Source organism: Polyodon spathula, chromosome 29, assembly GCF_017654505.1.
Source record: "Polyodon spathula isolate WHYD16114869_AA chromosome 29, ASM1765450v1, whole genome shotgun sequence".
NCBI classification, from domain to species: Eukaryota; Metazoa; Chordata; class Actinopteri; order Acipenseriformes; family Polyodontidae; genus Polyodon; species Polyodon spathula.
The window spans coordinates 7,873,288-7,942,371 of NC_054562.1; the positions used below are offsets into that span (position 1 = coordinate 7,873,288).

At 45.1% G+C, this 69,084-nt stretch overlaps 6 protein-coding genes across 10 annotated transcripts in view; 4 read left to right on the top strand and 2 right to left on the bottom strand.

Moving 5' to 3' along the window:
• Positions 1-15,651: 15,651 nt before the first annotated feature.
• Positions 15,652-19,326, top strand: LOC121302185 (proline-rich protein 2-like). The gene is made up of 4 exons (XM_041232001.1): positions 15,652-16,368; positions 17,905-18,394; positions 18,438-18,663; positions 19,044-19,326. Exons 1-4 carry the CDS (start codon positions 16,317-16,319, stop codon positions 19,320-19,322), a joined length of 1,047 nt encoding a protein of 348 aa, XP_041087935.1. The 5' UTR covers positions 15,652-16,316; the 3' UTR covers positions 19,323-19,326.
• A 2,776-nt stretch (positions 19,327-22,102) lies between these two features.
• On the bottom strand, positions 22,103-26,695 carry LOC121302301 (caspase-7-like). Its single transcript, XM_041232161.1, has 4 exons — positions 25,930-26,695; positions 24,119-24,282; positions 23,842-23,974; positions 22,103-23,504 (listed from the first exon to the last, which is right to left on the bottom strand). The coding sequence occupies exons 1-4, from the start codon at positions 26,138-26,140 to the stop codon at positions 23,254-23,256; spliced, it is 759 nt and encodes a 252-aa protein (XP_041088095.1). The 5' UTR covers positions 26,141-26,695; the 3' UTR covers positions 22,103-23,253.
• A 431-nt stretch (positions 26,696-27,126) lies between these two features.
• On the top strand, positions 27,127-31,872 carry LOC121302299 (RNA/RNP complex-1-interacting phosphatase-like). Of its 3 annotated transcripts, XM_041232158.1 has the most exons (9): positions 27,127-27,600; positions 27,841-27,916; positions 28,423-28,554; positions 29,209-29,332; positions 29,425-29,485; positions 29,674-29,720; positions 30,390-30,465; positions 30,975-31,118; positions 31,429-31,872. In XM_041232158.1, the coding sequence occupies exons 1-9, from the start codon at positions 27,317-27,319 to the stop codon at positions 31,727-31,729; spliced, it is 1,245 nt and encodes a 414-aa protein (XP_041088092.1). In that variant the 5' UTR covers positions 27,127-27,316; the 3' UTR covers positions 31,730-31,872. The 3 variants fall into 3 exon arrangements, with proteins under 3 accessions (XP_041088092.1, XP_041088093.1, XP_041088094.1); XM_041232159.1 differs by lacking the exon at positions 28,423-28,554; XM_041232160.1 differs by lacking the exons at positions 27,127-27,600; positions 27,841-27,916 and adding an exon at positions 28,149-28,257.
• A 1,140-nt stretch (positions 31,873-33,012) lies between these two features.
• Positions 33,013-40,286, top strand: LOC121302234 (STAM-binding protein-like A). Of its 3 annotated transcripts, none has more exons than XM_041232068.1 (11): positions 33,013-33,092; positions 34,354-34,548; positions 34,656-34,891; positions 35,524-35,599; positions 35,810-35,905; positions 36,432-36,783; positions 36,961-37,085; positions 37,715-37,852; positions 38,377-38,489; positions 38,854-38,953; positions 39,503-40,286. In XM_041232068.1, exons 3-11 carry the CDS (start codon positions 34,689-34,691, stop codon positions 39,557-39,559), a joined length of 1,260 nt encoding a protein of 419 aa, XP_041088002.1. In that variant the 5' UTR covers positions 33,013-33,092; positions 34,354-34,548; positions 34,656-34,688; the 3' UTR covers positions 39,560-40,286. The 3 variants fall into 3 exon arrangements, with proteins under 3 accessions (XP_041088002.1, XP_041088003.1, XP_041088004.1); XM_041232069.1 differs by having other exon boundaries at positions 34,656-34,882; XM_041232070.1 differs by lacking the exons at positions 33,013-33,092; positions 34,354-34,548; positions 34,656-34,891; positions 35,524-35,599; positions 35,810-35,905 and adding an exon at positions 35,940-36,194.
• A 2,595-nt stretch (positions 40,287-42,881) lies between these two features.
• On the bottom strand, positions 42,882-48,974 carry LOC121302236 (actin, alpha skeletal muscle 2). The gene is made up of 9 exons (XM_041232071.1): positions 48,880-48,974; positions 47,449-47,597; positions 46,672-46,800; positions 46,234-46,344; positions 45,093-45,177; positions 44,549-44,710; positions 44,248-44,439; positions 43,767-43,948; positions 42,882-43,099 (listed from the first exon to the last, which is right to left on the bottom strand). Exons 2-9 carry the CDS (start codon positions 47,575-47,577, stop codon positions 42,956-42,958), a joined length of 1,134 nt encoding a protein of 377 aa, XP_041088005.1. The 5' UTR covers positions 47,578-47,597; positions 48,880-48,974; the 3' UTR covers positions 42,882-42,955.
• A 9,472-nt stretch (positions 48,975-58,446) lies between these two features.
• LOC121302323 (bone morphogenetic protein 1-like) overlaps positions 58,447-69,084 on the top strand; it is a 29,213-nt gene continuing 18,575 nt past the window's right edge. Inside the window, exon 1 of the mRNA XM_041232206.1 lies at positions 58,447-59,034. Within this exon, the coding sequence (XP_041088140.1) occupies positions 58,884-59,034 (151 nt within the window). The 5' untranslated portion in view covers positions 58,447-58,883. The remainder of the gene's footprint in view (positions 59,035-69,084) is intronic.

Genomic DNA, 69,084 nt, shown 5'->3' on the forward strand with positions numbered 1-69,084 from the left:
GCGTACACATGTGTGTGTCAGTGTGTGTGTCAGTGTCAGTGTGTGTGTATATGTGTGCGTCCCTTATCGAAGCTGGCTGCAGTATACAACTAAAGCACAGCAAGATGATAGCATGCAATAGTTCAAGCAGAGTAATGCACACAGAGAACAATCCAAACCATATATATATATATATATACACCAGAGTAGAAGTACAGCAGCACAGATTAATGATAAACGCTCATCAAGTGATTGACACTGGGAACTCTCTCAGCACCTGCATTACACAGATCCACACAGAACTACCCCCCCCCCCCCCACGAAAAAAATACGTCAGAGTTCTCAAAGAATAATTATTTGATTCCGAGGTGCTTGGGTGTTCGACTGCAAGAGGAGAAGCCAGCGAATTTGGAATTATGTTGCCGCGTTGTATATTTGGTGTCAGGTATTTTTTTTTCTCCTTTGAAGTAAATGGAAATCTATCCTTTAGTTTTCAGCAACACTTTCCATTCTCCAGTTACTGTGGATTTCTGATGCAATTGTGTGCTTATAGAGATCATGCACAAAGATGTACACATGAAGCACATTGTAACGATGCATGATAGCATTGCAGGGATGTGTAACGATGCATGATAGCATTGCAGGGATGTGTAACGATGCATGATAGCATTGCAGGGATGTGTAACGATGCATGATAGCATTGCAGGGATGTGTAACGATGCATGATAGCATTGCAGGGATGTGTAACGATGCATGATAGCATTGCAGGGATGTGTAACGATGCATGATAGCATTGCAGGGATGTGTAACGATGCATGATAGCATTGCAGGGATGTGTAACGATGCATGATAGCACTGCAGGGATGTGTAACGATGCATGATAGCATTGCAGGGATGTGTAACGATGCATGATAGCATTGCAGGGATGTGTAAGCATGCATGCATTTACTAAGTAACTACCATGTAATTACACATTGATCAGAGACACAATGGAAAGTGTTATCCATAAAATAATATGAGACCGAAATATCAATACGAAGACACCCCACCCCCCTCTCCAAATAAGGGTCATGAAAGCTGCACTCATTTATTTACAAAGACTCTCTCTGGTCTCACTTGCTTTGATGAGAGCCTCCAATGTATTCTAATGGCAGAGTAGTTTATAGCTGTTAAATGATAACAATGCCTGAGGCTACTGTAGAAAAGGGGTCTGTCTCAGTGATCTAAACACACTTAATAATATTACTACATAGCACTGATACCAGGGAGGTTGTATTCAGAAAGAACCCCCTGAAAATCTGGTTTTGTTTTTTTTTTTAAATCAGGGGTTTAATACGATTTCATCCAAAAGTGATGTTAAAATGTTTCTAATTTCAGTTCATAGTGCAGGCTGTAGTGGTTAGAGCCGAGAGACTGGGAGGCAGTGGAGCTTACTGGTTAGAGCCGAGTGACTGGGAGAGAGGGAGGCGGTGGAGCTTAGTGGTTAGAGCAATGGCAAACGTAATGCATTGGGAGCAGATACTGCACAGTGCAGTACGGTCCTGGTGCGACGGCACACTGCCTGCCCGCTGCTGATCACAACACTTCAAATCATCAGCTTGTTTGTCTGATGCATGACAAGCTGCTTTCAGACTTCAAAGCTTACCGGTACATTTCTCTCAGAGGAAAGCAGACCACTTGCTTTTTTATTTTTCAATTTATTTTATAAGTGGATCTCAAAAAATGCCCTTATCCTCATTGTGAGATGAAAAGGCTTGTTGTTTTTAGAGCTGTTTTTCATGTTGCCTGGTATTCACCACCTAGGAGCTGAAGGTTATGAACAATGCTCTTACTGCTTTGGTTTCATATATAAGCCCGTGTGAAGTCTCTATGTATAAGGGCATGGTTGAAGAGGAATGAAAGTATGGGAGCTAAGGATTTGTACACACGTTTGCTATACACCAGCGCAGTACAGTCTAACCATACCCTGATGCAAGCCTCTCACAGTAGAAGCACAGCAGAGTGTAGTAAAGCACAGTGAAAGCGTGGTAACATGCTGGAAAGCCCAGAGAGGTATGGTAAAGCATATAAAAAAAGCATGAGAGGCGAACCATAATAATCTATGGTAGATTCGTAGCATAAGCAGAGGGAAAGCCTGGGGAACATGTACTGTGGTAAACCTTTAGAAGGGAGAACAGTTTCATTCAGAGCTGTGTAGATGGATTTCCACTGAGTTCTTTCTCCTAAATTCTAAAACACGTGTCACCTTTCGCACAAGCCCAATACACAAGCATCTGCAGCTTCCTGTGTGAGTGTGATACACTGAAGAACCTTAACAGCATGGCCAGCAAAGAGAGTGTCCCCAGTGTCACTAACTGTGTAACCCTCCCCCTCCTCGGCCCCCTCTGCTGTAAAACGAAGTCCAAATCTGTCGTATTTAACTATTAAATATGCAAGACATTTTAAATGCTGTTTTCAAGCTTCTTTAGCACCACAGGGCTCTCATTCAGCGCTGAATTTACAGCCTCCCCCTCAAGCGACCTGTCAGTCTTCTTTGTGTCAGCAGTATTTACGAGGCTCATTACAGAGACAAGGACGGGGCTACCTGTGAACAGAGGCTGATTTACACCCATCAAATCCCATTCAGCTCCACTTTGAAAAGTTTCCTGCTTTATTATTGATGTTTTGTCAGCGCGTTCCATCTCTTAAAGCTCCCAGTTCACACATTGGCTGCTGCAGAGGTACATTTGTAGAAGCCGTCTTGGCTGATTTAACCCCCCTTGGGTCTATTCACTGCGTTCCTGGCAGACACAATGACTGCATGCAGGGCGCCACCTGTGTGCAATGCTGCTCACTACATTCCACACACATAAAGACTTTTTCAACTGCAATGACTCCCAGTCGTGTCCAGTTTGACACTGTCATTCTTTGAACGTTCTGACGCCCTCCGGCTTCAGATTTGGAATCATTTCGCTATCTGAACGCATGGTATCTAGTCATGAAACTTTAGCATTATCACATTGAGAATATCAGGGTCTGGAGCAATGCTTCTGATCTACAGTAGAAGCCCAGTCATCCAAACAGATTGGGAGACATTGAAATAGTTTGTATGAATGGATGTTCGGACTAATGCAAGTTTACAGAAACAGCAATGCATGTACATATACTGTATAAAGGTGTATTGAAACATTAGCATTCTTCTCATAGCCCCAGACACTGCATTTCCTTAGTGTTTGAAGCATTCTCTAACTCTCTTGCATATATGGTGAATTTATCCCCTGCTAAGCAAAGCTGCCTGATGCCGTGTCTTTTTGAAATCTGTCCAGCCATCCCTCACTGGCTCTAAAACTTGTCCTCTGGATGCAGTCGCCTATGGAAGAACAATGCTTCCCCTTGAAGATCTGGTCCCGAAATCGGAGAGCCCTTTTCCCTTTCTCACACGGCGCACGTGTACAAGCCTGTTCTCTCGCGCTGTCTTGACAGAGTCGCGCTGTTCCTCGCAGTGCTGTCGAGCTGCTTCAGCAAGTCACTGTTTTGCAGTTTTCGTGTCGGTAGTTGTTGACCTTCCCGCACCGTACTCTTTAGCGAGTTGAACAGCGCGTTTGGCCTTTTCCAACGGCTCAATACATTTTCAGCTCGAGTGAGTGCTGTCCTTTCTCGTTCGCCAGCCACTTTTAATTTGTTGGAGACGCGCTTGCAGTGCAATTAATTTGGATCAAAGTTTTGTTTTCAAACACGCACTTTTCCCTTGACAAAGGCATGTTAAACAGCCGGAAACCTTGGAAAGGTTGCTGTTAGGAGACTTGGTGGTCCTGTGGTTAGAGAAAAGGGCTTGTTACCAGGAGGCTCCAGGTTCAATCCCAGCCACTGACTGGCTGTGTGAAACCCTAAGCAAGTCACTTAACTTCCTTAACAAACGAGGTCCTATTGGAAGTGACTCTGCAGCAGTTGGTGATCCAGAGTTCACCCCCTAGTCTCTGTAAATTGCTTTGGATAAAAGCGTGTGCTTAATGACTCTCTCTTTCGCCCGGCTGCTGGCACTCACACTGTGCTCTTCTTCTGTTTTTAGTAACATTGAAATAAATATTGCGTCCTCCAGGATCGCCGCAGCGAAACAGGAATTAAAAAAAACAAAATATGTAATCTATTAAACAAAAAATTGTAACAGCAGCAAAATGATTTTAAAATGCATCAGTACCACCCCGCGCTGGGCTGAGATACGAAAGAGGGAGAAGATCACAGGCTTGACATTCCCCACCTGAAGTAATATCACAGCTACAGTGTCTTGACTAGTTATCTTCCTGTATAGTTTACTTTCTCCCTCTCTCTCTCACACAGCACGCAATCTATTAGAGCACCCTTCTCCCTCTCTCTCACACAGCACGCAATCTGTTAGAGCACCCTTCTCCCTCTCTCTCACACAGCATGCAATCTGTTAAGCACCCTTCTCCCTCTCTCTCACACAGCACGCACCCTTCTCCCTCTCTCTCACACAGCACGCAATCTGTTAGAGCACCCTTCTCCCTCTCTCTCACACAGCACGCAATCTGTTAGAGCACCCTTCTCCCTCTCTCTCACACAGCACGCAATCTGTTAGAGCACCCTTCTCCCGCTCTCTCACACAGCATGCAATCTGTTAGAGCACCCTTCTCCCGCTCTCTCACACAGCACGCAATCTGTTAAAGCACCCTTCTCCCTCTCTCTCACACAGCACGCAATCTGTTAGAGCACCCTTCTCCCTCTCTCTCACACAGCACGCAATCTGTTAAAGCACCCTTCTCCCTCTCTCTCACACAGCACGCAATCTGTTAAAGCACCCTTCTCCCTCTCTCTCACACAGCACGCAATCTGTTAAAGCACCCTTCTCCCTCTCTCTCACACAGCACGCAATCTGTTAAAGCACCCTTCTCCCTCTCTCTCACACAGCACGCAATCTGTTAGAGCACCCTTCTCCCTCTCTCTCACACAGCACGCAATCTGTTAGAGCACCCTTCTCCCTCTCTCTCACACAGCACGCAATCTGTTAGAGCACCCTTCTCCCTCTCTCTCACACAGCACGCAATCTGTTAGAGCACCCTTCTCCCTCTCTCTCACACAGCACGCAATCTGTTAAAGCACCCTTCTCCCTCTCTCTCACACAGCACGCAATCTGTTAAAGCACCCTTCTCCCTCTCTCTCACACAGCACGCAATCTGTTAAAGCACCCTTCTCCCTCTCTCTCACACAGCACGCAATCTGTTAAAGCACCCTTCTCCCTCTCTCTCACACAGCACGCAATCTGTTAAAGCACCCTTCTCCCTCTCTCTCACACAGCACGCAATCTGTTAGAGCACCCTTCTCCCTCTCTCTCTCACAGCACGCAATCTGAAATGTTTAAATGACAAAAGCTGATCTATTTATTTTTCTTCAAACCCAGCTCCCATGCTTTCACTGTGCTATATTACACTTTGCTGTGCTTTTACTGTGGGAAGCTTTTATAAGGGATCTCAGCGCAAACTAAAGTACTTTTTTTTTTTTTTATTAACTAAAACATCTTGTATTGTCCTTCAACGAAGAGCCTCTTTTAAAATGAAAAAAAAAAACTAACAGAAAAGGTTTCTTTTTCTATAGTGCTCCTTCTTATCACGGCTGTCACCTGACCTTTCACCTTGTTTTAATCGGGGAGAAGCATCCTGTAACCTTTGACCCCAGAGACAATGGCCGCTTGACCGCTTCCCAGTGTGCGCAGTCAGTGGGAACAACAGATACATGAACACAGCGCCTGGGAAACAAACTGTTTATTGTGTGGACTGAATCTCTTACTTTCCTGTCCTCGACTTCCGGACTGTCCGCCTGTGTGGCCTCGCTCCGGGGGGAGGAGAATGCTATGTCCTGCCCAAGCTCTCAAAGCACAATGACATCCCGCTGACTCTCTTCAGTAAATGGCAGTTCCCGTGAGCAATGGCTATTCTTTTAAGTAAGTGTGGCATTTACCACCAGTTGATATTACTTCATTGAAATCGTTTTGAATTGGGAGCTCCTCTCTGCAGTCTTTTATCTCTAACCACTAGAGCCACACTGCCTCCCTCCCTCCTAGTCCCTCAGCTCTAACCCTAGAGCCACACTGCTTCCCTCCCTCCCAGTCCCTCAGCTCTAACCACTAGAGCCACACTGCCTCCCTCCCTCCCAGTCCCTCAGCTCTAACCACTAGAGCCATACTACTTCCCTCCCTCCCAGTCCCTCAGCTCTAACCACTAGAGCCACACTGCTTCCCTCCCTCCCAGTCCCTCAGCTCTAACCACTAGAGCCACACTGCTTCCCTCCCTCCCAGTCCCTCAGCTCTAACCACTAGAGCCACACTGCCTCCCTCCCTCCCAGTCCCTCAGCTCTAACCCTAGAGCCATACTACTTCCCTCCCTCCCAGTCCCTCAGCTCTAACCACTAGAGCCACACTGCTTCCCTCCCTCCCAGTCCCTCAGCTCTAACCACTAGAGCCACACTGCTTCCCTCCCTCCCAGTCCCTCAGCTCTAACCACTAGAGCCACACTGCTTCCCTCCCTCCCAGTCCCTCAGCTCTAACCACTAGAGCCACACTGCCTCCCTCCCTCCTAGTCCCTCAGCTCTAACCCTAGAGCCATACTGCTTCCCTCCCTCCCAGTCCCTCAGCTCTAACCACTAGAGCCACACTGCTTCCCTCCCTCCCAGTCCCTCAGCTCTAACCACTAGAGCCACACTGCATCCCTCCCTCCCAGTCCCTCAGCTCTAACCAATGAGCTGGTGACTGGCTGTCCCAATCGCATTGACAATGGATGATGGCTGTGCTGATGTACTCCTCAGATGGGCAACAGACTCCTTTGTTGTGCCAATAAGGTGTTAACGGTAACCCTAATGGCCATCTCTGATTAACAGCCTGAGGGGAAGCTGCTGGGAGAGGGGGGGTGGTGTGCTCCGTGGCGCCCCATGCTGGGCAGCTCCAGGATTATAGAGATTGATTTAAAGATGTAGAGACTAGGGTTTTAAAAACCATTTCCCTACCCCGACTACCCCCCAATATTCTTTCCACACTAAAACCCCCTTAATGTTAACAAGAGACTTTTCAAAGACGATGATGGAAACAGTGTTGTGTGATTATGTGCTTACCAGTGGGTTGCAGTATAGTGAGTATTGAAACCAAACACATTTCTTTAAGTTGATATGTACAGTTGGTATAACAGCGTCTCGCTGGGTGGGTAGAGGACTGCCAAGCGAAGCTGAAAAACCAGACGACCCTCCTGTGCTGTAGGAAACAGGGTCAGCATGCATGTTAACTTGCTCAAGACTCGAATGAAATTGCCCTCAGCCTATCCTTAATGGCTGCTGGTCTCCACCTCCCATCAAAGCACCACACGATTTGGCACGGCACAGTCTGTGCTGGAGAGAGGACTGAATGGAAGGGAGGCAGGCAGGGGGTGTTCAGGTCAGGATTGAGGTGATCTCCCCCTCTCCCTCTCCCGCTCCCTCTCTCTCAGGGCTGTGAGGGGAGTCTCAAGGGCCCCCCCCTTAGCACCAAAATAAATGTAATAAATCTATTATGCATTGCTTGTCGCTGGTTCTCCCTCTCCTGCAAATGGAGGGCACGTGCACTGCCGATCAGATTCTTCCTGAGAGTGATTCCCTGTGCCATTGTACAAGTCAGGCTGAGCCTCCAGTGGAACTGCTGTCCAGCTGGTAATAAAGGTGTGAACTGGAATTCTAATGGCCCCCATTAAGAGCATTGCTGATAAATCCACCAGCCCCAGGGGATCCCCCATCCCATTCACAAACACATCATCTACCTGCTATTCAGGGGTGGGCTCGTGAGGGGGGCCATGTGATAAGATTGCCCCACATACTGCATGCTCACAATTGCAGTTACACTACAGCAGTGTCAGACCTGCAAAATGTATTTTTTCTCTCTATAGACTTGCATAGCGAATAATAGACATAATAGTACTGTAATTCCACCAAGGGGGTCTGGTGGCAGAATAAAAAACGAGCGTGAAGGTTAATGATTATCAAACGGCAGAGACGGGATTACAAAACCTATTTTGCTGTACAGATCTACACAGCTATGGCCAGAAGTTTTGCATCCCCCTATTGAATGAACTCATTTTGCTTCATGAAGTCGAATGAAATACTGTGCTACTGTTTTGGCTTCTGGTTATGGCCTATGGGTTTTTTTTTTTTTTTTGTTGTTTTTTTTAATGATGTCTCAACCCTAAAGTTCTAGCTGATGCTAATCCTTTGTCTATAGCTTGACAGTAGCTTCCTTCAGTGTGTAAAGCCCCTGTTTCAGAGTTCTTTCTAATTGAATGTGATTGCCCTTGGTGATGGTATTAAGTGGGTCAATAGATGTTTGCCCTGGGGGGTAAGCACTGGTCAGATTAATAAAGGGCGGAGGTATTAAGATCTCCTGCTGTTAAGATCATTAAAATAGACCCCAGTGCGTTTTCCATTTAGTTTTTTAGCCAAGTCTTTCTTTTTAATGTGGTTGTTTTGTTCTTTATACAGCAAAACATCCAAGCTTTATTCTCAGAGCTCTTTACTTCAGATAGTGGTCATTCGCACATTACCAAACCAGAAACAACAACTCGTTTCATTTAGGGTTTGCCTGAAGTGTGTCTGCTTAGTTTTAGAACCTTTATTGGTGTGCTGGCTTTCAGAAAACAAAGAACAGTTTTAATTCAATTTGGAGAAGAAAAAAAAACTTTGAGAATATAACAAAATGCAATCACACATGGAAGAGAAATATATAGTTTTAAAAAATCTTTAAAAATACGTTTTTAAATATTGCAATATTCAAAAATGGGCACTCAAATATATTTTAAATATATATTTTTTCATTTGCATTTAATTGGTCTATTTTACACATATTGCAATTATTAGTGTTTATTGAAGTGTGCATTGCAAAATAATACAGCAGTGTGCAAATGTAATCGAACACCCCATAGCTTGTGTAGTTTTGATTTGTTGTGCATGTGAAATCAAACCACTGGAAGTGAAAATCATGAAACACTTAGTGATTGTCTAATTAGTCATTGTCTAATTTAATTGATGACTTTAATAGGCCACACATGCAATTAGTTTAAGAGAAAAGGAACACACAGCCACACATGGTAAAATGCATGAGACTTTTTAGAAGGTGTTTAAGATGCCTAATTAAAGCACAAAATGGTCTAACATTTTCACACACGAGTGCCTATTGTTTCCCTGATTACTGAGCGGAAATTGAGATTCTCACACCCAGAGGTTTTCATGCAGGTCGGTATATAAAGGATATAAATGACAAATCTTGAGGTGTTGCAATAAATCTGCACACTGCTGTTCATGTATTACATTGCAAACGCATTGAAACGGACAGGCTGGTGGCTCCAGATCCTTTAAATTGTGCTGAAGAAGGGTTAATCAGACTCCACACCCAATGCCCGAAGTTACAACTGAACGACAAAGTCCCCCTGTATCTAAAGACAGTCCTATCAAAGCCAAGCGACACTAACAGATACGAAATCAAAACCTGGCACACGTGAACCAGTGGGTGCAGAACACTCGGAGCCTTATCAAACAATTCACTGTCTGATCATATTGACTCGTGGAATTAAATCCTGGCTAAGGAAATGGCCCATAGGCACGAAGCTTGCACACCTGAGAACATGTCTTTCAATTAGCAGTTGAAAAGAATAATCCCTATTGTTGTGTGCATACAGTGTGCTTCACCTCATTGGAAACTTGATAATGGCATATGCTCTCTGTCCCGGGGGGATGCATAATCAAATAGGACACATTAGCTTGAGAGAATACACAACCACCCTCCAGAGTGCTCTGTGAAGAGTTCTGCGAGGGTGCAATTTAACAGCGTGCTCCTGTACGGGGGTGTAGGATATGAAATGGTTAGAGGTTTGGGGAACGCATTTCGCGAGCGAGGAAAAGCTGTTTTGCCAGCCTGTTTTACCATTGCATTTTCCTTCTGTGCTTTACATATCAATCTGTCAATTAATCAATCTTTATTTTATATAGCGCCTGTCATATGGAACCACCACCACAAAATGCTTTACAAGATGCAGTAACAACAAGAAAATCCATAATACTTCAAATACAGAGAAATGCATCAAACATGATATACAGTAAAAACACACAATGCATAATACATTAAATACAGTGGAAAGAGCAGAATACATGAAATAGTGCATTAAATACAGTGGAAAGTGCAGAATACATGATAGCAGCCTAATACATGAAATAGTAGCAGCTAATAGCACATACCAGGCTTAAAGAGCATGGAGAGCAAGAGAGAACACATTGTGGTGATGGTCCAGGATACTGACAAGCCACGTTAGCAAGTGAAGTTAATGGAATCGACTCGCGCTGGGCGTGCTGAGGTGCAGTCTCACTGCTTCAAGTCATGATACTTTCCTTAAGTACACCGCAGACCAAAAATGTGTGTAAGAGTGGACGATGTTAAATGACCCTCTTGAAAACAAGCAGATTGTGCCAATTTAATTAGGTTTTCCTGATGTGTGTAAAATATAGATACATAAATAAATAAATACATGTCATTTTTTCCTATGTATGTAGTGACTCCTGGTGGCTGAACACTACAAGCGCTAGCGTTTTCAAGAAAATTCCACTACTTCTCTTAATAGCCCTATCTGAACATTCTTCCCATCTCAAATGACAAGCCCGCTTTGTGCCTGGGATTAGCAAGGGGGGAGGGAAGGGGTGGTATGTTTTTAAACCAGGGGCGACAGTCCTTACAGTATCAGAGCTGGGGTAACACAGACAGAGTGACGTGGAAATGAAACGTACCCCCTCACCCTGCAGCAGTGACTGCCTGGAGCGTGGGGCTCCTGTTACAGCGAGACAATTGATTGTGTGCTGCGTGAAAGGGGTCCCGCTTTCTGTCATTCTCTCGACAGCGGGCCCCCGATAACCGTGCGTCATACTCAGCCCCCGGGCGCACACATACTGGGAAAAGAGAAAGCAAACACCAGTCTGTCTAAATGTGGAAGGTCACACATGTAATGCTAGTAAGCAGAGTTATTTCACTGCAATAAATACCTGAAGACCAAGCCAGGGATTATATTATCTTCTTAAAATCAATGCTTTAGAAGGATTTTAAGGACCATTAGCGGACCACAGCATTACCAGCAATGGAAGACAGACTCATTCCATTGCAGCTACCTTTGTGCTACCATTGATAGCGCACAGTCCCGTCACCATTGTATGCTTTGCCATGCAAGATCTTTTGAGAGGGGAAAGCCCATTGAAAAGGTTAGGGGGAATGCATTTTTCTATACCACTCAGTACCATCACTGCTGGAAACGAAAGCAAAAGATTTGAAGGTTTTCCCAAGTCAGTAAGCTGTTTTAGAGCATCGTTCTGAATAGGAATTATTGCTACAATGTGTTCTACGTGGGTGGTGCTACTGAAAAGTATTCTGTGCTGTAAATGTATTTGAGGACTGGACACTATTCTAGTCAATGCAATTAGCTGGTACTGTGTTTGAGTTCCACAGCAAAGCAGGCAGGTGCGTTTCGTCAGCGTGTGTTTTAAAGCTGGTTTACTGGCTCCTGCTGACATCATCACTGCTTACTGCACTCGGTCCCTGCAGAGTGACCATTTAATACCTACTGTTTCTGACCAGACGAAAATATACGCTCGAAAAACCCTACGAAAGCCAGAACAGTACCCTATAGCTGAGAACACTGAGACTAATTCATGAAATGTGTGCTATGCGATTTAAAAAAATACAGGAGCCTAGAGGCACTACAAAAGGGCGGGGGGAGGAGCTGCAGGGGCTGGTCTGCAGACAGAGCCTCTCAGAGCAGGCAGACTGACTATCCAAGGCCCCTGCCTCAGGCCTCCTACCTCCCAGCTGAATTTGGTTACTCCGGGCCCTGGAGAGAAGATGTGGAGCTCTCTGTCTGAAACAATGCAGTATTATCTGCACGGGCCTCTCAAACTGGCAGAGTGAGGCTAGCATGTGCGGGGAGAAGGAAATGCAGGCTTTGCAAACACTGGCTGCCATTCATAAAACATCTTTTTCTTATAACAACAGCGGCTTCAAATAACTTATACGTAAAAAAAACCCAATATCTTAAGCGAATGTAAGCACTGCAATGGGAGCACCAGAGTGGCTACAATGGAACGAGGCTGCGATTGGTGGAAAGGGGCCGCAGGGATATCGTATTTTGATATGCTGATACTGGTATTACACTAGCGTGCAAGTATTTCTGTAACATACACCCCCCACAGGCCAATTAGGAAAATGCCTGTGACGGAGATCAATAACTTGGGCAGCTGGGGCCAAAGGTTTGGCATCACCCTATAGAATTAACAACGCTTTTGGCCATAGCTGTACATGTAGAAATGTAAGTGACAGACAGAGAGACAGCTCCATACATCCCTGCAATCTGATACTTGCAACAGTTTATGCTAAATATTGTCTACATTATATATATATATATATATATATATATATATATATATATATATATATATATATATATATATATATATATATATATATATCCCCTATCCCCAACCCTATTCTGATGCAATTGTGTCTGAACATATATCATGCAAAAAGACTGACACATTAAATTTCATTGCAACTATGCATAGTAGCATTGCAATTATGTGTAAGTACACATGTATTTACTAGGATACTGCTCTGTAAATACACAGGAATTAGAGTCACTTCATGGAAAGTGTTACTATGTAATGATAGTGTGATGTGTGACACAGGGACGGACGACCGCCTCCAGTATATCCCGGTCGCTGAGTAACCTTCACACGCTGACAGCTAACCCACTGCTGTGACAGACAGACAGCTTGCTGCAGTATCAAAACAGCAGCTTTGCTTCCAGATCCACTGTGCTGCCGTTCTCTTTACGCTGATAAGCTACAATGGGTCCCCAAAGGGATTTTTCAACAGTTTCCTACAAGCAGTGTCTGGAATAAAAGCAAATGTGAAGAAGAAAAAAAACTGATTGAAAAGCAACGCTGAAAGCCAACTTGACTGAACAAACAGGTCCACTGAGGGCTACTGTACTGCGCTGTACCGCTCTGTATGCTGTGCAGAACACATGCAGCTTGTCTAATAAGACCAGTGTTTAGCGAGTCCCTTTCATGGTCTTCAGCATGCTTAATATATTCTTTTTTTTTTTTTTGTAACCTCTCCCCCCTTCAGAGTCTGAGGCTCTTGGCAGTAGGAGAGCTGGATCCATCTGTCTCCTTTTGCAACCTTGCATCCACACTGATGTGCTCCTTCATGAATCCCTCAGCCCCCCCACCCCCGGCAATGTCAGAGAGACGCGAGTCACTCAACACTGTGCAGAATTTCTTCAGACAGAGCAGTGAGGCGTTATGAGAAGGTCTGGATCTGCACACAGGCCTGCAGGCAATCTAAGACACATGCTAGGGATCACACACACACGCACACACACACGCAGCCTTCTAGAGTAGTCAACCCTTTAAAAACACTACCTGTTTTCCTATATTTATACTATGCATTTACCATGGTTTGCCATTCGTTATAATATACCTTCATCATATGTCTCTGGATTATACAATGCTTACCTATGCCTGCCAGTTCTATTAATTACACTTTGCTATGCTTACAAAACGTCAGAAAAAGTTAAGGAGACAGCTGAGAAAACAGTAAAAGGGCTTTAGGACCCGGGGGAACCTGAGTCGGAGCTGTTGCCCACAGAAGCGGGGTATTGTGGGAAAGGATTCCAGCTTCAACGCCATGTTAGTTGAGGGCAGGCGTGTCAATAGGCAGGACTGGTTAAATGAGATCGTAGGTCGATCACTCATCTCAGCCTGTGATTAAGTATGATGTGTTTAAGAGAGCTCTTGATAATCACACTGTCTTCACATCGATGATGTGTTTAGCTGAGAGCATGCAGAGCTCAAATTTACCAAAAAATAAATAAATATATAATAATAATAATAATAAATTAAACGATGTCATGAAAAACAGCAACTAAACAAGACTGGATTGATGAACTGATTGCATGTCCACAGCACACCGGCAGGTGGTTCCGGCTGCGTCCGGAAAACACTCCTTTCATTTATTATTCACCATCGCTTGACCTTAAAAGCGCGCCGTGCAAACGAGATTCAGAAGGGTCGCCTCGGCTCTTAAATGTCAAGCTGCATAATTAAAGCTCATTATTATCAGATCTCCGCCGGTATTCCTTTCATGCTGAGGGGGGTAAAAATAACGCGACCGGTAATTGCCGTTTAGATAATTAGCCAGCGCGCCAAGACGCATCCTCCAAACAAGGTCTCCCAGTGGAAAGTGTGGCTTCAGTCACTCACACGCATCTCCACCATCCGACACTGCCAGTACACTCAGCTAAATAAAATTAGTGCCGAGTTTCCCCGATGATCGGATTAGCGCTTCCCCACGCAAAATTAAACCCGTGACACCTCTGCGTTCAATACGGAGGATGTTTCCTCTTTAATGGAACTGACGTGGGCAGAACATGACATTTGGATGCCCGCTGAATCCCGTGTGTTTTGTATGTGGTATTTTGCTCAATTTGAAGTGCATCTGTTTTTATGATGTGAACGACATCTTTAAAACAGTCTCGAGTATGTGGAAGGTTTGGTGAATGTTTTAAAGAAACGAGGCTGTTTAATGAGTTCACACAATAAAACACGCATTCAAATCACAAGGACTTGCACTGAATTCCACACGCGTGGAGGAATTAAGAATCTGGCAAAACAAAGAGGCTATTTCCTGCAGGCAAACCCTGTGACAGTTATATTAAAGGCTCATCTCACGCACTATTTCAAATCCTTTTTTCTTCTTTATTTCAAGGTAGACATTAGCAGAGACTGACCGGTTTCAGCTTTGATAATAATATTTCTGGAATTATTCTCCTCTGAGTCATAGGAATCTTTCTGGACTGCATACATGTCATGCTTCGGCAATGACACAGTTCAGTTAGATGTAGGTAAAATTATTATTTTTTGTCCTAATTTCTCTCTCGGTTTTCCTTCCCACTCTCTCTCTCTCTCTCTCTCTCTCTCTCTCTCTCTCTCTCTCTCTCTGCAGCCTGCAGAGCGACACCTCTGAAATTTTAACGACCCGACTCTGTTTGAAGTTATAATGAAGAGCTACACTAAACCCAGGGAGTGATCTCTCAGCGTGTGAGCGAGCGGGGAGCCAAAAACAACCCCCCCTTTAAATATCACACTTAAATAGGTCAAGCAGCTGGAACTCTGCCCCTGCTGGTCAGTGAGTGTCGTACACACAGACTGGCCCCCTCCTAGTCAGTAATAACACACACCCTTCCATCTTTCTATCCGTCTATAATCATCAAAATAAACTTATTACTATAATAACACATTTGGGAGAACCAAGAGTCACAACACCTGCCCGAGATCGACAGATCATTCTGCAGCATCTTCGTGATGCCAATTAGTTAATCAGCACAATAAAAACTCACCGCACCTGCTCTAAAACAGAGTTTGTCATTTTTCGATCACATCTAGTGAATTATATATATATTATATATATATATATATATATATATATATATATATATATATATATATATATATATATAGATAGATAGATAGATAGATAGATAGACAGATAGACAGATAGATAGATAGATAGATAGATGGATAGATATAATACCGGTAACTCTTTTACTGACGGTAGCACACAGTACCTACGTGCATTGTCACACTGGTATGAACTATGGTCTGGTTTTATATTCCTGGCGCTAGTCTGCCCCCTGCTGGCACTAATTTACATTTCCATGCCTGTAGCCACTAGAGGGGGCAGGAGAGCGCATTCATCGTGTATCAAAGAAAGCATCCCTCTCTCTCAGAGCCCTCAGAAAGAGGGCTGCTCCCGGTTTGTACAAAAAAGCGGGAATGGATTCCGGATTGTGATCAGTAATCATTTCCTAACGCGCGACACTTGGTGTTATTTGATTGCAATGGACCATATGAGACGAACATGCGCCTCAGCATCACCCCTAGAAGGGTAGACTACACTAGTGCAGGCGCATCCGAGCAGCTCCAGAGCCGCGGAACATACAGCAGTGAAATCAATATAAAAGTATCATCTGTGCCTGCGTTTGAGAGAATTATAATACTGGCTATAGAAAAACACACCGAGCTACACGAATACAACTTTCACACTATAGGCCTCGTCACAATACCCGATATAATAACAGCCTGCACGGTTCCACGCCGACTCCAGAGCCCAGACTCCGGTGCGGGGTTTCGCTCAGACCTGGGGCTGTGTGATTGACTCCAGCGCTGCTCTCTCAGCGCAGAGCCAGGCAGGAGCGCAGAGCAGCACAACACTGAGCTCAGAGATCACCCCAAATGAAATGCATGGGACAGTCTTCCTAATCGCCGCCGTGGGGCTGTGGTGTGCGCAGGGTGAGTATTGCATCGTCAGCAGGCTTAGTCTGGGAGGGCTGCAAAAAAACAAACAAAAACAAACCCGAGTTGCACAGAGGAATATATCATGCCGTTGCGTGCAAAGGCTGTGCCTTGTTTCTAAGACACCCTTGGTATTTAATATCACTAGGTTTTTAATGTGTGTTTAAATCTTTAATGGTAACGCGTTCTTTTATCGCAGGTGATGTGTGTTGTTATTATTATTATTATTATTATTATTATTATTATTATTGTTGTTGTTGTTGTTGTTATCGGTCCTGTTCAGGAAGTACCAGTAGTTAATTGGGTATGTAAATTCCTGTCGGTGAAACTCAAACACGGGTGCAGCTGCCTTTAGGGTTAAAGGCGTTACTTACCGCGCACAGACCCCTAGATCCGGGGTCAGGGAAACACTGTCGCCGCTTCCTTGATGGGCAGTCATTGCTCGTCAGTTATAACCAGCAAATAAGCAGTAAACACAACGGGTTATATATCTGATCAAAACTGGATGAGCGAAGCCTTGGAGGCACGACCCCACTTTCCCAGGGACAGCGGCTTGAAACCTGGCTCCAGGAGACCTCTATTAGACAACGTCTACCTTTATGTATAGTTCTTCGCTACAGTGTCTAATTTCTGCGTGTCTCTATTGCTTGTGTGTGGCACACTGTACTCTATGAAATGGTGTAACGACGAAGCCCCAATGAATGCGGAAAATGTACACCAAAGTGGCCGGATGCGTAATCCGCCACAGCTGTCTATGGCTGCTGTTTGCGACTCATAAACACGATGCGTTTTAAATTGAACCAGTTCAAATTTTTGACAGAGCCGGGAGATTCAAGACACACGCAGCCTGGTCGAGTGTAAACAATAGCTGGGACAGTTTTTAGAGTAGCACCATAGCCCGATTAACTAAAAAAAAAAAAAAAAACAATAATATGAATGCATCTCAATAAAATCTAATTATCAGTAATAAGGAAACTGCACAGATTACACCAGGGTGATTGACTGCATATACACAGCTGGGGAAATGCTTCAGTCACGTTTTGTAACTTTGGATTATATATTGAAATCGCTTCCCAAACTGTAGAAGGATATATATATATATATATTTCTAAAGTCTCAAAATTCTAGGTGATGCAGACTTTTGGTCGGAGCTGTAGTTATACCGAAACTTGAACTTTGTTTTGCAAAGAGTATTGGAGTGGAGGGAGAGAGGTCCTTCTGTCACACCAGCGTGTTTCGATCCAGAGAGACCCTTATTCAGTTTGAAGGAACTTGGTTTCATTGTTTGTCACTGTGAGGGCCGGTCTGTGGGGAGGCACCTGTCTGTGTGCAGTCAGTGCAGGAGGGTCGCAGTCTTTTGCATCACCTTCCTCATTAGCGTTCAGCTGCAGGAACGCTAGCTGTGTTACAAATCATGAAACCAGATTAAGAAATACGGCCAGCTAATATTGTGGTGGTCTCGGGCCCCGGGGAAGCCAACATTTTAAAGTACGGAAAGTCATATTAGCTCGTCTTTTTTTCCCCCTCTGCCAGGTGCAGCACAAAATAATGCATCCCCAGCATCATTGAAAAGTGGAAATCAGAAACCAGATGGACTAGTAAAAATTACCCCCGGGGGAGAAGAGCCCGTCCCCGGGGGAGAGAAGCCCGCCCCCGGGGGAGAGAAGCCCGCCCCCGGGGGAGAGAAGCCCGCCCCCGGGGGAGAGAAGCCCGCCCCCGGGGGAGAGAAGCCCGCCCCCGGGGGAGAGAAGCCCGCCCCCGGGGGAGAGGAGCCCGCCCCCGGGGGAGAGAAGCCCGCCCCCGGGGGAGAGAAGCCCGCCCCCGGGGGAGAGAAGCCCGCCCCCGGGGGAGAGAAGCCCGCCCCCGGGGGAGAGAAGCCCGCCCCCGGGGGAGAGAAGCCCGCCCCCGGGGGAGAGGAGCCCGCCCCCGGGGGAGAGGAGCCCGCCCCCGGGGGAGAGGAGCCCGCCCCCGGGGGAGAGGAGCCCGCCCCCGGGGGAGAGGAGCCCGCCCCCGGGGGAGAGGAGCCCGCCCCGGGGGGAGAGAGCCCGAGGCCGCCCCGGGGGGAGAGGGGGGGGAGAGGAGGCCGCCCCCGGGGGAGAGGAGGCCGCCCCGGGGGGAGAGGAGGCCGCCCCGGGGGGAGAGGAGCCCGCCCCCGGGGGAGAGAAGCCCGCCCCCGGATTGGGTCCCATGGCTCCCAGCGATGACACAGAGAGCAGCCACTTCTTTGCGTACTTGGTGACGGCTGCAGTGCTGGTGGCGGTGCTCTACATTGGCTACCACAACAAGAGAAAGGTAAGGCCTTCGTTGCGTATCAAGCCCCTCCCTCTCTCTTCACCCCCCCCCCCCCCCCCCCCCCCCCCACCTTGCGCAGGTGATTCAGAGAGGAATTCAGTTTGTTTAAAGGTTTTTAAGTGATTTTAAAGCGTGTATACAGCTGTGTGCTGATTTCTTGGCACACCTCAAATGTGTCTTTTCTATCCTTTATCAGCCCAGGTGACACGCAGCGCACACAGTGACGCTGCAGCCCGTGTCATTTCTTTGGATAATGCCAGCAAGCCGCGGTTATCACTTAGTGTTTAGTTGTAAGGGCGAGTCGGTATTCGCTCCTGTTACTCTGCGCTGGAGATGCTACACGACGGTTAACAGCGGCTTGTTTCGTCGTGTTCCCCCAGATCATCGCCTACGTCCTGGAGGGTCGAAGGTCACAGGGTGCCCGTCGGCCCAAATCCACAGACTACCAGAGACTGGATCAGAAGGTAAGACAGAACCACATCTTAGAATCGGGTGTTTCTAGAAGCCTGCTGCATCCAATTTCATTCCGAGGCATCGAAAGAAAATACTTTTCTAGGCTGAAGAAAGTTCTCGGTTTGCTTGCCCTGCCTTCCTGGAAGTCTGCGGCTGCTTCGCTTCCTGACCAGGGGAAAGAAAAAAACCTGTTGAAAGGGCGGTGAGCATTTCACCCTCCAGGTGACCCGGGCAGTGCAACCCTCTCTAAAAGCATGGCTTGCAAACTGAGAGATTTCTTTAACCCTGTGCAGTCGTAGATGGTCACATTTTAAAAGACATTTGGCTTCTTTCCAAACTACACGTGTGAGAGCTTTGCTGTGAATGGATGTGTGGTTCACGTATGGAATAATTCTGTTACATGCAATCAGCAATTCACATTTCTGTAGCGCCGTTCATCACAAGGATCCCAGAACGCTTCTCTCGCCCGCACATACACCAAACAAACGAACTGTTAAACTGTTCAATTCAAATACAGAATTAATTATTTTAAACTGGAAAATAATAAAAAAAAAAAAGCGAAGTTTGTAGAAATGGAACAATTGAAAGAGTCTAAAAACAAGATTGGAGTACAGTTGGAATAAAAAACAGATTTATTTCTTCTCCTTTCTTTCAGCTGTGAGGTGCCTGTGCAGCAGAATGCAGAAGCAAGGCGAATCTGTAAACCACTGGCAGAACGAACGAGTGAAGGACGAACGTTTTATTATTTTTTTTTACAGCTAAAAACATTGAACTTTAACTTCAGTTTTTCCTTTTATTTTTATTTTTTTTAAATCTAATTTAAATTTTTTTTGGTAAAGAAAAAAAGTAACCTTTCTAATATGGGGGGAAAAAAAAAACGAAAAAAGAATGGTTTTGTTTTATTTTTAATAATGACAATGGTTCATGTGATGCTGTGTATGTGCTGTGCTGTAGGCGTGGGATTGTTAGCGCCGCAGGGGCAGCTGCTGCAGTTCGGTCTGTTCTCTTGCTGACAGCATGGTGCTTCCTTGTGTTTTATGTGTACATGTGGTTGAGTTTAGGGAGTGCTTGAGACAGTGTGGTGGGTAGAGCTGAGAGACTGGGAGAGCAGCAGTGTGGTCTGTTGGTTAGAGCCGAGGGACTGGGAGGTGAGCAGTGAGGCAAAGATGAAGGGATGTACTGTTGGCTAAATCTGTCATGTGTACTAAATTGTGCAGAAATGCTAGCGGTGTAGCTGTTTTGTGATGACTAGCGAAGCTTGATGTTGTGTACGTTTTGGTAAAGGAAAGGTGGGTCTTTGGTCTTCTAGGCAGGAGAATGATTTCTATGACAGCCATCGTCGCCCCTGAAGCAATGTGAAGAGACAGCGCAGTTACACTGAGCTTGTTTGCGGACCGAAGGCTTCTCCTAAATCACTGGGAAATAAAAGAAGATATTCTGCGGGGCTCTTCAGCTGCCATTAAGTTGCACTTGTGGGTGAATTCAGTAAAATTCAAATGATATATAAACATAGATACAGCCGTCCCCTCGGTATTGCCTGTCTAAACGTGGAACTCAATCAACCTTCCTGTTTGTTTTTTTAAAACCTACACACCACGTGGTCACTTGCTGTGTTGCAGTAGATAAGGCTCCCCATGACCGAAGGAGTCTCATGTTACATGAGCACAGGAAGGAAGTTCGTTGTATAGTTCTGTGGCTGGGGCGGTGGTCATCACGGGGTGCCCGTGTGCTTGGCAGTCCCGTTTGTTTGCAGAGTGTTCCGTGTCTTGTGCAGTGCGTGTTTCTTGTGTCTTTTGAGGGGCATGTCCTGCAGGGTCTGGAAACTTGACAGGATTCCACAAAGAAGTTTTGAAACCACACGGGTCAAAAATAGGATGGAGTCGTTAACCTTGGAGAGCTCTCTGGTCTTGTTCAGGAATGTTGCAGCGAGCACAAGGCTGTGCATTACTGTGATGCAGAAGAAAAAAATAAAGTCTAATAGAAGCTGAATTTGAAGTTGGCTCATTTTAATTTAAAGCAAACCAGCGGGTCACCAGGCACGGTTCAATCACACACAGCGTGCGCATCCCCTGCCTCAGACTGAACCACTCTGCACTCCAAACATCGTTGCTTTAACTAGGGGAGCTACTGAGGACCCCAAAACACTCTTTCTGGTTCTAGAATGCGGATGCCGCTTTCGCGAGTGGGTAAGGGCTGCCCGAGTGCTGATAATGGAATGTAAATGGAATTTTTTCTGCGTAATGTCAGAATGCCACGCGTCAGACATCCTGTCAATTACCACAAGTGTGAACGGAAACGAAACCTCCAGTTTGCCAGGAATGCAAGCAGACTGGAAACAGACCCACCCACGTGCATCTGTATGACAGAGATAGTGCTGCAGTTTCGAGGAGGAAACTGATGGGTCGGACGGGCACGGCCATCCTGCCAGTACATTTTAAATACGGTTTCGTGCAGCTCATTGTGAACAATAAGACAGGTAGCGTGTTTTTTATTTATTTTCTTTTTATTTGCGGGACACGTGTCTGCTCCTTGAGCATTTAAAGGGTTAAACGAGGCTCCCTGTCTGTTGAGCGACTCTTGTATTTTAATCTGTGATCAATCCTAAAATGAACAGTGCCGCTCTGTAGCATTGACTACAAGGATACACTTACGCAAAGCTAGCACTCTCAACAAAGGACACATAATGGGGGGGTGCAAGCATGGGAAGCCCCGTTTTTGGCAATCGTAGGTCTTCGGCACGGCAGACGCGTGTCTGCAGACTGCTGTTCAAACTCTTTCACTCGGAGAACACCTGAACAACATCTTGTTTGAATAGGAACAAGGACCAGGGGTCACAAATGGAGTTTAGACAAAGGAGCATTCAGAACAGAAAATAGGAGACACTTTTTTACACAGAGAATTGTGAGGGTCTGGAATCAACTCCCCAGTAATGTTGTTGAAGCTGCCACCCTGGGATCCTTCAAGAAGCTGCTTGATGAGATTTTGGGATCAATAAGCTACTAACAACCAGACGAGCAAGCTGGGCCGAATGGCCTCCTCTCGTTTGTAAACTTTATGTTCTTAGGATACCGTTATCAGCTGAACGCAGTCGTCTTTGTGATATCTCTAGGCTTGCTGTTTTTACAAGTTTATTTTTCAAGGGCTCATAAAATACTGTAATAAACGACTCGCCTTTTTTAAATTTTTTTATTTGACTGGAAAAGCGTGTGAAGCATCTTAATTCTACAACAGGTTCGGCCGCTTTCAGTGTAGGAGTCGCGTTTCTGAGCAGCTGAGCTGTGATTGAGAGGGGCGGAGATACAGCGATTCAAAGCCCACCTCGGGAAAGCGCTGGGTATGATTTTATACCAGTTTCATTAGATTCTTTTAAGCTTTCGTCGGCTGCATTTGGTCACTGCGGGTCAAACTATTTCTTATCGCCATGCTTTGAAGTAAAGTCAATGTTTAGTGAACAACTTGTCAGATTACTTTAAAGGACTCAAGGATCTGAACATAGTTACCAGTTACATACCATCAACGCTAGTGTTTCTTTATGAATTCTTTCACCAAGAATGGTGCAAATCGCATTCAGTTGTGCAGACGTTAATCTCTGTGCTGTATCTGCATTATTCATACCTGAGTAAACGATGAAATAATGACAGCTGGTGTCAGTGTACTTGCATATACATTTTTTTTTTTTTTTACGAAAAAAATTACGAAATCACAATTTAATACAATAACGTCCGCTCACAGCTCTTCGGCACCTACATGATCAGCCACAAAACACATCAATATGAAAACAAAACCGCAGGAAATGACGGCGACCACTTTAAAACATACGTGTTTGAAAAAAAAAAAAAACATGTATACTTTCAATGTGTAGTATACTTCAAGTACACATCCTAACCCACATCTTTCTTAAAGGGCAATATACCCATTCCCTCTGTTTGTGAGTGGACAAAACCAGCAATGAACTGTCACACACAGCCCCTTCAGCCACTGCCTGTATAATTATACCATGTCGAATATCATTGTATAGCTATTTTATTTCCTGTTGTATCAGTCTTTTTTTACTTGTAAACCTTATTTGATATTGCACATTCCTTAATGAGAGGCACAGCCGTGTGCCTGGGGGGTGTGGTTTCACTGTCTCCTCCCCTATAGTGGGAGGGGCTCTTGGAGTCTGTCGGCAAATGGGAAGACCTGTCGCGTGAGCCGCGTGACGAAGCAAGGCATCTCCTTCTTCCCGTTCAAGTCCCGCCCCTTCCCCTCGAAACTGTGCGCGACCCGGTAGTTGAGGCGGGTCATGAGCTGAGTGACCTCTAAGCTCCGCCCCCCTTCTTCCTCCAGGAGGTCGCACAGAGTTTGGAGGAAGACTGAACCCAGAGGGTTCAAGAAAGCAGCGTAGCCTGAAAACACAGAAACAGGGTTACCGTGCATCCTACGGATTACAAACCAGGGGTACCCCTGGCGTGGGTGGGGTAACAAACAATCCCTTGGACAGGAGGCTAAACTGGGAAACGATTTCTGAACAGATTTTCACCCGATTGCTGTTTTCATAAACACAAATAAATGGTGAAATGTATATAAAACGAAGGGGTACTATGTACTCTGGACCGTGCATTACAGCGCAAGCCTGTCTAGTCACTGATCAGAAGATTCACACGTTCAGCACAAAGGCGTTTCAAACCATGTAAATAGCCTCAGTGCTGGTCACTGTAGCGTCGAAGCAGTGAACATGCCTACCTGGGACAGTGGCAAACATGGCTGCAGAGTTAATGGGAATGGAGAGGCAGGGAGAGAAGCTGTCCCCTTCACTGACCGACACGGCGTCTGCCTCCAGCTCCACGCCACTGTCCAGCTCGTTCCCACGACAGGCCTGCAGACAACACGCACCATCAAGCAGGAATCTCAAACCACCGAGAGTTCGGACAAGCCGGTTATAAGACACAGGTCAACATAATTGCAAAACTTGTCCGGAGCTGCAGCTAAAAGAGGATGGTATCCCACTGCTACCAGCAACCTGAACAAAAAAGAGCTTCGTCACCCCTGCCGTCCCAGAATCCCCGAACCAGCTGAAGATCTCTGCCAGCCTGACTGCATTCCCGTCCGCCCCAAAAACCAGCCCCTCCTCTCCATGGCTGGACAGGACCCCCACGAAGCAGGTTCCCCCCATCTCCAAACTTGCTGCAGGGAACAAAACAAAACAGATCAACAACACTGCTGTCCACTGTCCGGTCATCAAGTTGTACAACAGTAGTTCTAATCTAAATTTATATAGATATATATATTATATATATATATATATATATATATATATCCCCTATCCCCAACCCTATTCTGATGCAATTGTGTCTGAACATATATCATGCAAAAAGATTGACACATTATATATATAATATATATATATATATATATATATATATAATAGATGGGCTTCAGTGAGTTACAGGAAAATAATTCCATCTAGGGTTTCTGTGACGTCATAAACTACGAGAGCAAAGGCGGAGTCTCTAAACTGTCACAGAAACCCGAGATGGAATTGTTTTCCTGTAACTCTCTGAAGAGGCCCATCTGTTATTTTTTATAATACAGGGATACCCTTGCGATGCTGATATTAAAGAAGATGAGGTTCAGGGGTATGGTTGTTTTTTTAAACGTTGTGTTTCAGCGCTGTACTGACGTTCTGTCTCATTCTCCGTTTCTCCAGTTTCTCTGCGATACGAATGCCCCCCCCCCCCCCCCCCCCCGTATTCTCACTTTGTTGATGATTAATGAACATTTCTGTACTGCTGGTGTTTGTCGAGTCCGAAGGCTCCAGTTTAGCGTTTCCTGCTGTTCTCTTTTATAACAGGGAAGAGAGCAGAGCGTTGTTGGAAGGTGAAGTTCCGATAGGTGGTGATTGCTCTATGAGGGCTAGCAGATGATTACACAATCAGAGGAAAACCAGATTACATGCACCACGAGTCATCAGGTGATTTCTCATGCCTGCGTGGCATCCAGTAAATACAGCTGTCTCCCTGTATCAGATAAGCATTCAGAGCCTCTAGATCAGTGGATGGAACCACACTGTCTGCTGCTTGGCATCCAAATTTGACTAGAATGCAGGCTTTGATCCATGCAAACAGTGGCCAAACCTGATAACAAGTACATCTCCTAACAATACAGCCAGGCAGTTTACCCTTCAAACATTTACACAGTAACCCCTCCTATGGGTATGATAGTGTGGTTTGCTTTACCACACCTCTCTGGCCATTGCATTTACCTTGGAAATGCTCAGTAAGAGGTCAAACCTACACTCTCCTCACGATCTCTGACTGCCTTACAGGAACTCTTTATTGGAATTGAATGCAGCTCTCAGCATGCATCCACACCCAGAGTCGGTACGCAGTCGTCCTGTTCACCATGCAGTTGACCATACAGACACTTGAATCTCCTGCTAGCCCTGCTGCACCCAGTCCTGGGTTTCAGAGCTCCCCTTGTTTCGGTCTGCTATTGAAAGGACCGGTTAGGTACCAGGATTTTGAAGACTCAGACCCCTGGTAAATCTGCTCTGAACTGATCCCACTTACCACTGACCTTATAACTGTTTCCCAGAGCATAAGCACAGTGTAATAAAGCACAGTGAAAGCATGGGAGAGCCCAGGTAAGCACTGTAAAGGCCAGAGGTACGATAGATAAAAACATGGCAAACTATGGCGAAAGCACAGTATAACCATGGAAAAGGTGTATATGCTACAGGGGCTATACATCAAACTCCTGGCCTCATTGCACACAAGAAGAAAAGTCAGCGTCGTTTTTACTGGGGGGGGGGGGTTGTGGCTGGCTCCTCACCTGTCTTGAAGACGTGGCGGATCTCCTCAGCTGTCAGGTCGTTGTGGATAGTCACTCGAAAGCCCAGTCCGGACAGGATCTTGTGCAACCGTTTGGTATCTTTCTTTACCCCTCTCCTGGGCGCCAGGGGAACCCCGTGGTAAAACTCCATTACTGACACCAGCAAAGCCTGGTTCTTGCTGGGATGAGCTTTTGAGCCAAAAACCGACATAGTTGAAGTCAAGACAAGATGACAGGAATTAATGCAGCTGCCGTAGTGTTTCAGAGTCGCAGCTGTAGGTACTCAATCTCCAAGGTAGACTGACAGCACAGTGCTGGATCACTAGATAGATCCAATGTTTCCACTCCTCCCTATTCACCTCAATAAGTCACCTGGGAGAGTATTGCGTTATCATGCTGGGAACTGTTGGTACAGGGTGGAGTTGCCTTGTGTTTAATTATATGAAGTGAAATGTTTAACTCTTTCAGCACACCTGAAATGCTGATATGCTGTCTAATTTCTCATTGACTGCAGTACAACAGTTTTTGCTCTAAATTTGCAATCTGTGTTTCAAATAATTAAAAAAAAAAGGTTTAAGATGTTTAAGTGAGAATTCTACCCCGGAATGGGGTTCTATTGCCGTTAAATGAAATCACTTTGTAAATTAAAAACAATCGTTTCTTAATCCTCTTATTATGTTCAGAACTCTTTCCTGCTCTTTTAGTCCAGGAGCTGTGATAAAACTTCTTTGACTGCCAGCCTGGGAGCTCCTCATTCTGTAGTGTCGCAACTGCAATACTGACAGAGAAAATTAGCCGCTGCCTTGTAGATAAATATTGTTTGTTTTGTTTGTCCAAGGTTCTGCTTTCTGTGTATAAATTCACGACCCCAACTTAGGAAAAGTCATAAAACATTATACAGAAAATGAAAATAACATTTAAGCTGATTGGAAACTAGAGTCTGGTCAAATAGGCGCAACCTAACAGGAGGGTTCGATCGGCCCAGGTAAAGTGGAAGTGAAGGGGCACAGGGGATTCAGACACGGGTGTGTTGCAAATCCCAGGATATTGACACCGAGGCAATTCCGATGAAGGGAGCGGACTGGGCGCTGCACAGGGCTGAGCTCTGACTCGATCAGCAGCGGGCGCGGTGATGTAATGCTGTTCTGCACCTGGCTGACGCACGCCTGGCTGCATCGCAACAGCGACATCTGGTGGAGCAATGTAATAATTCATTGCGCGACAGCGACGTCGTGTCATTGCTGTCGAGCTGGACTGTGCCGGATGTTCAACTGTTTATTTATTTTTTTTACACCTACGACATTAGGGAAGGCACCTCTCTGGGAAACACAATGTTTAGAAGCAGTGTAATAATGTAACAGTTTGTGTAATTGCGCGTTGTTTGCACATGCTGAAACCCCGCCCTATCCTGCAAGGACGCTCGGCATTAAAAGCTCTAATTAATGCAAATGGCTCCGGTTTGAGTACTAGAGACAGGGCCGGACCGAGCCAGCGGCTGATAGTAACCGGGTGTCCGAGGTTGAGATCAGCAGATCCCGGCGAGCTGAAGGTAGACGGGCGGGGTAGCGGGCGAAGCGCATTTTGTGAAGCCAGTGGAAGAATATCTCAGAGAGGATTTTTCACTCAGGCACCAGCCATGACAAACAGCAAGAAAAATCACTTGCCGGACAGGTTAGTAAACTTTGCGCGCATGGATATGGCTCTTCGTGTTGCTTGTTAATTTAATGTCGTGTGGCCCGATGTTTAATTGTATACATTAATAAACACCGGTTGTATTGCATCGTGACATTGCATACGACAGTCCCGGTTGTTTGCGGCTCATTTCTGTACCAGCAACTCGGCTTTCTTCGGATTCACAAAGCTGTGCGCTTTTCATCCGTCTCTGACTGTGTTCAAATTGTCGCTGCGCAGGTGGACCGAGTACAGTGCGGTTGGGAAGAGGATTCCTGGGACGCGCTTCGTTGCGTTTAAAGTTCCCTTGAGGCAGGTGAGATGCGACCAGCACGCTTTTTATTAAGTTTTTTTTTTTTGTCTGCATGCCCTTTTATAATTCTGCTTTTTAAACAGAGAAAGTAAGTAGCTTCATAATAATGAACGGAGCGGGTCTCAAACGTCCAGTGACTCAGAAGCGATATAAAAGCCTGCTCGTTTCAGAGAACACTACAGTGTTGTGAATTCTTCTGTTAAGGTTTCTTTGACAAAGTGTTGACTGTGTTTTAAGCACGCAGGGCAGAGGTTATTATTTTGACTGCCTGTGAGCCAGGTGAAGGTCCAGGAATTGCAGATGACGAGCCGCAGGACACGAATTTCAAAACCTCAAACATGTCAGTAGGTATCCTGTTGGGGACCAGACCGTTCTCCACACAAACGCGTATTTGAAGATTCTCTCTAGTCTGAATTTATTGAATGGGAACGGTCAATGCTAAATGTGCAGCTTAATCAGAATAATGGTCAGGTTGTTTCAGTCTAACCCCTGTCTGCCCCCCTCCCCAGGCGTTTGAGCGTCACCTGCCCCCCGAGATGCGCTTTTCTCCCCTGGATCTGGTTCAGAAGCTGGGGGAGCAGAACCAGGAGCTGGGGCTGATCATCGACCTCACCTTCACCACGCGCTACTACCAGCCCCAGGTGAGAGCTCTTTCAGCTGCCAGACCCCACTGGCATTTCTGTTTCCATCTCAACCCTTCATGGAGGCTGTGAGGTTCCCGAGGTTCAAATTCCAGTTCAGCCGCTGACTAGCTGTGTGCGTGACCCTGAGCGAGTCGCTTCACCTCCTTGTGCTCCGTCCTTCGGCTGAGATGTAAAACAAACGAGGTCCTGTTGGAATGTGACAGTTTCCTCCTCATGTGTAGTTAACTCCCTAGTCTCTGGAAGTCACTTTTGGGTAAAAGCATCTGCTAAGTGACTCATTAATAATGAGGTGCAAGGGGCGTATGTGTCCCCAAATATGTGTTGCAAACTTCTTTTGCAATGAGGTGCACGAAACAGGTTGGATCTGCTCATCCAAATTGTCAGCTTCCTCCTCGTGATGCTTGAGTCACTCTCAAATGTGTTTTATTACGAAGAAACCATTTGAACAAGCGCTCAGTTCCTTGTGCACCTTCTCTAAACGTTTTCATCAGGTTTTTTGGAGACCCATGTGGTCAGCTTGCGTTATTTTTGCTGCATTTGTCCAGAATAACATTTCCACGTTTTTTCCGTCGCTAAACCACAGCGAGAGAGGCGTTTGCGAGCTGGGCTTTGTTATTTTGCATTTCATGTGTACTCTGTGTGTCTCGTCAGGACTTGCCGGAGAGCTTGTTTTATTTAAAGATCTTCACTGCAGGGCACGAGGTGCCTTGCGATGCCACGATCCTGAAGTTCAAGCAGGCTGTCCGAAGATTCCTGCAGGAGAACGAAGGCAACGGTGAGCTGGCTTTCTCACCTTCTGAACGGCCGTCTCTCGCCGGGTGTGTTGGGCAGCTGTGTCTGATTGCCGCTTTTGTTCTGTTCTTCCAGACAAATTGATTGGAGTGCACTGCACCCATGGACTGAACAGAACCGGATATCTTATCTGCAGGTAGTTTTTTTTTTTTTTATGTTTAAAACGCTGCCTGTGAAACCGCTAGGAGTGCACGTCATACAGCCCGCTGCCTCCTTCAATCTGACCCCTGTTCGTTTTAACATTAAAAATCTACATGGATTCTGCATGACAGGTGTGTGCCACGTTCATGATTCCATCTCCGTTACTGTCTTCTGTTCTTGCAGGTACCTAATTGATGTGGCTGGAATGGATCCTGCTGTAGCGATAAAGCGTGAGTGTGTGGTGTGGAATATTGACCAGGTCCCTGTTGTAAGTTTAAAGCTGAGGGAACACGAAGCTGCTTTTTCAGGAACGGCGGCTTGAAACCACAATCCACAAAGTGACTTTGTGTTCCCTCAGCCTAAGGCTAGTGAAGTTCTGTCTGGGATTTATAATGTCGACAGACAAGCCTTGCCCTGCATGCGATACAGCGAGGCTGTGCTGGCAGCACGAGTGGAAGGCTCTGTAATCCCTACTGGAACTACAGTAGCCCTGCAGAGAAAGTTTGATAAATCAAGTGAACAGGAAAACTAAATGTCTATAGACTGAGAAGAGCCGAGAGACTTGGAGAGCAGCCACTTCTTCTTCAAGTGGAACAATGAATTGGGAAATACTAATTCAATGCCAAACGTTTCGAGAAGTCTTTTACAACGTCTTAAAAGGTCCAAGCAGCTGTGTCTTCAATATCTTGAACTGCAATAGGGAATTAGCCCAGCCCATTTCCACTGCCCCTGACCTGCTTCTCAGCACCTGCTAGCAGAAATCTGTGACCTGCATTCAGCTTTTGTACGCACAGAGATCCCTGGCAGTATTTTAGCAAGCCCAGACTGTTCAGCTTTGACACGAGTATCTGTGTGTCTTTATGCCCATCTTTTAACCTTTTCTCCTGTTGCCTCTTCAGTTTTCAATAAGTCCAGAGGCCACTCCATAGAAAGGCAAAACTACATTGAAGACCTTCAGAACGGACCCAAGAGGAGGTAAGCGGGGGAGCGTTTACTGCTGCAAAAATACTTCCTTTTGTCTGCCCTCAGTAAATATAGGGGGTTGTTGTTCCTGCTGTGCCAGGGTAAAAATGACACGTCCACAAACGCACAGCATCAGTCTGTTCATCTTAATCTCGGAGAAAACACTCTGGTGCAGGAAGAACAGGAAGGTTGGGACGGGAAATGAGAAATCTGTAGCAGCCGGAGAGTTTATGACTGTCTGTGTGGGGTCAGATTTAGAAACAGCGCTATCAAATCCCAATATGCATATAGCCCATTACGTTGGAAGATATTTATATCTGCTGTGTGTTTTATGCAAGGTTTATGTAGAGATTGCTGGAACTCCTCAGATGAGCCATTGCAGTTTTCTTAGTGCAGATAATCTGCATTAAATACTGCATTGCGTGTGGTTTCGTTTTCCCAATGGCCAGAAAGAGAGGTTTTTAAAATGCTATATTTCTATGAGGAGGTTGAATCGATGTTTTCTGTCTGTCTTTCTTCAGCAACAAGGGGATTAGCTTGTCAGCGCGCGAGCTGGAACCTGTCCGTGGCCAGGCGGTTCTGACTGAGGACTCCTCCCGTTTCTCTGGTGCTGCTCCCCACACTGGGAGGCGTCTCCCCCCGGGACCCTGCCAACCTCCCTACCAGTACGAACCATTTCCATTGGGTCACATCACTCAAGCTACTGTTGGGTCACGCCAAGCACAAAAATGGGGGGAGGTTGTAAAATGAATATTGAATATTGCATTATATTTCACAACATATTAAAATATATATATATATATATATATATATATATATATATATATATATATATATATATATATATATATATATATATATATGCATGCATGCACTTGCAGTATTGACCCAAGCATCACGTTCTGAAATGGTGCAATTTAGTCTTGGTACAACTTGCAGTGGTCTTCTGTCTAAGTTTTGCGTTGTCTTTTTCAGGCAGCCCCCTACCTTTCTCTGTCCTCCTCCCCCTCCTCATGGTGTGGGGAGGTGGCCCTTGAGACCCAGTGAGTACATGGAGAGCTGGAGGACACGCCAGGGGCCACGGGACCCCCCGGGGCCAAGATACCCCCCGCTGCCCCGATACGCAGGCAGTGATTGCGACCCCTACTTCAGACAGGACCCATCCTGGGCCGGGCATTGCCCCCCGCCCCCTGAAAACCGTTGGGACAACCAGAGCAGGAGACACCAGAAACGGCGCTGGAGAGCCCAGAGCGGGCAGCCGCAGGACAGGACTTGAGAAAAACGAAGTGCAAAGTCACTCCGAGACTCGCTGGCTTTTACAACGTGCTGCTTGCAGTCTCAGACAGACGTGTTGTTTTTGCTGTTGCAAACTTTTTTTAAATTGTTGTTTTTCCCATCTCAAAGTGCCTGTATAAAGGGTTAAAATAAAAGGTACCCAATTGCATAGCAGTTTGAGCCCTCCCGTGTTTTTCCTGTGAGCTTAAATGTTCATTGGCTTAACCCTTTGCAGTCCTGCGTCGGACCAGGTCCGACATTACGATTTTCCCTTTCCGGTCCGATGTTGGACCCTGCCCGACATCATCAAAAAAACATTAAGCGCAGGTCTCTAGTCGTTTTTTTCCTCTGGAAAAAGCAGAGAAAACCTTTCAATGGCCGAGTGAGACTGATAGGAGCAGAATGAAGCTGAAAAAAAAAAAAAGTATCTGAGCTATATAGATAGCCTCTGCTCCACAGAGGTAACACAGACACATTACAAAGGAGATAGCTGCTTCCGCATGCAGCGCTCAAAGAATATGCATGAGGGGGAAAAAAGATCTTCCTGGGACTGTTCCTCCCCCTTATACCCCTGTGCTGGCTTTGATGTGTAGAAGGCAGAGGAGATGCAGCTAGGTCAGTGCAGAGCAGGAGGGGCGGATCAAGAGGTCTGCAGTGCTGAGCTGGGCCTGTGAAGAGTTTAATTCTGAACCTCTTTGTAAATGCTTGATCGGGTTCTTGTGTGGACAGCCACTAGGGTGGAATAGCTCTGGGTTTATTTAGGGAGGGGTGTAACGCCTATGTATTGTGTCTGGGGTGTGGCCTTTGTTAATAAATATCACCAATAAAAAAATGCCTAGCTGTCTTATTTGAAGTTTCGGTTTATTTGCAACGCTGGTCATCAGTTTAATGCACATTTTCTGTAACATATTTGCATTTACATAAGCACTTTTAATGTGGGGATAAAAAGCCCCACTCACAGGAAAATAAAATAACAACAGACCCAATCCTTAATTCATTGTTTAAAGTTACATTTAACACTATATTTAAAACAAACAAAAATGAGTTATTGTGCATGAAAATTTTTTATTTTTAGATGAAAAATCCACTACCTGGTCAACATAAAACTGAATTTAAATTATGAACCTTGTCAATAGGCCCGTTCAAAACCGAACCCACGGATGATACCTGTGCGAGTTTCCCACCCCCCACACCCCCCACGCCCCACCCTGGTCACAGTGACATCATCCTCGACTGATCGGAGGGGGGAGGGGCTGTGCCGGTGACGCGTCAGAAAGAAGGCGGGGGGACTGCACCCGGAAGTAAATGTTTGCGACTGTAAGAACTCAAGCGATCTTGCAGGATATTAATTACCTGTAAATAAGGTAAGACGATGAAGTTGAATTTCATAAAATTAAACGATGTGTTATGATAGAAGAGTGCGGTTTATGCTGTGGTAGAACTTATTATCAATATTACATATATATATATATAATATTCATTCATTCAGCGAGCGTTGCTGTGCTAACATTTAAGCAGTTTTAAATATCAGATTGTTTTGATAATTTAGTGTTTTCAGTTTTAGCAAGCTAAGACAAGTTTTTGCCCTTATTGTAATATTTAACAATGGAATTCAAACACAGGTATTATTGTTATTATCAATAGTATTATTATTATTATTATTATTATTATTCGTACTCAGTTTTCACGCTATTTTATGCCTACGAGAGCGTTTCACAGGGACTCCTGTGTTTCATTTAATTATTATTATTATTATTATTATTATTATTATTATTATTATTAAGTAAAGAAGAAAACGAGGCCTGTCGCTCTCGTAGGGCCTGGGGCTGGAGTTATAACAGTGCGGGAGCGAGAGGTCTAAAAGCCGGGTGTTGAAATCGTCATGCCGGGGAGCTGTCCAAGTGTATACACTCTATATAACTTGTTACTTAAATTGTGTAAATTGCCCAGCCCTCATTAAGAAATGAAATGTATGATGAAAAAGTAAACTGTGCGTTTGTACTGGAGTACAGTACACGTCAGGGCCGCTGGATGGCGCTAGTTGCCTGATACACGTTTTTCTCTTTTGAAAATGTTAATTATTTAAATTGTCATTATTAGTTTTATACGCTTCATGACACAACGCCTCGATATAATCTTTAATTGAGGTGTTCCTTCAAAGCAAATACCTTCCCTCTTTGTTGTGTTTTTTTATGTGGTCTGTGGAATGTGTTTTTTTTTTTCTATTGCACAAGTTGTTTGTTTTCAAATGAAATGTTGCTCTTGCTTGTTTCCTGCTACCCCTTCACTTTCTCCCACACGGGAGAGTCCCGTGGTTTGACCCACAGCATAGGAAGCAGCGGTTCATTTTTCACAAACGTGAAAAACGTCATCGAATCCTGCAGGGATAAGCCACCGCTGGGGTGCCACAGCATTTTACAGACGCAGGTATATCTGAAGGTATAGGTAAATCCAGGGATAGCATCTAAAAATAGGTGTTTAATCTACAAGGGATTTCCTAGGGCTGTGTATATCTGGGGTTACCAGGGATAGCATCTAAATACAAGTGGTTTATCTACAAGGGATTCCCTGCTGTTGTGAAACCCTTCTGCCTGTGGGTGTTTAATTGTTTTCCTTTTTCTGTAGTGCAGGAGATTGTGACCAGTTTCCCCGCGACCCTCCTTCAGCGCTGCTGCCTGTACTGTGCACAGGAGAGTGTATACATCTACACAGGGGAGGAGAGCTGTCTGTCTGACTGCAGGGGAATTCTCTCTCGTGGCTGTGCTGGCTCACTGATTGCAGCTAAGAAAGTCGTTCTGTACATTTTCATCAGCTAAGAAAGTAAGTCTTTTTGAAAGAAACACGGGTTTGCAAGATTTTGTTTTGTGTGCGAGCCTGTGACGCCCGCGAGCGTGGTCAGCGTTTGTTTGAACGTATTGATGTTTCAGGTGGCGCCAGGCGACGGGCGAGGGAGCAGCACCATGCCGGAGTACAGTGATGTGAGTCTGACTCCGGAGGAGCGGGTCCGAGCCCTCACGGAGATGGGAAGCTCTGTGCCAGTGAATGAAGACGTGCCCCCGCGCAGATACTTCCGCTCGGGCATGGAGATCATCCGCATGGCCAACATCTACACGGAGGAGGGGAACATGGAGCACGCCTTCATCCTCTACAACAAGTACATCACGTGAGCAGCCCTGCGCAGCCGCACCTCTTGGTTTAATCACTGTGTGCCCCCAGGCAGGGCCAGCTGAGGAACATCTCAACAGTGCAGCAGCAATACAAAGAGAGACCGACGCAAACCAGACTCAACAAAATAACAATAGCGTCATTCCAAACTACACACCCAGAAATAAATAAATATATAATGCAGCTGTGGCCAAAGGTTTTGCATCACCCTAGAATGTGTCTATATATGTGAACATAACTAAGATCTTTTATTTAACGTCATGTAATCGAAGAATCTAGAAAACCAAATCGCAACAGTCTACCGGAAGCCATAATAATAATACAGTATTTCATGTTAGATTCTGAAATTTCACATTTTTCAATTAGTCACTTTTACAAAGCGGTGTGCAATTCAAAATGTTAACATTGTTCAGCAGGTTTCATTCAACGTTATGCAGCAAAATCAGTTCATTCTATATAGAGGGTGATGCTAAACTTTTGGTCAGCGGTGCAGTCTTTGTTTTTGTGATGTTTAATACAGTAATAGGTCATGTGTTGGGTGTCGCTTATTTATTCGGCAAAATCGAAATAAAGAAGTGTTTTAATCTGTAACTATTTCATTTTTTTAAAATGTATTTGTTTTTGTTATAGGCTCTTCATTGAAAAGCTTCCCAAACATCGAGATTACAAAACCGCCAACATTCCTGAAAAAAAGGAGACCATGAAGGTAGGAGGCTGATGAGGAGAACCGGCTGGCTGGTGGCAGAGAAGTCAGGACCTCCATGAGCGAGGAAGTGCAACACTACCCCAAAAGCATATCCTGCAAACGTTAAACCCCAGATAAACCCACTGACTCTGCAGGCATTCAAAAAAAAAAGCGGTAACTGCAAAAGAAACAAGCATCAAACTGGATTCTTACTTTTATCTTGTGAAACAGAAGCTGAAAGAGATTGCGTTCCCTCAGGCTGAGGCGCTGAAGAAAGAGCTGCTGAAGAGATACGTAAAGGAGCACACTGAGTACCTGCAGAGCAAGGTAGCGGGGGAGAGAGCTTCGCACAGAGCAGGGGCGGCCAGCCCTGGTCCTGGAGAGCCACGGTCCTGCTTCTGCTGTTCTAAAGACCGATTGAAGAAAATAACGGTTTCGATTAAGTGAGAACTCGAGAGGAACGAGACGCAGAAGAGCCAGCGGCTCTCCGGGAGCAGGGTTGGCCACCCCTGGCATTGAGGGTAGTGCACTGGGACCAGGGTACGAACCACAGCAGACACAGTTCGTTTCCATGTTAACCCCTTGACTGCCACCCGTCATCATATTTCTTTTTAAGGTGATTTTACGTTACACTGACTTATTTTGGATTAACACCTCAAGCGACTGCAGCTGTGCCCGTTGATCACCGTCATTCTCAGTTCAAGATGCTTGCGTTCGCGTGGGGTGGGGGTTTCCAATGTAAATAAAGCAGTTTTGAACTACGAAATGCTGGCAGTACGTACTGGCTGAGATTTACAGTCATTTTGTTAGCAGACACTGTATCAGCGTGTGTCTACGTGCGTGTGTGTTTCAGAGTGCGGAGATGGCCGAGCTGGCTCGGGAGCAGTCCCGTCAGAAGGAGTTGGAGACGGAGAGGCAGCGCGTGGAGGAGCAGCGGCGCAGGCAGCAGGAGCAGGAGCAGTTCAATGCCTTCGAGGAGATGATCCGCCGCCAGGAGCTGGAGAAGGAGAGGCTGAGGATCCAGCAAGAGTTCAGCACCGCCCCTCCCTCCGAGACCCCCCTCCTCCCTGGAATACAGGGCCCTCCACTGCCCCCCTCTGCAACCCCCACCCCGCCTCCGAGCACCGCAGCCACACACCCTCCCGGACCCACGCCCTCCGTCGACCGCTCGCTCAAACCGGGCTCGCTCGTCAGCCCTGGGAGAAGTGAGTTACTTTGTATTCTGTATTGTTCTAGATATGGCATTGTAACAAGCCCAGCGAGAGCAGCCAGGCTTCGGCAGCTTGGCAGCTCAGTTAGGACGTTGCTTCCCAGAGTTTGTGGGAAGCATGTGAATTGCCTGTGGGGTTTGCTGGTGGTGGTGACGCTGTGTTTCTGTGCAGGTGTGATGGTGGAGGGGCTGCAGCCCCTGGTGGTTCCCCGGGAGCTGTGCAGCAAGTTCATGAAGCTGGCTGAGGCCAACACTGCCCGAGCCGTGGAGACGTGCGGCATTCTCTGTGGAAAACTGGTGCGCCGGCAACCTCGCTGTCTCTCTCTCTCTCTCTCTCTCTCTCTCTCTCTCTCTCTCTCTCTCTCCTTTTTTTTTTTTTTTTTTCCCAGTCGTCGCCAATTATTATTTTTATTATTTTTCTCCCCAATTTGTCGTGTCCATTTTATTTTTAGGCTCAGCTCACCGCTACCACCCCTGCGCTGACTCGGGAGCGGCGAAGACGAACACACGCTGTCCTCCAAAGCGTGTGCCGTCAGCCGAGCGCTTCTTTACACACTGCAGACTCACCGTGCAGCCACCCAGAGCTACAGCGTCGGAGGACAACGCAGCCCTGGGCAGCTTACAGGCAAGCCCGCAGGCGCCCGGCCAGACCACAGGGGGCGCTGGTGCGCGGTGAGCTGAGGACACCCTGGCCGACCTAGTGGTCTAGCTGCAGCCAGACTACGAGACCCACAACGAGGGGGTTTCTAATGGCAATAAAGCCCTGTTTATCAGAGCATTGCCATGGTGGCTGGCTTTGTCTGCACAGCTCTGGACTAACTTTTCACTCACTTTCAGATGTTAAGAAAAAGTTTCTCGTTCTTTCGGCTTTCTCAATTCGGCTCTGTGGCGTGTCTAATAGCTTTGTGTGTGCGTGCGTGTTTCAGACGCGCAGTGAGTTCACGATCACCCACGTGATCGTGCCGAAGCAGAGGGGCGGGCCGGATTCCTGCGACACGGAGAACGAGGAGGAACTCTTCATCATCCAGGACGAGCTGAGCCTCATCACTCTGGGCTGGATTCACGTGAGCAGCTTCGTTATTCACAGTGCGCCCAGGATAACAGCATGTAAAGCACTTGAAAACTGTGGATATTACTCAGCCAATGCCCTGATAAGCCACAGATGGATTTTGGAGTGTTTTATAACACTGGTGAATCACCTTTGATTACATCAACCGCTGGGGTTATTTTGGGATTATCCCTTTTTAAAAAACAAAAAAGTGTTTCATGCAGGGGTGGCGAATGGTGACCCTTCCACTCCTGGTCTGTGTTCCAGCCCTGTTCAAAATTGTTTAATTGAATCAATAAAACCTCCTTCCAGACCCTGGACTAGTCTGTTATATAATTGGACCTGTTAAACCTGGAGTGGAACGGCCCTCCAGGACTGTGATTGGACACCCCTGCTTTTGATTCAATTCAGGTGGACTTGCAGCTGTGTCTCATCCCAGGTTGACAAGCCCTCCGTGATGGAGGCTTAGCCTAACCCCCGGGCTTTCCTGCCCTCCCCTCTTATTGGTTCCAGCCCAGTCTTGTCTCTCTTCTTCCCCAGACACACCCGACACAGACAGCCTTCCTGTCCAGTGTGGACATGCACACACAGTGCTCCTACCAGATGATGCTGCCGGAGTCCATAGCCATCGTCATCTCGCCCAAATTCAACGAGTGAGTGTCCCATCCGTGGAGCGGCAGCCCGGGACAAAACTGGACCTTTCCTGAGCATTTACACTTTAGGGTTAAATGCGTTTGACTTGAATACATTAGAAATCAATGAATCAATTGGGATACCAGTCAGAAAATCCTGTCCCATTAGCGTGCGTGTTATAGGATGCAACATTATAGTTAAAAGGTTGTGTGTGAGGCGCCTCGTGTTATATTATAAGATGCACTCTTTTAGACTGGAGGCATCCTACTGTATAAGATTCTAAATGTTTATTAGTTGTAAAGCAGTGACGTGTTTAAACTGTTACATCACTAGACATAACCGGGCTGTAGAGGTTGATCCATTGCATGTATGTCTGTGCTGCAGGACTGGCTACTTCAAGCTGACTGAGCACGGTATGGAGGAGATCTCATCCTGCAAACAGAAGGGCTTTCACCCGCACCCCAAGGAGCCCCCACTCTTCACTGTGAGTACCGATACTGCATTATTCTGTGTGTGTGTGTGTGTGTGTCAGTCTCTATGTGTGTGACACTGTCGCTGTGTGTGTGTGTGTGTGTGTGACACTGTCGCTGTGTGTGTGTGTGTGTGTGTGTGTGTGTGTGTGACACTGTCTCTGTTGGTGTGTCAGTCACTGTGTCGGTGTGTGTGTGACACTGTAACTGTGATTTATGAATATTAGTTACCGAAAACCATTTTAAAGCAGAACTGCTTTTAAACGTGGCATCCTTCATGCATATTCATTTCTGCTCACCGGCCCTTCAGGAGACCGGGCAAGTGAATTTGCATGAATTAGTGTTCCTGATTTATCATGTGACATGACAGAATGAACACCCATTGCCTCAAAGCCATTTGGTTTGAGGACCCACCATCTGGGCAAACGAGGCCGCCCGTAATAAAATAGGGCACCCAGGAGGTTGAAGATGGGCAAGGGGGCCGTGTCTGCTTATGATCCGATTCAAATCAGATGGCACAATGCATGCCGGAGGCAGCCTGAGTTTCCTTTGTCTTCTTGCAGTCTTGTGGGCACCTCACCATCAGTGACAGCAGTGTGACGGTGATGGACCTGCGGTGAGCCACCCCTCTGTTTCCTGTGAAAATCGCCAAGTAACTTCTGAGAGGTCTTGAGAAGGAGCTGCTTTTCAAAGAGCAGACCCTGTGACAGCAGCCTACAGTAACAGAGCCTCACATTAGCAATTGTCTTTTTATATAGAACGCCTTCTCCAGTTTAAAGCACTTTGCGTAATTAATGACGTTGTCTCTGGACTAAAGGACAGGATTCCCATATTTGGAATACATTACTCTTTCAACTAAACAGTACTCTTCTAGCAGTAAAGGAAAGACTGCATTCCAGTCAGCGACTGTCAAATGCCAGTATTGTTATGCCCGTTTGTATTTATTTCTGAGTATAAGACACTGAAACCTAGGAAGGTGTTTCTGTGGTGCTGAGAGAGTTGTCATTATAATCTCTGTCTCTGCCAGACACGCTTACTCTACAGCTCTGGACAAATGTTTTGCATCACCCTCCAAATATAATGAACAAATTCTGCTTCATAAAGTCGAATGAAACCTGCCGAATAACGTTATGTTAACATACTGAATTACCTGCTGCCGCTTTGTAGCGTTCCCAGATACTTAACGAAAAACGCACAACATATTGACCATTTTCAACCCTAACATGAAACAGTGTGCTACTATTACAGCATCTGGTCGACTTTTACGATGTCATTTTGCAGTTTGATTACGTGATGTTTTTTTTTTTTTTTTTTTTTTGACTCAATCCTAAAATTCTAGGTGATGCAAAACTTTTGTCCAGAGCTGTACAAGCATGCACATTATACACACACACACACACACACAGCAGCAGCAGCAAGATCACACTGTGATGGGGTTTGAATTGGATGAAGAAGGCTGTTCAGTCCTGGCAGTTAGGATTCTCTAGACAAGCTGAAAGCCAGTTCACAGTCTGGTAAAGGCAGATTCATTGTAAAATGAGCTTTCAGTATTGTAACAGCAAAGACTGTATTCAGAATGATTGAAACAGTAAAAGGGGAAAAAGAAGAAATGACATAATATCTGAAGCTGCCTGCTTGTTCAGAATGCCTTTATATTAGCCAAAATTGAATTTTTTGATTTTGTTATTATTATTATTATTATTTTATTTCTTGTTTAAATCCCTTCTAAGGGAATGTTATAGTTCTATTTTTAAAGGAATGTATAACAATGTCAGTACTGTACATACACTAGAGGGCAGTGCCTCTCTGCTTTCCAGTACTACATCTCTCATTAAAAATCAACACAAGAGTAACCCCGTTCTGGATCCCTGGTATCTCACTGCTGTTGGGGATAAGCGGTCAGAAAAACAGCCTGTCGCGGAGCCTTTAAAATGCATTCGTTGTTTTTCGAAAATCACGATGTTTGCCTGCTTGCTTTGGGAGAATATACTTTGTAAACGTTCTCATGAGCACACTGTGTCAAAGTATTTTTTTTTTTTCCCTCTTTTAAATTTCCTTTTCAAAGTTGGTTTTATTTGAAACTTTTGGAGGTTTGTTGTTGGAGATCTCCGAGAGTAAACAGCCAGGGTTGTTCATCTTCCAGTTTTCCATTTCAGCCGAAAACTGGATTGATCAAAGTGGATTTTGAATCAGCAGTGTTTTCAATGGGATAAAAGTGCTGAGTTGCAGTGTTTCTCTGGCCTAAAAAAGAAAGAAAGATAAAAGGTTTTGTGTGTTTTCTGTGCATGCTAATTTCAACACGGGCTCCCAGTTTTTAGAGTTTAGATGTTCGTCTAAGATTCTGACGTTTAGAATTTCGAAAGTGTTTAAATGTTATCAGAAATAGGCATGTCAAATTCAGACGCTGGCCTTGGTGTTTGTGCAGTCATAACTGTGCAGTGTGAGGGTATATACTTATTCATGTCCTGTGCACATTAGTAATAGTCTTCTCCTCCACACTGAGATTGTCATTATTTCAAAGTGTATTGACAAGCCCTAGTCTTTGCTCGCCTTACTGAAGCTAACATTAGATGGCCGAAGATTAGTGCTAACAGGGGGTCTGTGAACCCAGCCACTAGACAATGAAATTTAATCCAACACCCCTGTCTATAAGGTAGCACTTTTCTTCAGTCAGAGGGTTGCGGGGGCTGTGGGATGCAATGAGGACAAATTTAAAAGAACTGGATCCCTGTGTGTGAAGATTGGTTTCTAATGAAGCTTTCCAGAGCCAGATGCCTGAAATTGCCTGCAGATCAGGGGTGCATAGTGTCCGTCGCAGGGAGTGCCTATCCTTTCCCTCTCCCTGTGATTGATGGGGAGAGGAGAGGAATGCGAGGGTAGACATGCCATACCGCTCCACACTCCGACTCGCAGCGTGATCCAGGCAGGCAGGTGTCCTGGAGAGAACACTGGGAGGGAGTGGTGAGGTAGACAGCTGTGAAACACCTGCTACAAGTGCAGCACTCGCACAGTGAAGTTCAGCTGTCTTTATCACCAAGCCCCAGGAAAAGTAGATTTACCGTTCAAAACCCAGCATAGGCTTAGGGCACCACAGCCATGAAGGTGGAAGCTGAACTAAGCAGTTCTGCTCTGTTTCGTTTGTAAGTTGAGTAGCTCTGCTCCACCTAGTGCACTGAGAAGTTCCCTACCGCCTGATTCTCTAAGCTAGGTCATTTATGTTGTGTAAATGTGCGATTAATCACTTTTTCCTATATAGTTCTTTACAGAGAGATTTTTCTCAGCTCCAGTTCTGTAATACAGTCCAGCTGACGCAACACACAAAAGTATTACCGAAGTTGACAAAGTACATTACTGTAACTTGTAATTGGATTACTTTTCAACAAGTAATCGGATTACTTTTCAGGGCCAAATATAACAAATTGTGATTTTCGTTACTTTTCAAAAAAACTGTGCAAAATCGGCAGGTAGCCGAAGCACTTGTGTGAAAACAAGTTTACCTGAAACGTCCCATTTATTTTTTCTACCCCGACTAGCATTAAAACTCAGATACTGACCAGTAAAACTAAACTCAATGCAAAACGAATACTATATGTGTTATCTCTGTGTGCAATATTGGATCTATAATTATTATTGTTAGCAGTAGTAAACTTGCATGCTCTTTGTGCATTTACGTGAATACAGTCTTCAAACAGTAACATCTTAGAGTATGTATCACCTCGTGTTATTGTCAACTTGGATGCAAAGTAGGAAAGATAACCCTTAAATAAGCAACAATGCACAGGAGAGCCTGTATCAGATGTGATCTACATGTGTAAAATGGGGTTGTGGCAATAGAACAAAAGGTCCATCTTAAACCCTTGTCCTTTACTATGAGACACTCTGTGACAATGCTTTTTTTTCGCGGTGCAAATGTAAAGTAGTGAATGAAGCAGGCTGGCAGGGTTTACAAGCACAGGACTTTTATTGCAACTGAATGGACAGGTAGATGAACGGTGGCGCATGGAAGGGGCGGGGGCTTAGAAGCACTTCCTGTGGACGATGGAGGGGCCTGCCTCGTCGTACTCCTGCTTGGTGATCCACATCTGCTGGAAGGTGGACAGAGAGGCCAGGATGGAGCCACCGATCCAGACTGAGTACTTCCTCTCGGGGGGAGCGATGATCTGCGGGGAGGAGAAAGAGAGGCGTCAGGGGGCTGTGCTTTCAGGATGTTGAGACAGAAATTCATTCGCTTTTTTTAAAAACAAATGTACGAGTTTGGTCAAGGTCTGTAGGAGCTTCTTCACACAGCTCTGCAAGTGAGAGAGAACTTCAGTCCTGACCTGAGCACCCCCTGCCTGCCTGTCCGCAGCCCTGGCCTTCTAGACTGACAGTATCAGGGCTGTCTAATATCTGTTGCAAGTCGATTGGGTTAACTTGTAATGCTGTGGTCTGCTAATGTTCCTGCTAGCTGGCTTTTTTTTTTTTTTTAGGGAATACACTTGGATTGTAAAGGGATCCCACTAATTATTTTTTTATTTTTTGTAATGTCAGAAAAACAAAAGTGTAAGGGTGTTTGCACAGAGGCCGCTGTTCTTCCTCATCCCCTTAGTAGAGAACCCCTCTGTTGCCCCTGTGGTGCCTGCATCGAAGACTCGATTATTTGCATCAACACTATAACCTCTCTGTCCTTCACTAGTATAAGTAATCTCTCATTCAGCTGCAAGCGTGTTGTACAATAACACATTCCTGGAAGGTATTTTATATTCTTGAAAACATATTTAAAACACAGAATATATTACATAGAGAGGTCATGTATTTTGCATGTGTATTGTGAATAATGGTTCGCACCTTGATCTTCATGGTGCTGGGTGCCAGGGCAGTGATCTCCTTCTGCATGCGGTCAGCGATACCAGGGTACATGGTGGTACCACCAGACAGCACATTGTTGGCATACAGGTCCTTGCGGATGTCAATGTCGCACTTCATGATGGAGTTGTAGGCGGTCTCATGGATACCAGCGGATTCCATACCTGTTCAACAGTGAAGGGGAGGGAGGTGGTTAACAGAGCTGAATAGAGCTGAAGGACTTGGAGGGGATGCCGCGTAGCTGAGGGACAGAGAGGGAGGAAGGGAGGAGATGTGATCTAGTGGTTAGAGCTGAGGGATTGGGAGGGAGGGAAGCGGTGTGATCTAGTGGTTATTGCTGAGGGATTGGGAGGGAGGGAGGCGGTGTGATCTAGTGGTTAGAGCTGAGGGAGTGCGAGGAAGGTAAACGGTGTGTCCTAGAGCTGTGAGGGCGGGCTGAAGGATGAAGACTGAAGCTGCTCACCGATGAAGGAAGGCTGGAAGAGGGTCTCGGGGCAGCGGAAACGCTCGTTTCCGATGGTGATGACCTGGCCGTCGGGAAGCTCGTAGCTCTTCTCCAGAGAGGAGGAGGAGGCGGCGGTGGCCATCTCATTCTCGAAGTCCAGAGCCACGTAGCACAGCTTCTCCTTGATGTCACGCACAATCTCACGCTCGGCTGAGGGGGGAGACGCGTTCACAATGAATTCAGCCGACTCGAACAAGAAAAAAAGGCATCTGATTGCAAGTAAACCTGCCCTTTTAGGCGAGTGTGAGAGCTGACCCACCAGTGGTGACGAAGGAGTAGCCTCTCTCAGTCAGGATCTTCATCAGGTAGTCAGTCAGGTCTCTGCCGGCCAGATCCAAGCGCATGATGGCGTGGGGCAGGGCGTACCCCTCATAGATGGGCACGTTGTGGGTCACACCATCTCCAGAGTCCAGCACGATACCTGCAGGCACACACACAAGCCAAGTTAGACCATTACTGCCTGGACTGCAGCCGGGTGGCACCGGGGCTTCAAATCCAGCGCCATCCCCTGAGCTTGGAGGTCCCAGTCTAATCCTGAGAGAGCGCTCCTTACATCTGCAGCGAGGTAGGGGTGTTCAAGAACTTGAATCTAAGTGGCTCACTTTTAAGGTTTTACTGTTATGACTATTGTAAACTGCATTATTATTATTATTATTATTATTATTATTATTATTGTAAAAATGTAGCTGTTAATATCGATTCAGTTGTATTTCTCATAAAGACTAAATTAAACCCTCTGTTGTGGACAGTGCCCAGTGCAGGGCGTGGTCAGTCTGGCAATCAGAGTGGTCTGGGATACTGACCGGTGGTACGGCCGGAGGCGTAGAGGGACAGCACAGCCTGGATGGCCACGTACATGGCGGGGACGTTGAAGGTCTCAAACATGATCTGAAACCAGAGAAAAAAAAGGCTTGAGAGCTGGGAGAGTGTGGAAGAGACCGCCGTCCTGTCAGAATCCTTTCTAGATCTCTCAGATGAATTCTAGATCTCTCAGAAACAATTATAGACATGTCAACATACCTCTAAATGAACTGCAGCTATTACATTTGACTGGAAATAATTACTCAATTAAGTGATTATTAGCTGGCAGTTTCTTTTGTTTGGGAAGGTCTGCAGTGCCTGAGATCTAATCTAACTTTGTGGCTGCTGTTTTTATTTTCCATTCAGTTTGAAGTAAAGCATGACCTGACATGAAAGGACCCTCTAAAGCTGCGGCACCACTGCAAGAATACGCGGGCTTTCAGCTCGGTGGCTTTATTTTACATCTATATTGGTGGGCTTGGACTGCCATGGAGATTTGAGATCCAGGTCTCGGTTTGTGGCTTTGTTTAGTTTGATTATTGTCGAAGGCACTTGTTTGGGTTTGGAAGTCGTTTCAGTTTGTCCGAATGGAACAGGAGTTCATGACTGTAATGCTGGCATTGACTGCAGAATTGCATTTTGTTAAGAATTCTGGACCCCAAATGTGATCGTTACAACATTACACCACGCTGGGAGGTCAGTTGTCATTTTGGGAAGCTGTACAGCTCTGGCCAAGTTTTGCATCACCTAGAATTTTAGGATTAAGTCATAATTTATATATAAACTACAAAATGATGTCGCAAAAGTCAACCGGAAGCCATAATAGCAGTACAATATTTCATGTTCGATTTCAAAATGTCACATTTTTTAATGGTTGTCAGTTTTTCGTGAAGTATCTGGAAAACTACAAAGCCGTGTGTAATTCAGTGTGTTAACGTAACGTTATTCTGCGAGTTTCATTCGACTTCACAAAGCTAAATCAGTTCATTCTATAGGGTGATGCAAAACTTTTGTCCACAGCTGTAGCCTGTGAACTAAATATCATCCCTCAATAAACTTTTGATTCCAGTATAATGACTATGATTTTTTTTTTTTTTAAAGCCCATCTGTTCCACTGGTCCCTGAGGTGGCGTGGTCCCTTACCTGGGTCATCTTCTCTCTGTTGGCCTTGGGGTTGAGGGGGGCCTCGGTGAGCAGGGTGGGGTGCTCCTCAGGGGCGACTCTCAGCTCATTGTAGAAGGTGTGGTGCCAGATCTAGGGGAGAGAGAGAGGATTAGTAAAGCGAACTGACCTCCAGACCCGCAGAGTGAAAAAGTACAGGGGTCCTGTTATTAAACCAGCAGGGGGAGTGAGCGCACTATACTGACCCTGCTACTGGACTGGAGTGAGGGCTCAGAGGGCTGGAGAGTAAGAGAGAGGGGGAGGGAGGGAGAGGACGAGACTCTAGCTCTGCTAACACTGCAGTGTCTTGGATTCGGTATTACTGCTCAGTAGTACTGAGAATGACCTCTTCTTCTTGTGCAATGCTATTGCGTCGTGCTGCATTGAGAGAGAGTGCAGCAGAGGCGTGGCGATGCCCACCTTCTCCATGTCGTCCCAGTTGGTGATGATGCCGTGTTCAATGGGGTACTTCAGAGTCAGGATACCCCTCTTGCTCTGGGCCTCGTCTCCTACATAGCTGTCCTTCTGACCCATACCCACCATCACACCCTGTGAGAGAGAGGAGAGAGGGTCAGGATCCAGGAGCAACGACCCACAGCAATGCAATACTGTACAAAGTGTACCTGGTGTTCTATAGTAATGCTGTATAGAGTCTATCCAGTATCTGGTGTTCTATAGCAATGCTGTATAGAGTCTATCCAGTATCTGGTGTTCTATAGCAATGCTGTATAGAGTCTATCCAGTACCTGGTGTTCTATAGCAATGCTGTATAGAGTCTATCCAGTACCTGGTGTTCTATAGCAATGCTGTATAGAGTCTATCCAGTATCTGGTGTTCTATAGCAATGCTGTATAGAGTCTATCCAGTATCTGGTGTTCTATAGCAATGCTGTATAGAGTCTATCCAGTATCTGGTGTTCTATAGCAATGCTGTATATAGTCTATCCAGTATCTGGTGTTCTATAGCAATGCTGTATAGAGTCTATCCAGTACCTGGTGTTCTATAGCAATGCTGTATAGAGTCTATCCAGTACCTGGTGTTCTATAGCAATGCTGTATAGAGTCTATCCAGTACCTGGTGTTCTATAGCAATGCTGTATAGAGTCTATCCAGTACCTGGTGTTCTATAGCAATGCTGTATAGAGTCTGTCCAGTATCTGGTGTTCTATAGCAATGCTGTATAGAGTTTCTACAGTACCTGGTGTCTGGGTCGGCCCACAATGGATGGGAAGACAGCACGGGGAGCGTCATCCCCAGCGAATCCAGCCTTGACCAATCCGGAGCCGTTGTCGCACACAAGGGCGGTAGTCTCGTCTTCGTCGCACATGATTGGTCAGGGGGTGTGGTCTGGAGGAGGGGGGAGAGGCAGAGAGAAGAGTTAACTCCTTGCGTGCCAGCAGAAATGAGACACCTTCCACCCCCGAAAACACACACAGGCGCTGCAACACATCAAGCTGAAAGAGAAGCCCACAGACCCTTTAAACTAAGAGCTGTCACTTTGCCCCTTTGCAGGTTAAACTGCTTTCTTTCAGCTGTTCTGGCTGACTGCCCCAGCTGTGAGCTTTCTAAATACAGCGCTGGCTTTCTCCGCTCTATCTCTCCCAGCTCAATTTCAAACAAGGCAGCAAGATACAGTAATTCTCACCCTCCGGCTCTATCAGCACTAAAGGGGGGGGGGAGAGACCAAATCCAACAGAAACCGCGTGCAGATATTCCATCAACAAACTTGTAAAATCCCATTGCGATCCTAATGCATTACCCTGAAGAAGCCCTAGCTAGCAGAACCATCAGCGTTCCCAGCCATGGCAACACAATGGAGATGAGATGCTGCACAGTGCAGTGGTCCTGATACAGGAGCCCGCTGCCTGGCTGGTACTGGTACCATGGCACTGCAATGGATCACCAGCCGTGTGGACTGTGTGCTCAAACCATTGTGATCCCATTGCTATGTTAAAATGGGAGAAGGTTCCCGTTAGGTGGCCAGTCTATTGATGACAGCCTCATGCTGTAACATTGTAGCTGCACTGGTGATGCCGCTACTGCAATTGAAGCTGTAAAGATAACCATCGTTCTAACAAAAGCCATACATTCCAGCAACAGTGATGATCCCTATAGAATCACATCAAACGCCGCTCTGTATCGCTCCAGAGGTAATCATTTTTCTTCTGATTTTAATTAGAGAAAACCAAAGTGCTGCCACTCACAAACCTGAAGATAACTATGTTTCAGAAGCAGATGATCAAGACGAACACGAAAAACATGGACCCAGTTCCCAAAGCTCTCGGGTTCACAGCCCGCTGAGGGCAGCAGCTGTTCTGAACTGTTAACTGTTTCATTAAGAAAAGAAGAACTGAACTAGCCTTAAATAACTCAGAGTTAAAGCTGAACAGAACCCAGTATTTCACAATATATGTTTAAACTTTAAAAAAAAAAGATGTTTCTCTTCCAATAAAACAGGCATTACCCCAGCCCCCACCCCCCCCTCCATCCTCTCTATCACAAAGACCTCCAGCCCTCTCTAACCCTAAGCATGGTTCATCCAGCCCAAACTCAAAGCACAAGTAGGCAGTCCAGACAGGCAGGCAAGTCAGGCAATCTTACTCCACAGCCAGAGAGACAAGTCACTCACCGAGTAGTATCGCACGAGAGAGAGAGAGAGAGAGAGAGAGAGATGCTTCAACTGGGGCACAACACAGAGGGCAGGGGTCTTTAAATACCCCCTGGAGCAGGGAGGCAGGGAGGCAGGGAGGCGGGCTCCCACACACCACACAAGCCCCTAAAAAGAGCGACGAGTGCAGCTGTGCGTGCTCCCGAGTCCCAAGTCCTTATAAGGTACCAGGCTGCCTGCCTCTGCCCTTGTGAAGCAGCTACGAAAAGAAGAGGGGGAGAGTTTAAAACATAGCAAAGTAAAAGAAGCCAGAGACCGGCGTGCCTTATAAGTTAAACTTTGGATAGGGGAAGGGGGGGGTGTTTAAAACAAACCCTTTTTGGGTCCGAGGGGGTGGGGGTGAGTGTTAGACCTTAGAAATAGGAGTATTGTCGACGGCGGGACTTTGAGATTTTTTTAATGTATTAAGATCAGGGTTTTAAGAACACGTGCACTGCTTTTATTTACCCACGTTCTGTACAAATAAGGGCATTTGTCTGTGTCTGACTTTGCAGAGGGTGTAGATCTCACACTCAGAGTGTCAATGTTAAGACCGTCTCAGCTTTTAAACCACAACACATCATTATAGGAGCTTGTTGTCTGTTGTGAGGTTGATTTAATGACTTTTAATGCCTGTACAAGAATTTGGGGGCTTCCTGCCTCTAACTGAGAATGCATCTCTCTTGCAGGCTTTGCTTTGCAGGACACAATGATTAGAGGTAGCCAAGACTTTTAAACATACAGGAAAATAAAGCATGGGAACGAATATTGCAACATGGAGAAATGACTTATCCTGGTGATATGCTGACTGCAAAAGAATAGTTTGTTGTCTGTGTAAAATATATAACACACACTCTCACACACACACACAATCTGTGACGTGATGTGACTTGGGAGTCCAGTTTCCCATCAGGCATTTCAGCAATGGGCTGTTTGGGCCTGAGGCCAGTGCACAGACATACCAAGAGAGAGGGAGAGGGAGAAGGGGAGACAAAATATCAGATTTCATGGACCAGAGAACACAGTTGGAACTCAAGTAGAGACTTACTGTAGGACAGAGGGATGGATACTCTTCTTCACACAGAGACAGTGGTGAGGGGATGGAATGGGTTACCTAGTCATGTTGCTGAAGGAGACTCTTCTTCACACAGAGACAGTGGTGAGGGGGTGGAATGGGTTACCTAGTCATGTTGCTGAAGGAGACTCTTCTTCACACAGAGACAGTGGTGAGGGGATGGAATGGGTTACCTAGTCATGTTGCTGAAGGAGACTCTTCTTCACACAGAGACAGTGGTGAGGGGATGGAATGGGTTACCTAGTCATGTTGCTGAAGGAGACTCTTCTTCACACAGAGACAGTGGTGAGGGGGTGGAATGGGTTACCTAGTCATGTTGTTGAAGGAGACTTTTCTTCACACAGAGAGTGGTGAGGGGATGGAATGGGTTACCTAGTCATGTTGCTGAAGGACACTCTTCTTCACGCAGAGAGTGGTGAGGGGATGGAATGGGTTACCTAGTCATGTTGTTGATGCTGAATCACTGGGATCCTTTAGGAACTGACTTTGTTCTGAGATTAACCAGCTGCTAGGAACTGGACGAGCACTGACGGGCCAAGTGGCCTCCTCTCATTCGTAAACTCTCTTACGTTCTTAAGTTAACTGCAAGCTTTAAAAAGAGTTTCATTTGATAATTCCTGCCCAAGATGTCTTGAACTAGTTGGCTGCTAAGCATTGACAGTGGACAGCGGGAAATTGCACACTTCAAACTCAGGACAACCACTAGGGTTCATCATGGCCTTCTAAGTGAACTTAAAAAACGCTCCTGTAAGCAGAGAGAGGAGCGGGGATAGAGGGGGAGGGGGGAACTGTTTTCTGAATTAAGAAAGAGATTGAGGGGAGGTGGTCTGACAGGTGGTCTTTTGGCACCACCAAGGCATGACTGTGTTTTATTCTGTCGGCCTCATCCTGCTGTATTTGTCCCTTGTGCTGGCATTGGCGTTAGGAATAGTTCCACATGTTTGCCGTGATCACGCATTCATTCCAACCAGGAAGCCTCTTAATTAAGTGCTAGTTTCAGGGCAGGCTACTTTGTAATTTTTCTTTTTGGAACATTTTCAGCTGGCAAAACTAGCAGCTGCTTTAATGTTCTTTTTAACTTCATTGTTATGAAACTTCCTCCTAATTTTTTCAGCCGCATGTGCCAAATCTAAATGCAACGTATGAAATTACAAGCATACAGCTTATAAAATTATTTTCCAATTATTAGGTACTTAAAGGGTTAAGGTAAAGCCTCAAACGTGTAGTTTTGAAAGAAACACGTGTTTTAGGAAACGTATTTTCATATTGATGACTTATTTATTTTCATATTGATATTTCTTATGTGTTTTCATATTAATTATTCTGATGTATTGTTCATATTGATTATTCTGATGTATTTTTCATGTTGAAACATGATATCTGGTTCTGCCTCACCCTTTCTCTGGCTTTCCTGTCAATAACTGATCAACTGCTATACACACACACACACACACACACACACATATCCAGGGTTACATACATCCAGTATTGAGATCTTGGGTGTAAAGAGGTGACTGGCTTGCTCGTGGGATCGGAGAATTGACCTTCAGTGCTCCTAAACTGGGATTACTGCAGTGAAAAACAGGGCACAAAGATTATGCATAAATAAATAAATCAATAAATCCTGTACTGGAATATTTGAAATGGAGATTTACACCACCTACTGTTCCCAGATGAGGTACCTGAAGCAACCAAGACAGAAAAAAAGACAAAGAATATATAATATAGAGAATACAAATCAAATCAGTTATAATATAGAGAATACAAATCAAATCAGTTATAATATAGAGAATGCAGATTGTAGTCACATTCGAGACCTGTCGCTCTCAGCCAGTATAATTATGTTTAATATGGTTAACAACTGTGTCCACGTACTGTCATAAACAAAGCTTCTCTCAACAGGGGGTCAGCTGTACAGAGCATCCAGCATTAGCGTAGCGTCAAGACAGCGCTTTCATTATGTGACTACGAGACGATATCAGCCCATCCGTGCTCATCCGGTTCCTAATGCCTGATTGATCTCCAGACCTTCAAGATGGATCCCCTAGGATTCTGTGTCAATACGACTAGCTCACTCATTCCACCCCCTCACCACTCTCTGTGTGAAGAAGTGTCTCCTAGCCTCTGTCAAAAATCTCCACTTCCAACTGTGTGGTCCTGGTTTCTGTCCCGCTCTTAAAGTATTGGCTATGATTGTCAGCTCCTTTTAAGATTTTAAAGACAGCCAGTTCTTCATTGCTCTGGGCTAAAATAAATAAAGTCCTGATTGTTTTACACACAGTGGTAACACAGGTGCGCTGTTGTGTGTAAAGGGAACGGTGAGACAGCTGCGGAACACACACTCGAACACAGAGGCACGCCCATCGCTGCCACTAGGGTCATGCTGGGAAAGGCCAAAGCAAGGACTATGCAAGCTTGCAATCTTTCTTTTTTTAGATCTTGCAGGTTCCTTTTGTAATGCCTGCATAACCCTGACTGTTTTTTTATGAAAGCATGCATGAAATCCCTCCCTAATCTCATACTCTTGGCATTCAGTAGCTTGTAACAGAGATGGGTCCTTTTGTTTTCAGAAAGGTAACGGAATGTGGTAACGCATTGGGAAAAAAATAACTTTGCTACTTTTAAAATTGCATTGGAATTATATCTATTAAATTAAAATTGGAATTATATATATTGGAATATATTGAAATATGCTGAGCTATGGCTGGAATTTAAATACAGGAATTTGCACTGAAAAATAATTATATTATATTAATTCTATTAAATGTATATATATATATATATATAATATACATATATATATATATATATATATATATATATATATATACACGCTAAACAAGACTATATAAAAAGATATGTTGAAATATACTGTATAATATATTTATATCTTAAATCGACCAATAACTTCTGTATTTTAAAATATATTGTTCTATTTTACAAGATATCACAATATATTTGCCCAAAACATATTAAAACATATGTCATTTCAATTCAATATCGTATCTATGTAATTACCATAAGAGGTTGTGCTTTTTTAATGGGGGTGGTAAGCAGACATTACTTTTAGAAAGGAGACTTACAAGTTTAGCCTCAACTTTCTTAGTAGTGATGACTTATAAAGAGCTCTGGGTATTGAATGTCTGTCTATCGCACCCCCTCCAGGACACCTGTCTGTCTGTGTCACCTTATAAGGAGCCAGCTGGCTGAACCAATCAGAGCCCTCCTGGACTATCCTAGCAGGCAGTGGGCGGGGGCATTCAGCTCGAGGGCTCAGCTGTGTGAAGCGTCTCCACTCGCATTCTTCTCCTCCCCCTGTCACTCCTGTATATTTATCTCTGCGTGCATTTCGAAGTGCACCACGCTAGAATGGGACAGAATCCTCCAGGGGTCTGTGTGCCATACGCTGTCAAAGAAGCGCATGCTTTTAGAACTCCAGATTCTACTGGAAAGCACACTTCTGCGTTTTGAGGCTTGAGTTAACAGCATCAGTCGGTTTTCATGGATTGTAATTGAAGACCCTCTGAATGTTCCTGTGCTGGTACAGTATGTTATAACTGGGCCCGCTGAGCAACACACAAAGGGCCATCAAGCTTTTCTGTCTTAAAAAAATGCTTTCAGTTCGGTCCTCTCTCAAGCGCTGACAGCTGCAGCACGCTTGAAACATGTTTAAACTTTAACCCGTGCTTTAACCCCCTCCCCTGTGTAGTTAAGAATGCTTGCCTCTGCTACCCTGTGCTGTGCTTTACTATGCTATCTGGCAGCACAGTTACCCGCTAAAGGTTATTGTATTGCGTGGAGAGGGCTCTGTGATGCTCCAATGTGTACAGTAAAGACAACAGGAGCTGGCTGGCAGCTGGGCGCAGGTTTGAAGGTTTGAAGGTGCCAGGAAACATTCCTGGATAGCAAAGGAATCATCCTCTTCCTAAAAAGGCTGAAGTACTAAGTACACCCAAGTGTAAGAGGACTAGAGGGCCCCCTTCAGTCCAACACCGATGTTACAGGATAATTGCCACCCTGGCAAATCCTCATCCCATCATGTCAGTTCTCACCAACAGGTCTGTGGAACCTTTTTGAGATCTTTGCCTTTCTTGTGGCTTCTCAACCTGCACTGGCATTTTGACTCCACGCTGGGAAAGGTCAGTTTCATCTTTGAAGGCATAAGCAGTCCTCGAGTTACTGCACCGGACAGAAACGTGTCCAACAAACGTGTAGCACATGCGCTCTAATCCCACTATAATGGTAAGAAGCCGATGAAAATAGATTTGCTCTCTGTAGCGCTGGAGAAAACCGGACCAAACACTTAACACGTGATTCAGACAAGATTGGATTCATTCGAAACAATTCTAAACAAAACGTCAAATGCAAAACTATAAGCATCAAAGCAAATACTACCTCAATACCAAACTGTGTACCAATTTGAGAGGGGGATACTGGGTTCCTACTGGGTGAGGACTGGGTGAGGATTCTCTCGCTAGAATACTGGGGTTAGGAATAGACTCGGGTGAGGATCTGCAACTCCGGCTCTGGCTGAGAGCTGTGCAGGTCTGGGCGGGACAGCGAGGGGAGGGGATCGACTCCAACTAGCTTTTTAAACAGGCAGGCTGTAGCATGAGCAGAGCAGAGACTTCAGTGTGATCCATGGGTGATAGAGTGCCCCCTGCTGGCTTTTACACAGAAGTGCCTCTGGATCGAAAAAAAATATTTCTTAATACATTAATAATCATTGTGCAGCTTGATGAGGCTGGAGCTCATTATCCTTCTTCCCTTTGATCAGTTTCATTCACTGGCATGTGATCAAGACTCGTCGCTCTGCTGCAGGCTTCTATAATAGCCTCCCATCTGTTTCCTCTTCCCACCACTCGCGACACACAGTTAACTGAGATAGGCTGATTCCTGCTGAACTCAAGTGGGTCCTTGAGAATAGCAACACCTCCGCCTCGTCAAATCATGCAGCCTTGTGCTTTCCCACAAAGCTCTGTGTGGTTAAGGAATGGTTAAATGTCCCCGATTCATTTAAACGCCTTATAGATCCAGTCACTTCAAATTAGTGCCATCCTGGCTGTCGATGGTGGCTCTGCTTTAACCCCAATCATATACTGTAATTAGCTTAGCAAGATGACTGAAAATTTAGCTGAAACACAAATGTGAAAGATCAGTATTTTGCGGTCACCAGCCTTGAATCAGAATGACAAAGGATAGTCCAGACCAGTGGTGGGTGGTGACAGAGGGCTTGGGCTCCCAGCAACTGTAGAATCTTATTATTGTATTCAGACACTTTTCATATTATTATTATTATTATTATTATTTATTATTATTATTAGTAGTAGTAGTATTAAAGGTGACTTACAGGTGTCACATGGCAGTACAGGTTACAATGTAAGATTAATATTTAAATACAGTGTATTGAACTCCTCTAGAAGTGCTTGCTGTGCCCAGACAATGAAAGATGTCTGAAACCTTCAACGTGATACAGTTTCAAAAGACGTGCACTTTCCCCTGCTCTCTCTAGATGGCAGCATCTAGCACCACATGTCCATGCCTAAATGTTAATTGTTGAACTGTGCTGTTTCTAAATGTGATTGTTTCACACAACTGAACCCTGGAGTGTCTCATCTCTATGTCTTTGGGCTGCGTGCTCTGTTATCTCTCATCTCTGTGTCTCTGGGCTGTGTGCTCTGGTGTCTCTGTGTCTCTGGGCTGCGTGCTGGACTGTGTGCTCTGGTGTCTCATCTCTGTGTCTCTGGGCTACGTGCTGGGCTGTGTGCTCTGGTGTCTCTGTGTCTCTGGGCTGCGTGCTGGGCTGTGTGCTCTGGTGTCTCTGTGTCTCTGGGCTGCATTCTAGGCTGTGTGCTCTGGTGTCTCAGCACTGTGTCTCTGGGCTGTGTGCTCTGGTGTCTCAGCACTGTCTCTGGGCTGCGTGCTGGGCTGTGTGCTCTGGTGTCTCAGCACTGTGTCTCTGGGCTGCGTGCTGGGCTGTGTGCTCTGGTGTCTCATCTCTATGTCTTTGGGCTGTGTGCTCTGGTGTCTCTGTGTCTCTGGGCTGCGTGCTGGGCTGTGTGCTCTGGTGTCTCTGGGCTGCATGCTGGACTGTGTGCTCTGGTGTCTCTGTGTCTCTGGGCTCTGGGCTGTGTGCTCTGGTGTCTCTGTGTCTCTGGGCTACATGCTGGGCTGTGTGCTCTGGTGTCTCTGTGTCTCTGGGCTGCGTGCTGGGCTGTGTGCTCTGGTGTCTCAGCACTGTGTCTCTGGGCTATGTGCTCTGGTGTCTCAGCACTGTGTCTCTGGGCTGCGTGCTAGGCTGTGTGCTCTGGTGTCTCACCTCTGTGTCTCTGGGCTGCGTGCTGGGCTGTGTGCTCTGGTGTCTCTGTGTCTCTGGGCTGAGTGCTGGGCTGTGTGCTCTGGTGTCTCAGCACTGTGTCTCTGGGCTGTGTGCTCTGGTGTCTCAGCACTGTGTCTCTGGGCTGCGTGCTGGGCTGTGTGCTCTGGTGTCTCTGTGTCTCTGGGCTGAGTGCTGGGCTGTGTGCTCTGGTGTCTCAGCACTGTGTCTCTGGGCTGTGTGCTCTGGTGTCTCAGCACTGTGTCTCTGGGCTGCGTGCTGGGCTGTGTGCTCTGGTGTCTCTGTGTCTCTGGGCTGAGTGCTGGGCTGTGTGCTCTGGTGTCTCAGCACTGTGTCTCTGGGCTGTGTGCTCTGGTGTCTCAGCACTGTGTCTCTGGGCTGCGTGCTAGGCTGTGTGCTCTGGTGTCTCACCTCTGTGTCTCTGGGCTGCGTGCTGGGCTGTGTGCTCTGGTGTCTCTGTGTCTCTGGGCTGCGTGCTGGGCTGTGTGCTCTGGTGTCTCTGTGTCTCTGGGCTGCGTGCTGGGCTGTGTGCTCTGGTGTCTCACCTCTGTGTCTCTGGGCTGCGTGCTGGGCTGTGTGCTCTGGTGTCTCACCTCTGTGTCTCTGGGCTGCGTGCTGGGCTGTGTGCTCTGGTGTATCAGCACTGTGTTATCACTTGGCGTCCTTCTTGTCATGTTCTCAGGCTGTTTCCTGTTTTTTTCCCCTCCATCGACCTGTTCATGAACCTGTCATTTGGAACAAATTAGGGTCCTTGTCTTGCCAGTTTAGAAGCTGCAAGATCTGCGGTTCCTGAGGAAATCTTATTATATATGGGTCAGAGGTTGAAATATTTCCCTTGTTTTAAGTCCCCTGAATCATTCTCCGAGCAGCATATGCGATACCTCTTACCCCAATAAGTTGCTTTTATAAAAGTCACTTCAAACGACATGGTCTTTTTATTAAAGCGCTTGACAAGGAGTTCAGGAGCTAACTGCCTGTCTAATGTTAAGGAGGCTAGATCAGCTGTCTCTATATTAGCAAGCACCAGCGCCATCTAGTGCACAGCTAGTGTACTGCCAGCAAAACAAAAGGAAACCTGTTTCCAAAGTGGCAGATCACTAGATGGCGCTGTCTCTTACTTTTGAGTGGACTTAGCTGAGCCTAGCTTACATACTGACAGACAACTGGAACTGAAGAACAGCCCCTGAACTCTGATGAAAGAGCCTTAGCACCCAATTCAATATAATTTGAATATGAAAAATATGAACTAGGTGTGAACGCAAAAAAAGTGTGATTGTTGTTTTGATTGTTGTTGATTGTTGATTGTTGTTCCTACGCAGCTGCCTTTGTTGGCGTTTGCATTTTGTGAGTTGGGAGCGACCGGATGCAGGACCCCCGGCAAAAACACTCTCTACCACAAAAGCATTTCGTACAGGTGAAATAAATATAAAACGAGACATAAAAACCAAATGCACTCCCACTGGGAATTTACCAGAAGGACCATAGAAAGTCCCGGCTAGGATTATGTTGCCCCGGTAACCTCTTTTGCCACGCAGCTGCCACTGCACTTCATTCATGTATAAAAAAAATAAAATAAAAATAACAACGTCGCCAACGTTCACATTGAAAAGAGTATTGTGTGTTGCAATAATAATAATAATAATAATAATAATAATAATAATAATAATAATAATAATAATAATAATAATAATAATAATAATAATAATAATAAGCCCCACTGCGTCCAGTCAGCTGTTTGAAAGGTGTTGAGTTAATTGCTGCGGACGATTGGAGTCAAACTAGCCGGGAAATGGCTGAGTTTACTGGTTGTTGTTACATTATATGCATTTGTCCTTTTGCAGCAACATATGATTACGCGCAGAACTGCTGTATGCTTTGCTGCAGCGCCTAATAAATCCAGCTTTGAATAAAGGAGAGGATCTCTGCAGGAAAGCGCTGAGGTGGCAGATTCCGTGACAGCCCGCTCTCTGAGTCTCGGTCAGCTTGCACAGCTGCTTGACTAGAAAAAAAAAAGAAATAAAGTTTCCTGACAGTAAAACTATTTGGCATCTTACTTAAGACTTTGGAAAAGTTTTAAAAGTAAAAAAAAAAAAAAAAAAAAAAAGTCTGTAATGTGAGTGCACTTCTGTACGTCTCCATTGGAAACAGCATAGAATACAACCGCGCCTCGTAATAATTAATCTAATGATGGAGGTAATTAATGAAGCGATAAATTCTCAGCTGCGGCGCACGACTCCTTCAATATACAAACGCGTTATATTTGTTTCTTTTGATGTGAAAATAAAAGCGGTATTTTATGGTGTGTGTGTGTGTATGCAAGCAAGCGATGGTCTCCGATTGCAAAGGTTTGACTCTCCTGGCCTTGCTCCTGGGATGTAAGCAAATCGGTGTCCCGGGATTAGGCACCATGGAGGGACAGAGCTCTTACACTAAACCCGCCCTCCGGAGGAATCTCATTTCCCCCCTCAAAAAAAAAAAAAAAAAAAACCTCCCATTTTTCTCTCCCTCACATTCCTCCTGCTCTCCTTTCCTCTCCATTTCTCCTCTGTCCCAAGCCTTCCCCGGCGCTAAACCATGGACGTGAAGACGAGAAGCCTGCTTCTGCTTTTAAGTCTCCCGGTCGTGGTGGCGTTGGGTCCGGGTTTGGACTCGGTGGAACTCGGCTATGAAGTGGAAATCGAAGACAGTTCGGAGGAGATCAATTACAAGGATCCTTGCAAAGCTGGTGAGTGAGAAAAACAAGCAGGCTTCGGGTATAAGTTATTTTGAAGAAGAAAAACAAAACACCCAGGACGTATAGAGCCGTGACTGCAGTCGAATATGACAGAGAGGTCTTTACTGCCTGGCTGGCATCAGACTGAAAAAAAAAAAAAAAAAAACAGATGGGCTTGTGTGTGTTTTCAATTTGTGATATGTTTTAAAATCATTCTTTTTGAAGTCAGATCCTGCTAAAATGAACAGCTGTGGTAGAAAGATATATATATATATATATATATATATATATATATATATATATATATATATATATATATATATATATAAAGTTGTCAGTTGTCAGACATTTTTACAATGTATTCATAGCCCATATTTTTTAAAATAAAAATAATTACTTTTATTTATTATTAATTTTTTTTAAAGAAAAGAAAGTGGGGGGGGGGGGGGGGGGGGGGGGTATGACGGCATGACTGTCAAAACAGCGCACAGTGAAGTGTTGTTGTGAAGCTAGTGAAGCAGACTCTTCAAGTTGCTTTGTTGTGAATACCTGAGGTAGTTGTCAGTGTGTGTAACTCGAGTATTTCAGGGCTTAATTAAAGTGCAGTGGATAATTAAATTAATCCCACTCTCCCGGCAAAGTTTATTTCACATCTCAAGTTGTTTTTTTTTTTAGTAGTATAGTTACACAAATGCATCTCAACAATGGAGAATGCCTCTCTATTCTGAGGATGTGATTTGGATCATATATCCCTGCGGCTCTGTAACCGTTTCTGTGCGCGCAGTTACACTGGTTTGATGTTTAACACATGCCCTTCTCTTCCGGGGGTCTTGTGAACTGTGTTTAATAAACTGTACACTAAGCACAGGAGGATATATATCTGTAGCCCCGGTTGCCTTCGCGTTTCTGCTTCTCGTTCCTCTAAAGACTGCCCGCCGCGCAGAGTGAGTGCTGTGAGTGGAGCGCTAGTCTACACACTCCACTCTCAGCACTGTCATTACCAGCACCTTAATAATAATGAGCGCTAGTCTACACACTGCTAGTGTCATTACCAGCACACACTCTACACTCTCTCAGCACTGTCATTACCAGCACCTTAATAATAATGAGCGCTAGTCTACACACTGCACTCTCAGCACTGTCATTACCAGCACCTTAATAATAATGAGCGCTAGTCTACACACTGCACTCTCAGCACTGTCATTACCAGCACCTTAATAATAATGAGCGCTAGTCTACACACTGCACTCTCAGCACTGTCATTACCAGCACCTTAATAATAATGAGCGCTAGTCTACACACTGCACTCTCAGCACTGTCATTGTCATTACCAGCACCTTAATAATAATGAGCGCTAGTCTACACACTGCACTCTCAGCACTGTCATTACCAGCACCTTAATAATAATGAGCGCTAGTCTACACACTGCACTCTCAGCACTGTCATTACCAGCACCTTAATAATAATGAGCGCTAGTCTACACACTGCACTCTCAGCACTGTCATTACCAGCACCTTAATAATAATGAGCGCTAGTCTACACACTGCACTCTCAGCACTGTCATTACCAGCACCTTAATAATAATGAGCGCTAGTCTACACACTGCACTCTCAGCACTGTCATTACCAGCACCTTAATAATAATGAGCGCTAGTCTACACACTGCACTCTCAGCACTGTCATTACCAGCACCTTAATAATAATGAGCGCTAGTCTACACACTGCACTCTCAGCACTGTCATTACCAGCACCTTAATAATAATGAGCGCTAGTCTACACACTGCACTCTCAGCACTGTCATTACCAGCACCTTAATAATAATGAGCGCTAGTCTACACACTGCACTCTCAGCACTGTCATTACCAGCACCTTAATAATAATGAGCGCTAGTCTACACACTGCACTCTCAGCACTGTCATTACCAGCACCTTAATAATAATGAGCGCTAGTCTACACACTGCACTCTCAGCACTGTCATTACCAGCACCTTAATAATAATGAGCGCTAGTCTACACACTGCACTCTCAGCACTGTCATTACCAGCACCTTAATAATAATGAGCGCTAGTCTACACACTGCACTCTCAGCACTGTCATTACCAGCACCTTAATAATAATGAGCGCTAGTCTACACACTGCACTCTCAGCACTGTCATTACCAGCACCTTAATAATAATGAGCGCTAGTCTACACACTGCACTCTCAGCACTGTCATTACCAGCACCTTAATAATAATGAGCGCTAGTCTACACACTGCACTCTCAGCACTGTCATTACCAGCACCTTAATAATAATGAGCGCTAGTCTACACACTGCACTCTCAGCACTCAGCACTGTCATTACCAGCACCTTAATAATAATGAGCGCTAGTCTACACACTGCACTCTCAGCACTGTCATTACCAGCACCTTAATAATAATGAGCGCTAGTCTACACACTGCACTCTCAGCACTGTCATTACCAGCACCTTAATAATAATGAGCGCTAGTCTACACACTGCACTCTCAGCTCATTACCAGCACCTTAATAATAATGAGCGCTAGTCTACACACTGCACTCTCAGCCTGTCATTACCAGCACCTTAATAATAATGAGCGCTAGTCTACACACTGCACTCTCAGCAGCTGTCATTACCAGCACCTTAATAATAATGAGCGCTAGTCTACACACTGCACTCTCAGCACTGTCATTACCAGCACCTTAATAATAATGAGCGCTAGTCTACACACTGCACTCTCAGCACTGTCATTACCAGCACCTTAATAATAATGAGCGCTAGTCTACACACTGCACTCTCAGCACTGTCATTACCAGCACCTTAATAATAATGAGCGCTAGTCTACACACTGCACTCTCAGCACTGTCATTACCAGCACCTTAATAATAATGAGCGCTAGTCTACACGCTGCACTCTCAGCACTGTCATTACCAGCACCTTAATAATAATGAGCGCTAGTCTACACACTGCACTCTCAGCACTGTCATTACCAGCACCTTAATAATAATGAGCGCTAGTCTACACACTGCATCAGCACTGTCATTACCAGCACCTTAATAATAATGAGCTAGTCTAGTCTACACACTGCATTACCAGCACAATAATAATAATGAGCACTAGTGTACACACTGCACTCTCAGCACTGTTAATAATAATGAGCGCTAGTCTACAACTGCTCTTATCTGTAATGTGATAGTCTACACACTGTCTCAGCACTGTCATTACCAGCACCTTGTAGTCTATATTTTGTAATGTGATACTTTGTACTGTGATATTTTGTAACAGTTAAGTCTCCCTGGATAAGGGCCTCTGCTAAGAAATAAATAATCATAATGATTCTCTTTTAAACTGTCATTACATTAGCCTTCAAATAGTTGTAGCTAACCTTGCACACCTATTCATTTAGAGGCCTGAAATGTGCAGTTTTGAAAGAAACACACATTATAGCAAATTATGTTCATATAGTTTTTTTTTTTTTTTTTTTTTTTTTTTTTTTTTCTTTTGTTTTTTTTTTTCCAGTATGTCTCAATCCTAAAATTTTAGGGGATGCAAAACATTTGGCCATAGCTGTATACAGATCTCAGGGTATTAATAGTAATCTGCAGATGGAGATCAGGTAAATCTGACAGCACAAATGAATCCTGCTCCCGGAGAACATTATTGATATGTGGAGATACCAATTCTCTTCGGTCGTGTCCTGTGATTCAAGAGCCGCTCGGAACATGCTTCTAGATCACGAATCTCGGCATGGCTGGCGAGTCTAGATTCACATGATGATTGGCTCTTGAATCAAGTGCATCTTAGCCAGTTATTTTAATAGACGATACCAGTGACACGTTTGCTTACCTAGAGGCATCTAGGTCTCAAATATCATATCCAGTTTGCATTAAGCTGGCCATTTATTTGCTCATCTTGAGAATGCCAGACGTTATTCCACACGCTGTAAATGAGTCATTTCAATGTACGCTGGCATGATACCTCATTTGCCAGCAAAGTTTTCACCCTACTCAAATTTCCAGCCATGCACGGGGGATGTGCTTTACTGGCAGACTTGTTAATTTGTCATTAATTAGTTTAATTAGCCCAATGCTTAATTTTACAGTGTAGGTATGCCGTGCGTCAATATTTTCCGGTTTCTCCAAGACGGGATCAAAGAGCGATTTTGCACAAGGCCGTACGCAGGGCTGATTTCTTAAAACAAAGCTTTTGCTTTTCATCTGCTGTGCAGATGTCTTCAATGCTGCTTTGTGTTTAAATCTTAAGAGACAAAGTCTTTTTAACCCCCACCCCCCCTCCCTTTCTGTGCAATTTACAGCTCTGGCCAAAAGTTTTGCATCACCTAGAATTTTAGGATTGAGACATTTAAAAAAAAAAAAAAAAAAAAAAACAACAACAAAAAAAAACATCTATATGAACCAACGGCGCTGGAACTAGAGGTCAGGGGGTGAGGCAGCACCCCCTGGCTTTGCTTGGCTTCCATCATATACAGGGGTTACAGTTTTGTTCAAAGGCTTTCAGCACCCCCACTTTAAAAGTAGTTTCAGTGCCACTGTTATGAACAGAATTTAGATATTTTATTTAACATCATGTAATCGAAGAAATTACAAAATGATATCGCAAAAAGTCTACCGGAAACCACAATAGCAGTGCAGTATTTCATGTTAGATTTTGATTCAGAAATGTGTCAGTTTTTCGATATGTGGGGGGAAAACTCCAAAGCGGTGTGTAATTCAATACATTAACGTTGTTCGGCAGGTTTCATTCAACTTTAGGAAGCAAAATGAGTTAATGCTATCGGGTGATGCTATACTTTTGGCCAGAGTTGCACTGGTTCTGCGTACATGTAGTTTGCTGGCCAGGATGTACTTTTGGGATCCAGACGCAAGAATAGTTTGTACAAAAAGTCATCTATAGTACACAGTGGGGCAGCTGGGATTGGCAGCCAACGCGGGTCGGCTAAATGAACATGGAACCGCAGAATGAGGGGCAGCAGGGGCTCAGCCCGGGTTGTGGGGTGCTTGGAAACGAGGTATAAGACTGAACAATCTTCCTCAGTCCATCTAAATCACGTGGCACAATGGCTTTTCAAATTTTAAGCAAGGCTGCGTCAATTAACACATTTTCGCATTCCAGCACATTTTAATGGCCACACATTTCTAGACATGCTTTTAGTGGGCGTACAAGCCCACAGCAAGAGACTCATCACCGGGGAGTTTATATCTGGAACGATGGCCTGTCCTTGTGGCATTCATATTACATTTGCTAATATTTGATTTTTTTTTATCACTTTTTATCTTTATTTTTCTGAGCCCACAATATCAGTCTTCAGTTGCAAGACTCAACACACATGTTGTTGATATCATAAATCCATGAATGTGAGCAAACCAGTGCGGGTTGTGTGTTGGTGGTCTGTTGTGCAGCACCGTTTGCTAACGCTTCTTAACTGTCTTCATTTCTGTCATTAACCAGCCAGCAGCTCCCCCTGTTAGCTGACTTTTATCCAGAAGACACAGTTGCGATGAAATCACCCAGGAAGCGCGAGGGTAACAGATTCCCTGAGGTTAAGGCTTGGCAACTGAGCACTTTCTTTAACCTGGAAGGGTAGCAGAGATCCTGTTTTTAAAATGAAAATGCATGTTTGCTGTGCCATTTGATTCTTTCAAAACTGCACATGGACTTGCAAAGAGATGAATGGAATTGTTTTGTCAGCTACAGTGACTTTTAAAGCAGCTGCCGTACTGCAGGGCTACGTGACTGTGCTTCAGAATTGCTCTTTGAGGTCCTGTAGAAATCACAACCTGTATTGACGGGCAGAATGGATTGAACTTTCTTTGCACATCCCAAAGCTTTTGCACACAAGTTTGGCATCCGTACAGCTGTCCGCTGAATTCGTATCGGGGTCGTTTATAGTGCGAAGCAAACACTGTTTCCTCCAAAAAAAGTGTTCTCATGTCCTGTACACTGTGCACAGTACTGTCTGCTTATCCTGACGAGGTCGGGTGCAACAGTAGAGGTCAGATCACATTGTGTCAGTGTTGCTGACCTTGTGTTCTAAAGATTACCAAAATTCCAGGAAGAGTGTAACTGGAAGACTGGGATGCATCACACAGCTTCGATATAAAGTAGTGCATAGAATAAGAAACTGAGTTCTCTACACTAGACTGTGTTGAATTAGCTGGCTGTCAGATCTGTTCTTTGCTTAGTTGTTCTCTTGAGTACAGTCGATGGTCACATTGCTAAACTCTTTGAACTCTATTTGAAATTTGTTATTTTTTGTATTATTTTTTTGGCTCTGAAAGCAAAGTTGAATTAGATTTTTAATGGCAGTTTGTTTGAAGTCATTGGTCAAGAAATGTATTGATCGCTCCTTGCAGGTACACGAAGGAAATAATTTTAAATTAAAATGTACCGGAATATTTTCGTTAGCTCCGTGGTCCTCCTGACATTACTACATTGCCAAAAATAAAACTTCCACATTCGTGTCTTTTCACAGATTTCAAAACCCAAAAACCAACAGCTGTATTGAGACTCGGCACTGGAGTGTTGCTCACTTGGGTGGGGTAACGGATTAATGAAGTTGTCTTGCTGATTAGCTGGACTGTGTGTCACTTTGACCTGTTGCAACATCATGCAAGTACAACACAGTCCAACAACTCCTCCACAAACAGAGTCCTGCTGAGCGGTGCAGCTTCTTAGAATCGCTCTGTTGCTGAGGGTTTGCAAAACCTTTCTTTGTCTCAGAGAGTAAGTTCTTCAATCAAAGGAGGTAGCTGTAAGGGCGCTCGGCAGTACATTGACTGCCAGGGCTTGATTCCAGTCCACTACAAAAGAAAGGATTGCTTTATTAAAAGTGACAGTCTGCCTATTGCAAAAAAAAAAAAAAAAAAAGTCTTCTTCAGCCATAATAGTAGTACAGTATTTCATGTTAGATTTCAAAATGTCACATTTTTCAATCTGTCCATTTTTCGTTAAGTATATGTAGCGGTGTGTAATTCAATACGTTAAAGTCACATTATCCGACTTTATGAAGCACAATGAGTTAGCTGTAGATTTCTCATCTGTGGTTCACTCTGAGTAATCGGAGTTACTGGGGTCTGGAGAGTGGAGTTGGATTCTCGCTGGTCTGCTCCAACAGCAGACAGCCCCAGAGACCAATTAGATGTCTGGAGCAGCCTGTGTGTTTTTAGGAAGAGACTGCAAGTAAGCAGAGTGAAGATGGAGGCTGTGTTCTCAGAGGTTTGTGAAGTGTTCAGACAATAGTGGCAATGATCTGCTTGAGGAAGTACGTGTATCCCCGGACTGGCTTCCTCTACATCCAGCCCCATTCGCTACACACTGGACAGGCTTTCCACCTCCCCTCCTCTTGGTCTCTAGTCTATAGACAGGGGCTCAAATGAGTGGTGCATCACCCTGCAGAATAATCTGATTTTGCTTCACAAAGTCGAATGTATGCTGCTGAATAATCTTGTAACATTTTGACTGCTTTGTAATTTTGATAAATATGATATATATGAATATGAAATATGATCTGATAAATTTGATATATATGATAAATGTGACTTCTCAAAATCTAACACGAAATACTGTACTGCTATTAAGGCAGAGATGTGAAAGACAAAACAAAGTGTTTAAAAAAAAAAAAAAATAGGCAAGTTTGTTTAATTGTCATTTTCCGGGATCGTCTGCCTTTTGTGATTTAGAGCGTTTAATCTCAGCTCACCGACAGAGAAGAGAATCTGTAACGGGTGTGTTGTGTGGTAACATTGAGGCAGGTGTGTAAAGCTTTACCTGTTAAGCATGTCATCAAAAATATCACCTCTCGCTCTCGGCCAGTCTCTGGTGCTTCTTGCCCAACATTGGCATGACATCTTGGATCCTCTTAGCTTGAATATACTTTCCAAAACCCAATCGTTTTTTTGGAGCCAGTGTTTGATCATATTTACTGCAAACATGATCCAAGACGCAATGAGAGAGCTGTTCTTCAGAAGAGCTCTGTGTTGGTTAGTTAAACAGAAATATCATTGGCAGAGTCCTGTGAGATTACACAGGGCCAGCGAGGGAATGTGGAGCCAGCTGGGGGAGAGCAAACAGCCGCTCGTTCAGAGAGGAGTCATAACCTGGAATCCAGACCCTGCTGCAGAAATGACTGGATAGCGACGCCCTAGCTTTCTGTGAGCAAAAGCACGCTTCCCAATTTCGTTCCTCGGGGAATGCAAACTGTCTGGGGTTTTTTATTGATCTCAATCAAGACCTCGTAGTGTTAGAGTTCAGTTTTTATGAGTTGCTGGGTCCTGTGTTGTCTGTATCGCTTATGTTTTTAAACATATTGCCAACCCTCTTTATTTTTACATTTTGAAGGAGTCGGTGTGCAATGCATTTCTCAATAAGGATCTCTTATAAGGGGCACGCTGTATCCTGTTTATGCTGCCTCATTTTACAGCTTTTCTGTTCTCACAGTGTGCCATTTTAATCAGAGCATGATCAGAAGAAAAGTGATCTTGCCGAACGTTCTAGTGTAAAGAGAAAAAAAAAAAAATCGCTTCCCTATGATGTGTGAAATAAAAATATCAAAGCCAGCTAATGTCAAGTCTGATCTGGTCAAACCCGACACCAATCCACAAGGGGCTGGAAGTGGTCTCGAGAGATCAATTGAGCCATTCATATTTCACACAAAAGATTTTGGTAGAGGAATGTGTTTTCCAAGTTCATCCCACGCATGCTCAGTCAGACTGAGATTGGGAGCTCGTGCTCCTCAAACTGTTCATGCACAGTAGTTCTGGCAGACTGCAGAACAGCGCGATTTCTTGGTGTTGTAAAATTGCACGCTGACACACAGAAATGCTCTGCAGCTGCATTAAAGCACTGGCCACTCGCCTCGCCTGCTTTCTCTCTAATTAGGTGTGTGGTGTAAACTAACAAGGCGATGACTCAACAAGGTTCAGAGCAAGTGCGATATACGAATGCAGCGCAAAACTAATTTCACAATTGAATAGAGGAAGACTTCTAGTGAAATTGTTCGTCAAAGAATGGTGTTTTGCTTCTTTTCAGTATTGTTCTGTACCACTGAGCGGTTTTGTGCGGTTTTTGAGCGGCTGTGAGCATGAAGTTTATTTAAGGTAATTTGCAAACCGCACTCCTCTCCTATATCTCTAGCAAATTAAATAATACTTTTATAAACTGCATTGATACATGCATGTACTATATCATCAAATAAGCATAAACCATGCACTTGTTACAAAGTCAGACCATTTCAATACACGTTTTTCGGTTTTTAGTATTTTCTGTCAAACGGCAGGAAAAAGACGTGACTAACATCGGTTTTGCCGGCAGCGGTAAGGAGAACAGGGTTAGTATTCATCCTGAGTGTGCGTGTGGGTAGCCTCCAAAGCGGAGTGTAATTCAATATGCTAACGTGACATTGTTCAGCGGGTTTCATTCGACTTTATGAAGCAATATGAGTTTGTTCTATAGGGTGATGCAAAAGCCCTGTCTGTGTGTGGGGGGCATTCTGAATTCAGTACTGTGGGATGACAGAATGTATGGAATCGTGCACAGAGGTGCTTTGTCCTCACCCTCCGTTTTGCTTTGCAGTAGTTCTCTTTCCAGACTTGATAGTTTATTGGGGGGGGGGGGGGGGTCTTGTTGTTCAGAATGCCTTGTGTGCCCCCCCCCCCCTGCCCCGCTACACTTTTATTACAGCCCTTAGTCTTCAGACAGCAGCAGCTCGCAACAGTCCACTGTCTGCTGACGGCTTCTCTCGGCCAGACAGCTTTCTGTCTTTGTTTAGGTTAGGAGTCATAAACCTGTCGCGCAGCGCAGTCAGTTACAAATATTCAAATATTTGGACAACCGCTGCTTGAAATATATTCAGTGGCAAAAAACAAATGACCGTGCTCGTGATCCTTGATATGACAGAATTTATAAATAACTGTATCAAATTGGTCCAAAGGAATCCATAAACAAGGTCTGAGAAAAGATAAAAGGACTACTTTTCTCTGTTCATTTTAATGAGGGGTGCCATCAGACCACATAGCATATCAATGACATCATTGGTTCCATCTAGTTT

Bases quoted from the DNA above. Each gene is read 5' to 3' on its own strand.
- LOC121302234 (XM_041232068.1), top strand. From the start codon at position 34,689: ATGCCGGAGTACAGTGATGTGAGTCTGACTCCGGAGGAGCGGGTCCGA. The intron at 36,784-36,960 runs GTGAGTTACTTT...GTTTCTGTGCAG, and splicing joins GCTCGTCAGCCCTGGGAGAA to GTGTGATGGTGGAGGGGCTG. The intron at 37,853-38,376 runs GTGAGCAGCTTC...CTTCTTCCCCAG, and splicing joins TCACTCTGGGCTGGATTCAC to ACACACCCGACACAGACAGC.
- LOC121302236 (XM_041232071.1), bottom strand. From the start codon at position 47,577: ATGTGCGACGAAGACGAGACTACCGCCCTTGTGTGCGACAACGGCTCC. The intron at 44,711-45,092 runs GTCAGTATCCCA...GTGTGCCTGCAG, and splicing joins CGCCTCCGGCCGTACCACCG to GTATCGTGCTGGACTCTGGA. The intron at 43,949-44,247 runs GTGAGCAGCTTC...ACTGTTGAACAG, and splicing joins CTTCCAGCCTTCCTTCATCG to GTATGGAATCCGCTGGTATC.
- LOC121302299 (XM_041232158.1), top strand. From the start codon at position 27,317: ATGCTGAAACCCCGCCCTATCCTGCAAGGACGCTCGGCATTAAAAGCT. The intron at 27,917-28,422 runs GTGAGATGCGAC...CCCCCTCCCCAG, and splicing joins TTAAAGTTCCCTTGAGGCAG to GCGTTTGAGCGTCACCTGCC. The intron at 30,466-30,974 runs GTAAGCGGGGGA...GTCTTTCTTCAG, and splicing joins CAGAACGGACCCAAGAGGAG to CAACAAGGGGATTAGCTTGT.
- LOC121302301 (XM_041232161.1), bottom strand. From the start codon at position 26,140: ATGTCGGTTTTTGGCTCAAAAGCTCATCCCAGCAAGAACCAGGCTTTG. The intron at 24,283-25,929 runs GTGAGGAGCCAG...TGTTCCCTGCAG, and splicing joins CCGCCACGTCTTCAAGACAG to CAAGTTTGGAGATGGGGGGA. The intron at 23,505-23,841 runs GTAGGCATGTTC...CTGTGTTTTCAG, and splicing joins CATGTTTGCCACTGTCCCAG to GCTACGCTGCTTTCTTGAAC.
- LOC121302185 (XM_041232001.1), top strand. From the start codon at position 16,317: ATGCATGGGACAGTCTTCCTAATCGCCGCCGTGGGGCTGTGGTGTGCG. The intron at 18,395-18,437 runs GCCCGCCCCGGG...CCCCGGGGGGAG, and splicing joins CCCGCCCCCGGGGGAGAGGA to AGGGGGGGGAGAGGAGGCCG. The intron at 18,664-19,043 runs GTAAGGCCTTCG...GTGTTCCCCCAG, and splicing joins GCTACCACAACAAGAGAAAG to ATCATCGCCTACGTCCTGGA.